Source organism: Gavia stellata, chromosome 1 (genome assembly GCF_030936135.1).
Source record: "Gavia stellata isolate bGavSte3 chromosome 1, bGavSte3.hap2, whole genome shotgun sequence".
NCBI lineage: Eukaryota > Metazoa > Chordata > Aves > Gaviiformes > Gaviidae > Gavia > Gavia stellata.
In genome coordinates, this window is record NC_082594.1 from 100,996,451 (window position 1) to 101,058,013 (window position 61,563).

Sequence of the window (61,563 nt, forward strand, 5' to 3'; positions counted from 1 at the left end):
CTCTGGGATTTTGCTGGCTGAGTCTTTCAAAACCCAGGCTAGATTAAATCATCACAGCTGGGGAGAAAATATAAAGAGTTAAATAACTACTTTATGAGCGTTGTAAGAGCGTGAAAGTTTTAAGAAGTTAAATAATTACAGCACTCTCCGAGAGCTACAAGAAAGACGAATGAGTTTGTGGCTGACGGTCTTATTTATTCTGATGTCGTCCTGAAAGACAAATGAAAGTGTCAAAGATGCAGGGAGAATTTTACACATGACCATAGCTATCAAAGCAAATACAGGTCAAAGTGTGGCAGCGAGGAGTCCCACACACGCTCAGCTCAAAGGAAAGATGACACTTTGAACTCGGTGCTTCCACTGATTTTTACGTTACATTTAGTGCCACGGGTATTGTGCAGTAAGTCACGAGCATCTTGAGCTCTCTGTTACTCAGCTGTCAGCTTGTTTGTTAATGGAACTAAGCCAGCCTGGGAATAAAATATGTCTCCCATTAAGGTATGCAAGTGTGAGGACCTAAAGTTTTATGTAAAATCTCCATGACTGTGTCACAGGTCCAAAGGCGAACACCTCAGGGAGAAGAAAATCTTTGTGTCGGGTTTGATTCAGATGTATCATCCCCTTATGGGATGGACTCTGGGGGAGCTGGTCTCCATTTACACCAACACGAGTGAATTCAAACCTGTTCTCAGCTATGTCTTCCGTGCATCCGAATGCTGTGTAAGCAAGGATGGGGACGTTTGGCTGTTGATCTGGGGCTGCTGAATGTCTGTCCAGAAGTGCACTGGCAGCAGCATTGCCAGCCACAACCCTGGGGTCTGTCAAACCTGGGCAAGGCGCACCATGTACACATGAATGCCCTAGGCAGCACAGATGCCACCAGTCCCTTGTGCTAGCCATCTCTTCTGGCTAGGTGCAGTTTGTGCAACATACACAAAGAGCACATATAGGATGCGCTGCTCAGAGATTGCCCGTATGTCTGTCTGGGAGTCTTCCCGGTGGAAACAGGGGAACCAAAAAAGGCAAATAAATAAAATAAAAATTGTGAACGGACTGCGAATGCACATGTGGCTGTGGGTGATTGGGATGAAAGCTTATCGGGCCAAGACGGGGGCAGAAGGGAGAGGCGAAGGGCACTCTGAGTCCATGTGCATGGAAATCATGGGGAGACGTCCCGGTGACTCTGAGCAGCTTAGCTCAGATCCAGCAAATGGCCTTCCCCTTCCCCCTCCTCCCTTCACTTTGTGGCTGCTGAGTGAAGCATGGCAGCCCAGATCTTATTTCAGGTTTTGCCACGGCGCATATTTTCTCCCTTAGATCTTTCAATGAGAGAGTACCGGCCTCTCCGTGTGGGACTGCTAATGCCCCCAGGACTGAGCCCGGAGGCGGAGGGTCAGAGGGAAGGGATGGCTGTGCTGCCAGCCATCACCTCTGGAAAGCCATCAGCAATCCTGGGAAGGAGAGGAAGATGCAGACACCCAGCAGGTTACGATACCGGCAACCCAGTAATTTTAATTTCAGTCGTTAGCAGAGTAATGGTTCAACTATTCAGAAGGAGTTTCTGAAACGACCTGCATCGTAGGATAATGCTGACCAGGAACAATAAACTCAAAGATTTTGCAATGAGAGGGTCGGTACCAGTCTGAGTAGCACGATCCCTTTCTGAGATCAGTCTATGTAATGGCTGAAGGGGCAAAGACAACGTAAAGCGCGATACATCACAGAGCCTTGCAACAAAGATGAAATTAAATTGGGCTGAAAACTATCTTAAGCACTATTAAGTAATGTAAATAGCATGAGAGTGGGGGGCGGAAGGGAAAGAGGGAGACAGCTCAGCAGAGACACGGATAATAAAAAAGGTATGATAACTCTCAATAGGTATTTGCAGGGCATACACATTAACGAGGTAATGTGTTTAGGCTGATTCAAGGAAATATGGCTGGGAGAAAGAGTAAGAGAATTTAGTTTGGCTCTCAGGGTGTATATCTGAACTGTAGAGCAGTCCGCCACAGGAAATGTTAGAAACTCCAAGGCCTGACTCATTTAAAAACTGACTGGGCAAAATCACCCAAGAATAATCTGGAGGGAAACGCTCGTGCAACTGGCAGGCTGTGCAAGCATAACGGTCTCCAGTCATAAATTATAATAACTCGGATACAATCGGTAGCCAGCAAGCTGCACGCATGCGAACGGGGGGACAGAGCTCAAAACCTCTGCCTCCCAAGCTCCCAGAAGCCAAATACTGTGTCGGTGTAAATTGGTGTAGCTCCATTCCCTTCGCTGAGTGACGGTGCGTGGATTTATTCCAGCTGAGAGCCTGGCCCACAGGCCTCTGACCTTCAGTCTAAAATAGCTCCATCATCTCACAGTATTCCTGGGTAATAAATACTCTGATTTAGCTGTTAGGCTTTCGTAATCTGACTGGTCAGCGATTAATTTACCAGCTCACACTTGCAGACAAGAATCCTCCAGGGCATGGAGCCCCCCGTAAGTTCTGCGTCATTCCGGCTGCAAACCTTTCTGCAGATGTGGTGGCCTTTTAATCTGAGGGCCTGATAAAAGGCCAGCCTACGCACAGACTTCCCCTGGTTCCAGCAGATCGTGTTCCAGAAATGGATATGGTTGTTTCCAACATGAGGCTACGGGGAGACTTTCTGATGTTGATTTGGCTACTTCTATTCTGGAAGAAAAGGGTCCACAAAGACACTGGCGCACAAACAATTAGAGTTTCAGTTCCCACGTCTCCTTATTTTGCACAGATTTGTTTGGGTACCAATACCAAGCATAAATAATGACATAAACTCTTATCTTGCCTTTTCCCTGTATACTAGCTTACAATAAAATGCTGTACTAAGTTTAGAGCAATGGCTTTGTGGTCTCACTGTAAAACATCAGTGTTTCAAACACTGATGAATTTACCCTCAGTTGAAATTATTTCCATTTTGCATGTGGAGAAGAAAAGCCAAAATGATCAGAAATGTCACCCAATGTTTAGTGTTTGGCAAGTGGAACCATGTACCTGATTTTCGTAATACTGAGTATTTCATAGCACATTACCTTGTCCCGTCTCGCACTGAATTTCTTATTTATTATGCTTGTCATATTTGGTACCCCCTGAAAATGAAATCTGGCACCTGTGGTTTGCCCGACACGCCTCAGGAGCTTTGGGAATAATGTGGATAAAACACCCCGTCGGCAGCCTTGTTCATCTCACTTCCCTGAATACAACCCATTGAACGAGGGATGGGCTCTAAAGGAAAAAGGGCTGTTTTATCATGTACGTATACAGTACTTCATAATGTTTGTGTGTTTGCAGACGGGTCCAACTTAAGATTATCCAGACAGGTACTAATAACTCCAGCAGAGATTCTTCCAAAGCCACAGTCAACATGTAAGAAAAGAGTCCATTATTTCTAGCATGTTAAGCTGACTCATCTAGCAGTGTCCCACAGGCAAACAAACACCTCCTAGATTCAGTAAACCAATTTCAGTGAAAGGATTGACTTTCTGAAAAGAAATGAAGGTTTATAGTGTATATTTGCTACAATGCTCTTTTAAGACATTAATGCTATAAATAAAGGGCAGAATTAAGTAGCCGCATTGCATGTAGAGTACACTTTATAAATGTACCATTCATCATATCCTCCTCTATGTTATACTATATGGTGGAGCCCCTACCACATTATGGATGTTTATTATCATTCAAAACTAACAACCTTGGCTACATTCAGTAAAGAAATGAGAGCATCTGAGCTGTAAGTGGTCCAAGCACAAGAGCTTTTGTTCACGTGCCAGCCAAATAGTTATAAGCATATATCCCTCTGTCTGAACACATCCATCATTTTAATATAAGCAGATAATTTTGTCCTTTCATTCTTTTTTCCATACCACAGGTTTCATGGGTGGACATTGAGACCCAGTTATAGATGTGACAAATGTTTTTAAGTTTCCCAGTTCTTAGAGCTTAAATCTGACTACAATAGGGTAGAGTTGAACATTCAAAGGTTTCTCAAGCTAAGCATCCAAAACCCAAGCTGCTTGAAATCACAGGACTCTTTTGAAAGGTTTAGTCCAGATGAACAGTTTGGGAAATATCTACATGTACAAGTTTGGAAATATATACATATACAAATGAATATATATATACACACACACACACCCCATTTCTGGGTAGTGTCCCTTCGTCCCTTAATCCTTGTTGCCTATTTACACTATGCAAACTGCTTCGTATTGCAGTCCTCGTCCCTGAGGCCTGGGATCAGGCACTGCCTGGAGCACCTCGGTGAGGCAACCCACTCCTCCCAGTTGCCCCTATCGACCCCAAAAAGCAGGTAGGAGCCCTTGAGGGTGATTCATCCCAGTGATGATCTAAACCTCTCTCTGAAGGTACCTACCTCAGCCACAGGCTATCTGGAGGACTGAGGTGACAAGACTCCAAAGCTTGGGGACTAAAATTATGTGGGATCAAAATGGGGACCTGATCCTTTTTTCTTTGTGGGCTTTCTAGTTTTTCCAGGTCATTTGGCTTTTATGTAATTTCAGGGTGCACCTCTAGAAAAATCCCAAATAACAGACCCCAAAAAGTTAAATACTTCTGTGACAGAAGAAAATGTGGGGTCCACTCAAGAGTATTTCAAAGCGAAATAATTTTAATGTAGACATAATGTACGACTGGTCTCAGGCAGGAACAAGCCATGAAAAGAATGGCAATACCGCTGGCGGCTGACAGCACCCATAGCCAAGACAGACACCCGAAAAGCTGTGCCGGCAGATCGCCTTGGTACTCATGAGAAGGATCCCGTCCATGCAGAAGGAAACAACGAGCTGGCACAAGGCCAGTTACAACCCAATAGTGCCGCATGGGGAAAGTCCTGGAGGCTTTGTGGATCTAAGGAGGGGTTAAGGCTGCTCCTGCACATCTGGCGGAGCAGCAGCTGTGCTGCAGTGATCAATGTCAACGTTTGCTGCGAGGACTTGTTTCACAGAGAGGGGGTGGGAGTAGCTGTAGTATCAGGGTTGGTTACAATGTGCCTTTCCAACTTTTATTGATTTCCTAATCTCTTCTTTAAAAAAAATAAAGCGGGGGGCAGGGGGGAGAAGAAGAAGAATTTTGCTGTGAGCCTGGCAGGCCTTATTTCCCTTCAGATCTACCCACCCACACTCACATACAAGGAGGCATCTCTTCTTACCGAGTGCAAAGTGTCAGCCAATTTTTTTCCCTAAAAACATTTCAGCAGGAGTTATCAATGAAAGAGCCTGGTGAGGGGAAACAGCTGAACTCACAGTGTCGGAGCAGGTAACCTCACTCGCCACCCAGCAAACGTACTACCTGAGCATGCCTTAAAGCTCTGATGCAGCTGGCACTTAAACATGGACCCAACCTTAATCGTTCAGGCTGTGCGAGATTAAGCAAGTATGTAAAGTAAGTGTATACTTAAGGGCCTGGCTCAGCTGAGGTCCACAACAGGGAGTACTTCAGGCCTGACCCTCCACTGGACTGCAGCTGGTAAGGATATCTGTAAAGGACATCACCACACTGTGCCACTTTGCACTCCCTGTGCAGAGGCTGAAACGGACAGATTTTCAGCGTTTTTGAGAGAGTTGGTGCAGAATTTGAGGGGCTGAAAACATAGGTTGGTAAGGGTACACAGAGAAATACTGAAATCACAGAATTAAAATTCGTTGGCAGAACTGTCTGCAGCCCAGGGGATGAGAGGCACCACAGCCGTAGTCCGCACGAGCAGAAGCAATTCTCAGGTCTGGAGAAAGGGCTTGGAAAGAGCAGAAACAAAAGGATAAGACCGGTAGGGGTAGGGAAATAGTAAAATGAGAAACAATGAAAGAAACAGCAGTAAAACATGCATCTGTCATTTAATCCTGGGTAAATACCCAGATTAGTGACATCAATTTCTGCTGTTTATTTGGAGCTTACTTTGGAGCCATGTCTCCCAAACCTAAGGCAGCTGTGATACAGCCCAGTGGAAAGCACAACCAAGGATTTATCCCAGCTATGGCTGTTCCTGTACAACACAGGCATTAGGCAAAACTAAAGTTTGTATGGAAAAGTTGTCTTTCCAACCCTTGTGCTCATAAAAATAAAGCTGGCATGAGCTGGCAGAGCAAGGAAATTCAAAAGTTTCACAGTTCCTCTTCACAAATTTTCACATCATTTTACAGTCACTCTGTGTTTAGATGGGCTTTGGAGGTCATGAAGGCTAAGCATGCCTGCTGCCCTGCTCTTTTCTTGGTCCAGTTATGCGGCCTTGGTATTGGGATCCATCACCTTGTGTATGCCAGCAAAGTAACAGCACTCATCAAGCCAGGTCTGCTGCACGGGTTCAGTTCAGCAGGCTCCAAGTTTCTTGCCGGTACAAGCCAAACTGCACCGAGAGGATGAAGACAAAATGATATATCTGAGATGATGGGCTTGGACAAGAGCCTGGGCGATTGCTGGTGTTGCTGCTGGAGGGGGGTGGAAACAGACACCACGGCAGCTAAAAGGGGCTTCCCCTGAAAGAAGGAGTTTGCATCTCACATGCTCCACAGCAGCCGAGATGTGAGTGTCTGGCTAAGCAAGCCAAAGGGAGAGACAAACCATTTCATCAGCATGCTCAGTTTGAGCAAGCGGCCTCTGCCTTCTCTGGCAGCTGTGCACTGGGCAGTAATGCTACTGGCTCCCCTTAGAAGTAAGCAGCCATTTTACCAGCCTTCATCATTTTTTACCCCAGACAGCTGCTATCTTCGCTGTCTCACAAAGGCTGGCCCTGGTTTCCTTACTTTCTAGAAAAACATTAACAAACACAATCCATGCAGAAAAAATGGCTTGTTTTCATTCCTGTGTTTAACTAGGTCAGCCCACGAGAATCATCCATCCAGCCGCTCACCTGATCCCGCTGCAATGGTCATATTCCCTGCCTAACCTGTTAGGAACAAAGCTGTAAGGTGAGACATTTTAACAAGGCCGTTGATGTTCTCGGAGATAAATGTGTTAAGTTACTGCTGGTTTTGCCACTTGCAAGCAGAGAGGGGAAGGCTGGTCCACAGCAGTTAAAGCATTACTGAGCACCAGGGGCAGCTGGCATCCGCTGAGAAAGGCACATGGAAAATATGACGCCAAGCAAGCGGGGCTAATTAACACCAGTTTCTTAAATTAGAAGGCTCTTAATGGCTAATGTTTAAAAATAACACCTTAATGACATCTAAAAATAGCTGCTGCCAAGCCCCGGATTATTCTGACCTCCATTAAATTGGGAGTCCATTTCCCGTGGCTGGTGGTGTAAATCACATTTACCTTTTATATCCTGTTCTCCCTGGGATTAGCTGCAAAGCCTGATGCCTGACCTTGAAAGCCTATCTGCAAACATACAAGAGTAACCTAGAGCACTCTTCTGAATGGGGTGCAATATATGGATATAATGTGCCAGCTCAGTAACTGGATACAGTATAATCTCAGGTTCCACTTATCTGCACAGGATAAAATACCAAGGGAACGGGGGACTATCAGACCAAGCAGAGACCAGGGGTGTGAAAGGTGGTGCTGGGTTTAGGGCTTGGGACACCCGAGATCTATTTCCAGTTCAGTCGCAGATTTCCTGTACAACCTGGGTAGGTCCCTCGTCCTCCTGCTGTGCCCCAAAATGATGTCTAGATGTCCCTGATGCTGGAGAGGTATTACCAGGATAATTTCTTTAAGGTGCGTGGCATGCTTAGGTACAACAACAATATGCCTCACAGGAAACAAACAGTAATGTAAAAAGGGAAAATACTGCTTAATTTTCCTTATGTTTAATGTATGAGCCAAACCCAAATAATCTGGAAGGCAAACACACCTTGTGGACTTCTAGAGCTCTTACCCAGCATGTGGTGGGAATAGAAATCAAATGTTCAGTACTGCTGGAGATTACTATTTCCTTACTTTTGCTGTGCTCCTCTGGGCTGTGCTTGGCCCTAACTTGTGTCCTGTCATATCGCAACAGTCTGTGATAGCTGGTACAAAGAGAGAAACCTGCAGCTTTATCTTCCCTGGCAGAATGGAGAGATATCCCATGGCACCTACCTGGAGCAATGATTTCTGATATAAACCCTCTGCATTTGTCTTACAATTTGCAAATTAGGCAAATTACTTCAACAACCACATAAACACTGTTATTTTCATGTAAGCATTGTGTACAGAGTATCTGAAAGGCCAGAAAGCCTTCGTACAATTAGCCACGCTAGAGCTAAGTTGGTCTTTGTTTTTTCTCTTCCCTTCCAGTCAGAGGGCTGGGTACTTCTCCATAGATCCTGTCCAACATCACGTTCCTCCCCATCCTATGTCTGTGCACAGCAGACACGCTCCAAACAAAAGAAAAGGAACATGTGCAAGTACAAGACTCTCAGCCTACGTTGCTGCCCTGCCTAGCCCATATATTCCGTGTGCTTTTCAATTTTTTCCTTTCTTTTGGCTCAACGTCTAAGGCAGATTCTCCTTGTTTTGGGCAGAGACGCCCCATCTTGCTGTTATGCAGAGATTGGTGTATTCCGCGAAGTAGTCTGGAGACAAATATTAGCACTGATGCACACCTCAAGCACTCTTGCCTCATTAGTGAGATCAGGGGAATGTAAACTAGCTTTCACTTTTCTCCCTCTGCGTTATTTTGTTGTTCTAATGGTCTTCGTTATTTTGGCCAGATGGTTTTCCTTCCTTTGCCTGCTAAGGCCCAGTCCTGCAAACACTTATGCTGTCTTCCACGAACGTGCATGGGTCTTTGCAGAATTGGAGCCTAAATTTGTTTCTGTTTCTGAATTCCAAGTTGGATTTTGATGCAACAGTTATTTTACATATTAAAATATCAGGTTTCTGCCCACACACAAAATGCATGATGTATAACAGACCTTGCAAGGCAGCCATTGGAAAAGACCACTTAATCTGCAATTTATACAGAAGGAAGAGTTACTACTCCTTGTTTTTCAACTAGAATTTATACGCGAGCAAACTGTGAAGGTGTTGCTCCTCAGAAGCTCCATGATGTACATCTGGTTTCACATGCTGTCATTTCGCCCACAACCTAAAATCATAAGCTGAAACTCCACAGAGGCTGATGAAAATTATTCCCCTTTGAGTTGCTTTATTAAAACTCAACCTCAAGAAATATTGGCAAGTCAGGAAAGCAACTTTAATCCAATACTTGTTATCCTCTTCCACAGGTTTTAAATCACTCTCTTTGCTCCCTACTTTGAGCAAATACACCCTTATTGTTTTCCTAGTCCTGCTATGACCTTCTGGGAATGTTTTCATCATGTAAAGCAACATGCAGTTCCCTACTTTATAAATCTCATTCATTCCAAGTGTTAACACTAGCTAATTCTCCGCTTTAGAAAGGAAATCATGTTTGTTTTTTTGAATAGTCTGCTGGGAAGAGGAATATTTGCATTTAAAATATTTTTTTCCATTTCATAAATTGTCTTGAGTTTTCTTCCCAGTGGGTAACAGAAGACTGTTTATATAAGTGAAGAGGGAAGCTTACTTTCCCATTACTTCCACAAAAGTACGATTAACAGCGATAACTATGCTAATTATTGCACTAACTGCACTTGGAACGCACCTTACTGGCTGCAGAGGTAATGCATTTGGGTAATAATTAACTCCTTTTCTCCTCAATTACCTTTTATTAGGAGAGCAGAAGGTGTCAAAGTTAAACAGCTGCATGTCTTCCAAGAAAAGCCCGTGTTTTCCGAAGGAATTCGAGCGGAGGTGCTTTATTAAGAGAACTAGGCAGGACAAACATTAACATGGCAAGCTCGGCTGTTCAGTTACTTGGTTTCTTTCTAAGCCTGCTCGGCCTAATTGGGACATTAATTGCTACTATTCTGCCACACTGGTGGCGAACAGCACATGTAGGCACCAATATTATAACAGCTGTAGCCTATATGAAAGGGCTTTGGATGGAGTGCGTCTGGCACAGCACCGGCATCTACCAGTGCCAAGTCCACCGCTCCCAGCTGGCGCTGCCCCGTGACCTCCAAGCCGCTCGTGCCATGATGGTAATTTCCTGCGTCCTTTCCATGCTGGCATGCGTGATTGCTGTCATTGGTATGAAGTGCACGCAGTGTGCCAAGGGGACTTCTGCCAAAGCCTCCATCGCGGTCTCTGGGGGGATCGTTTTCATTCTGGCTGGTCTCATTTGCCTGGTACCTGTTTCTTGGACCACTAACGACGTAGTTACAGATTTCTACAACCCCATGCTTCCCAGCGGGATGAAGTACGAGATAGGTCAAGCTCTTTACCTTGGCTTCGTCTCTGCGTCTTTGACGATCCTTGGCGGGGCTCTGCTGTGCACATCAAGCCAGTGTCGTGGGACTGAGACACCTTATCAGACGCAGCCCAGCAGTGTAAGAAGGACTGCTCCCTCCTGTAGACCACCAACTGTCTACAAGGGAAACCATGCTTCTTCCCTGACATCTGCTTCCCATAGTGGCTACAGATTAAATGACTATGTGTGAGTTCCCTAAGATTTGCCCGCGGGACACAGCTGCTTTATAATTTCTGTGCATGGCATAAAACAAAGCTAAGATGACTTTTAATTTATAAGGGTTATGATACAAAGTTTACCATTGTTCCTTTCTTCCTTTCCTTTCTTTCTGGAGAAAGAAAGAACTGCTTGCTGCAAAACCTGGAAAATAAATACAAAGGAGGCTGTGATATACGAGTGGGCACATACCTGCTTACTTTCAATTAGAGTTTTGCAGGCAGGCAGTTCAAGGGCAGTTTTCCTAAAAGTAATGGTTCGGTTTGTAGTCTCTGCCCTGCGATGAGCACTAAAGCAGAACTGGCCACAACTTGTTATTTGAACAGTATTCCAAAAAAAGATGCTGTTTTGCCTAAAACGGAGAACTTCATGGGGAGAGACAGTGATTTTCAGCAGTGATTACCTGCTAAGTTTCTCACTTCCACAACGCATGAATGTTTTGTTATGACAAAGGTATTAGTTTTGCTTTGACGTAACTTTTTGTTTGTTTATTTTTATAGTCCCTTGAAATATGAATTTCAATAGCATTATGACAGATGTATTTGACAGTACATTATAGCCAATATTTTAAATTATACTACAATTAAATTTTAATACTACAAATAAAATTTTAGCACATTTTTGAAACAAAACGATGCATGATAACGGAAACAAACCATTTCAGTGGATCGGAATTGGGTTTTTAGAAATGTCAGTAAGAGAAAAAAACCTAGACATTTGATGTTAAATTTTTATTTAAAAAATAAAAAGAAAAATTAAGTATCAGAATTTGTCACAGAATGGGCATTTAGCTCTTTAGCAGATTTAGCATTCTGTTCAATCTATGCATTACATAGATCAGAAAAACTATTTCTATAATTCTATCCCCAAATATCATGTGATGAAAAGTACTAATTTCTTAGGCTCAGTCCTGGTGTTTTTTTCTTGTCTGTGGTCCTGACTGAAGGTGCATTAGGGTTAGAAAGAATATTTCCCTCTACTCCATGTGGCATTTGGGGAACTTCCATTCTGCCAGGCTTTGATGCACAAGGCAGCCTCCATGCCAGCAGAGGTTACACTCATGGACCGTAACCATTGTCTGTCAGGAGGAGTATACAATCAAGACATTTACTTCTAAAATCCTTGCAAAATGCAATCATTCCACAATACGTTCAAACAAGTAAAAAACAAACTAATGAACAAAGAACCCAGCCCTCCCATTTCATGTTACAGTGAAGTCCAGTGCAACATACACTATTGTATAAAACCATCACAAAAAATGAAAGCACTAGATTCCTGCTAACCCCAAAAAGCTATAGGTGTCTCTGGAGCAACATATGGACAAACACACTGACATTTAATAGGGTTAAAAAAAATACTTCCAAGAACTGTGAGGCAACTACACTTGGTATACTTTGTTTGGCAAAAAGCCTGCCTCAATTACGTTATCACCTGGTAGCACCTCCAGAGCTGGGTCACTTTCATTATTTCCCCTGGTTTCACTCCAAACCTTCCTTTCCATGGCTGATCACCTGGACATTTTTTCATGACAATTTGAATTGTGACAGAATGTTTTTCAGCACTGGTGCAAGTTATCATCATCACTGTTTTTAAAAAACAAAATGGCATTTCTAAGCAATTTGCTGAGACCAACAGTAGCAAAAAGGATCTGGGACCAGGCTTGGGTGGTTGATCAGTAACAACTGATTATAAATGGATGTTTTATTAACTGCAGCTATTACATATGATGTGAAAAAAAAAATTGTATAGAAACTTCATTGATGCTGCAAACATCTTAATAACAGAGTCTGAGATGCAAGGGATGGACAAAAACTGCTTTGACAATGGCTTCTTAGAGAAGATGGAGTCAAACCATTCATAGTCCATTATGGATTTTCCAGGACGCCTTTTTAGGACGAAAGGTAGCCTAATGAAGGCGGTCAATTACATAGGGTTTTCTCTGTATTTACATTACAGTAGATCTAACCAAGTGACTACAATATCGACTTTGAACAAGGGCTTTGGACAGCCATGAATACTGGAACACAAGTCCAAGTGCAGGAAATGGGTTTGTGTCTCATTAGATAGTATGTTTGCTATATACTGATAAATTAATTCCCTTGCCAAGATGTTTGTGTGGTGGGAATATTTATGTGCAGTGCTATTCTTCCTGCACAAGTTCCCAGCCAAGTAACATGTGTGACAGGAGTAAGAATGGTTTATAAATTCCTGGCAAAAATACCTGGAAGTGCTCTGATGTCAATAAAGAGAGTGAAATGGTTTCTTTCACAAGGGTCTGTGAACCAGTGGATCTCGTTCCATGCTAAAACTGACATAAATTTCTGCTTCTTTTTTTTTTTTAAGCTGCCATTTGAAACAAAAAGTCATATCCATTCTAGCAGCGTCAGAAGTCTGGCTGCAACTACCCCAGGCCAACCTATGTGATGATAACCCGAGCTCCCCCCCTGCTCCCCTACTGCCATGCAGACGGGTGACCAGACCTCGCTCTTTTCTTGTGTGGAGCCTGCCCTGGCAGTCGTCCACACCCAGTGCAATGAGGCATTACTCTGAGACCTTAGCTAAGGAGTGAATCCCCGCTGCTCCTCCTTGCTGAGTAATCCCCCAGTGGCATCAATAAGTGACAGAGTGTCAAGCAAAGGGGATGAGTTCCCTGAACCACCAAGGTGCTGTTTATGGGAACGTGCTCTTTGGGCAGCTATAACTCAGCAGCAGGGGAACAGGGCAGGGCAATGAACTAGGGCTGCCACATGCCTGATTCTGCCCGCATGCATCCACTGGGCTTTTGCAGAGTCCGTGGAGGCAGATTTTTTTATTATTTATTTTTTTAGATAAGTACAGCCTTCTTTTTGTCTCCAGCTCACTAGACCTGAAATGCCATTCTGCCCTCCTGGTGAAGGCACTGCAGGGGACTCTGATGAGCAGCACTGATGGATGACGGGAGGCAAGGAGAGGATTCAGGGTGGGCAGAAATTGCTTTTAGCAGTGCAGGCATTGTTCGTGTGTGTAATTGTGGTTACACTGCTTTTTAACCAACTTCAGCGCAACATTCCTGGAGGAGTAGGGGAGGAAGACTCCACAGGGAGGTGTAGGTGTAGGACAGGATTTGGCAGCAAGAGGATATTGTGGTTAGCTCTGCAACATCAGGGAGAGAGTGGGGACTCTGCTGCAAGATCAGGTAGAGGTGGAGGCATCTGAGGTAGGAATGGAGACTGGGGTCAGAGAGGCTGGCAGCTTCTGAGGCTGCAAGGAGCTCTTTCAAAGATGCATCTAACCAGGACCACCATGTGGGGATGGCCCGAGGTCAAGAATGCTGCTTCCCACCTTGGTATCCTCCCTCAAGGCTGGTGGACTATCCATTCTCCAGTCACCTTGGATTTTGCCATCTAAAATACGGCAGGCCTTATTATCTCACAGAATATGCCAAATGTGTAACTCTGACTCAGGGTATCACAAACAACCAAATACAAATCAAAAGAAATGAAGAGAAGAAAATATTTTAGTTACCTCTAATACTGCTGCTAGAAAGTGGCTAATAGACCAAAGGAAGAAAATGTGCCATTCTCTTATTACTGAGCCTATGGGATTAAAATAATGAGCTCCCTTGCAAAACAGTATCCCACCAACTTCATCTGCAGGAAAGGAATCTGACCAACAGGATGTGAGAAGAGACTGGTCTAATGACATAAAGGCTAGGTTGGAGGTGGGCACAGAGGTAGACCAAGGCCTTCCTCAGGTACAAAGCAGGTGGGTAGAAAAAGTGATCTACCTTTTGGCTTGAAGTACAGGAATACATCAATTTTAGGCTCTGAAGAAACTATTATGTTCAAGCCTGCTGTTCTGCACAGCAGAAGTCAAAACACTGGGGTGCTGGAGGAATGCATAATCCATCAGTGAGTTTTAGTGCTGCTCAGACTGGAATCACAGAATCACAGAATGATAGGGGTTGGAAGGGACCTCTGGAGATCATCTAGTCCAACCCCACCACCAGACCAGGTTCACCTAGAGCAGATTGCACAGGAATGCATCCAGGCGAGTTTTGAATATCTCCAGAGGAGACTCCACCACCTCTCTGGGCAGCTTGTTCCAGTGCTCTGCCACCCTCAAAGTAAAGAAGTTCCTCCTCATGTTCAGATGGAACTTCCTATGACCAAGTTTGTGCCCGTTACCTCTCGTCCTATCACTGGGCACCACTGAAAAAAGACTGGCCCCATCCTCCTGGCACCCACCCCTTAAGTATTTAGAAGCATTAATAAGATCCTCCCTCAGTCATCTCTTCTCCAGACTAAAAAGACCCAAGTCCCTCAGCCCTTCCTCATAAGAAATATGTTGCAGTCCCCTAATCATCTTCGTAGCCCTTTGCTGTACCCTCTCCAGCAGTTCCCTGTCCTTCTTGAACCGGGGAGCCCAGAACTGGACACAGTACTCCAGATGTGACCTCACTAGGGCAGAGTAGAGGGGGAGGATAACCTCCCTCCACCTGCTAGCCACACTCTTCTTGATGCACCCCAGGATGCCATTGGCCTTCTTGGTCACAAGAACACATTGCTGGCTCATGGTCATCCTGTTGTCCACCAGGACTCCCAGGTCCCTTTCCACAGAGCTGTGCTCCAGCAGGTCAACCCCTAACCTGTACTGATGCATGGGGTTATTCTGCCCCCAGGTGCAGTACCCTGCACTTGCCTTTGTTGAATCTCATAAGGTTCCTCTCAGCCCAACTCTCCAGCCTGTCCAGGTCAAGCTGAATGGCAGCGCAGCCTTCCAGTGTGTCCGCCACTCCTCCCAGTTTTGTGTCATCAGCAAACTTGCTGAGGGCACACTCTATCCCTTCATCCAGGTCATTGATTAATATATTGAACAGGACTGGACCCAGTACTGACCCCTGGGGAACACCACTTATTACAGATCTCCAAATAGACTCTGTGCCAGCTTTATTGAACAGCCAGTTTTCAGTCCACCCCACTGTCCATTCATCTAACCCACACTTCCTAAGCTTGCCTATGAGGATGACGTGGGAGACGGTGTCAAAAGCCTTGCTGAAGTCAAGGTAGACAACATCTACTGCCCTCCCCTCATCTATCCATCCAGTCATGCCATCGTAGAAGGCTATCAGGTTGGTCAGACATGACTTCCCCTTGGTGAGTCCATGTTGACTACTTCTGATAACCTTCTTTTCCTCCAGATGCTTTGAGATGGCACCCAGAATGAGCTGTTCCATCATCTTTCCAGGGATGCAGGTGAAGCTGACTGGCCTGTAGTTTCCTGGGTCTTCCTTCTTGCCCTTTTTGAAGGCTGGAGTGACATTGGCTTTCCTCCAGTCCTCAGGCACCTTGCCTGTTCTCCAGGACCTTTCAAAGATGATGGAGAGTGGCCCAGCAATGACTTCTGCCAGCTCCTTCAGCACTCGCAGGTGCATCCCATAATGACCCATGGACTTGTGGATGTCTGGTATACTTAATTGGTCTCAAACTTGATCCTCCTCAACCAAGGGAAATTTTTCCTTCCTCCAGACTTTCTCTGTTACCTCCAAAGTCTGGGACTCCTGAGAGATGGCTGGAGCAGTAAAGACTGAAGCAAAGAAGGCATTCAGTAACTCCGTCTTCTCTGCATCATCTGTCACCATGGCACCTGTCTCATTCAACAGCGGGCCCACATTTTCTCTAGTTTTCCTTTTGCCTCTGATGTGCTTAAAGAAACCCTTCCTGTTGACCTTGACATCCCTTGCCAGGTTTAATTCCAAGGAGGCCTTGGCTTTCCTTGTTTCATCCCTGCATACTCTGACAGCATTCTTGTAATCTTCCCAAGTGGTCAGTCCCTTCTTCCACGTACTGTAAACTTCCTTCTTCCACTTGAGCTCTTTCAGAAGCTCCTTGCTCAACCACGCAGGTCTCCTGCTTCCCTTGCCTGATTTCTTGCTCTTAGGGATACACCGATCCTGAGCTTGAAGGAAGTGGGACTTGAATGTCACCCAGCTCTCTTGAGCCCCCCTACCCTCTAGAGTCCTAACCCATGGGATTTCTCCAAGCAGTTCCTTGAGGAGATCAAAGTTAACCCTCCTGAAGTCCAAGGTTGCAATCCTACTAGTTGTTTTGTGCATACTGCACATGATCCTAAACTCTATCTTCTCATGATTGCTACAGCCAAGGCTGCCCCCAACCTTAATGACCTCCACCAGTCCCTCTTTGTTTGTCCATACTAGGTCCAGTAGTACACCTCTCCTTGTTGGCTCCTCCACCACCTGACTCAAAAAGTTGTTACACTGGAGGAACCTCCTGGAGTGTCCATGCCTGGCTGTGTAGCCTTCCCAGCAGATATCAGGGTGATTGAAGTCCCCCATGAGAACCAAGGCCTGTGATTGTGAGGAGATTCTCAGCTGTCTGTAGAAAGCTTCATCAGCTTCCCCATCCTCATCAGGTGGCCTGTAATAAACACCCACAACAGTGTCTCTCATATTAGCCTGCCCCTTAGCCCTTACCCACAAGCTCTCAACTTGCTCTTCATCCACCCCCAGGGAGAGCTCGATAGATTCCAGTTGCTCTCTCACATAAAGAGCAACTCCACCACCTCGCCTTGCTGGCCTATGTTTCCTAAAAAGAACACAGCCATCCACGACAGCGTTCCAGTCATGTGAGCTATCCCACCATGTCTCAGTAATTGCAATGAGATCATGGCCCTGAGACCGCACTCAGATCTTGAATTCTTCCTGTTTATTCCCCATGCTGCATGCATTGGTGTATAAGCATTTCAGAGAGGGAGCTGAGCGTGTAGTTTTTGCCCTTGAGGGGTGGCAGGCCTTCTGGCTCTCAAAAATATGAGCACGCTGCCCCGCAAGTGCTGAGGTCATCAGCTAGGTCTAAATTTGGTAGATTATATGTAGGATATGGCAAGAATGCTCATGTTCCTGCAGACCTGAACCACAGGTTTCAAACGTGACTTATGCTGAGCTTCCACCGTGATACATCAGTTGATGTAGCAATTCACTGCTACCGAAGAGGGGACATCCCATTTCCCACCCCGCCTTGCTGCCCCAGCTCCCAGCCACCACTCTGCACTTTGGTCCTCTCTGTGGACCAGTTCTCCTTGAAAAGGCAGAAAACAACTACATCAAAGAATAGGATCATTTTCTGGCACTGAAGTTAGCTAACTTAGCTAGCGGAAAGGTGTGAGGAGAGCCACAAAAGGGGTGCCTGGGAGGGCAGGAGCCGTGGGAAAGGAGGAGTAAGGATTGGAGTAAGTAAGCAAGGATTTCCCCTTTTGGCAGCAGGGAATTGGTCGGTCAGCAGAAGGGCACAGCTGCCCCAAAACCAGCGCCTGAGATGCACCATGCTCTTCACTGTCACAAGACTAGACAGAGCCACTGGGCAGACAGAAGCTCTCTGGGTCATGAACTGGTTGGTATTTTTGTTCTGTTTTTTCCACAACGCCTAGCGCAAGTACTGAAGTGAGGTAGCTGATAAACCATAGGAAAACTTAACTAATTTCTTCAAGAAATGTGTCTGAGTTAACTAATAAGATGAGGACATGAACTAAATTCAGTAATTAGAATTTCTGCTGATCTAAGACAAAAGTTATCAGACCATTCCTACAATTAGCTTAGTAATAAAGGTTTTTCATGTCACTGTATTAAGATTAATGGAAATTTTGTGTCCACCTGTAAATATCTCCTGCTAATTTACTGTTTACTTTGCTGTATAGCCCACAAGATGGTTTGTGTATGTAAGAAAGATAGGCAAGGGTAACGTGTTTCATGAGGTCCAGGAGCAGCTTAAAGAAGAGCTGAAAGCTTGTCCTTTTTTTTCTCCCTATCTGATCTGCTGAAAGATATTATCTCTTCCTTGCACGCCTTGCTTTGCTGTGCAGCGTAGAAGAAAGATATGTTCTTTTTTTACTTTTTTTTTTGAGAAATTAATATAGCTTAGCCCACGTGTTCTGATTATCCACATTTCCTATTCTTAACCACTAAATGGGCACCTGGTTATGTTGATTCCCAGGTTAATTTGTATCCTTTCCTGTTCTTCTGCCCATGTCATCAGAAGACACGTCTGAACCTAGTGAGGCTTGAGCCTGACCAAGCATAAATCAGAGAAGCTGAGCTGAAGTCATGTTCCCCCTTTCTCCTCCTCTCCCTCCCTCCCAGGCAGTAGATCTAGATGAGGTGTCCCCCTTCACTGAGAAACCTGCCAGTTTGTAAGACGGTTTTTGGTAAACTCAAACATCTGAATGGGCTTAAAAATCTCCGCAGAGGAGAAAGGCAAGATATATTGACCTCCCTCTTTTTTCCTTTGAAGAAGGCTTCCTGGGGGAAAAGGTTGTTAATTTTATTTTATGCTTTAAGCATGAGGAAAATCCATTCATTTCATTAGCTCACACCTAAAATATCTTTGGCAAGCAAACTGTAGAAAGTAGAGTGAATAAAAAGAGTGAATCAATGTGCAGATTTGATCTGTTAAGAGCGTATGTATATACTTCATATATGTGTGTGGATATACAAAATGGTGAAATTCTGGCTCCATTGACTTTAGTGAGGTCAGAATTTCACCCATAAGCTTATTATTATTGTCAATATTTCCAAGTCCATTATAGAGCTTTTAACTAAAAGGCCTCCAGAGCAAAGAGACTCAAAGTCATGGGAGTTTTGCCCCTGTAAGAGAGACAACAAGGGAAGACTTGCGATGGCCATTTCACAAAGTGTTTCATATTGAACTCTGTTCAGTTGTATCTGGTGGCATGTATGAGCCCTCCCTTCCACTCCAGTCAAGGACAATCAATTTTATTTTTAAAATGTCATAATCACTGGTATTGATCAACTCTCCCTAATGGGGGTGCTCTCGAATACATACTGGCTTGGGCTATTACCACTTCCCTAGCAATTCAGGCTCAATTAGGCTGCCTTGCTAATGCATGTCAGCTTCATTTAATTGCTCTCAGGCCCGCAGTGTGAGAAAAGGGCAAGCTGACAGAGTAATCCCACACTTCCACTTTGCAGTGAGCTGCCTATTTGTTTTATTTGTTCACATTTTAAAGGGCTAAGCACTTGTTATATGGAAAACACAGGAGAGCAAAAGTCAAGAAGTATTAATAAGCCTTGGAAAACAGAGATAGAACTCAATTGCTTGTGCAAAGAATTGCTGATGTTTTCAGTACTTTGAAAAGAAGGTGGATTTTGTATCTGATGAGGGTGCTGAGTAGCATTTGTCTCATGGAAACCTCAGTAAGAACTGGGTAGAAGCAAGTGTCTTCTAAAAGTTACATCCTAGGGAAAACAACCTGTTTATTTGTTGGTTGGCTGATGATAACTTGGCAGAAGCAACCTCTAAAGGAAGCTGGTAATGAGCTGGGGATCATAGGGTTATGTTTTTTTCCACAATATTTAACATTGATGTTAACAAATGTTAATAAATTAGGAGACGGGGAAAAAGAGGGATGGCAGCATGCCAGCAGAAGGGAAATAGCCATTAAACACCTAAGATCTCTAGTCTGTGAAAGAAGTACATGTGTAGCTCCCATTTCCTGCAGCAGAGGAGTTGTGAGCTGAAACAAAGAAATCACCTGTGAGTACCAAAGTGCCTGGCTGCAGACAGAAGCTCTTGGGCTTTTGCATCTAGATCTGAATCAAATACCGGAGGAAGAAAAATGCAGGTATGAGAGAAGTGAGGGAAAAGACCTGCAGGGCGGCTCCCCGGAGCACGGTGTCCCCTTTATAGTTTGGTTGTATGTGCCTGGCCACCTTCCCATCTCCTGGCTAAACGCTAGGTTTGCTGAAGGAATAAAGATGTCAGGGTAACGCTTGGAAGGTGGAGTGGACTCACTGCCATGAGTGCTAGATTGTCAGCTCCAAAACCCCATGTATATCTTGGGAATCAGATCCACTCCCCACCATGAGATAGACTAAGGTTGCATTTTATTTTTGTTTCTTTTTAATTTTGTTATTGCAAGTGGTGGATGCTGCTAATTAAATGTCTGCCTGATATTTGGGGGAGGGGAGGCAAGGTGCATCCAACAGATTTTGGGTGTCTTGATTCCTTGGAGCCAGTGGCTCTGCCTAATTGACAGTGTAGTCTGCCTGGAGGGACCTGTGCTCCGACCGTGGGCTGGAGTAAACTGCAGGGTTCGGCCAAGCTGATGTTATCTTTCTGCTGCTAGCTAGGGGCTTTGGAGAAAGCATTGTCCTCCACATCACACCTGTAATCCTGTCTCCTGGAAGAGGTAAGTGGCAGCAACTCATCCCCATAGCTCTCCAGCATCGCTGTATTTACCTGCAGAGCTCTGCCCTGTGCCATATCTGACAGGGCTATAGTAGGAGAGCATTAAAAAGACAGTATGAAAGTAAACTCACTCCGATACCAGGGATGACATGGTTTCTTGCCTCTGTCTTTTTGTTTTTCATTGATTTCTTAAGTTTTTCATTTCCTAGCCATGACAGGCCTCTCTCTTATTCCTGGTTTCCTCTGCTCCAGACTCTCCAGGTTGCTTAGCTTATAATTCCCTTCTACTGTTAAACTTGCTGAGGGCAGTGCACATGACTCAATTTATAGCAAAGAAAACTGAAACCACCCAAGACAGACAGCGAAAAAGAAAGATGCGGGCTTCAGACTGGGATTTTAATTTAAATGGGCTGAAAAAATTCCAATACCCCTACAAAGACATATAATTATCAGTGCATGAAGACTATCAGATGGTAAAACTGCTTAGAGAGGCCACCTAGAAGTGTTCTATGGTTCCTCACTGTTGTCTTTGAATAAAACATTATCTGATCACTATGCAAGGTAATAGATTTATCTGATACAGCTACCTCTTACTTGTATTCCTAAAGTTATTTTTTTAGAGCTATCTTGTATAGCATTTTTTAAGAAGACAAGAACAGTGCTGTTTATTTATTTGTACATTTTAACTGTGATGTTCTTGCTCAGCCAGCCTGGTGATCTGGCAAGCATTTAAGGCCCAATTCTGCAACATTATGGCTGACAGAATTTTGGCCAGAGCCAAACAGAAAATACCAAAACTATTAATTTTTGCTTTTTACACCGAGTTGTTCTGTTTTTTAATTGCGTAACATATGAATCTGTTGTTTTCATCTGCTTTTTATTCTTGTTTTAATTGTCAATAACCCAGCATTTTTCAGTATTCTTTTCACATTGAATACTTAACTAAAAAAGAGCACCCACAAACATTCAAAAAATTCTCCAAAGTTGTTTTATGTTTTTATTTAAAGTTCTTTTAAATGCATATTTATATGTTCATTCACTTGTATGTATGTATTTTACCAACTTTAGTTTTCACATTTGAAGTGACTGAAGCCCTATTTTGCCTATGGATGCTTTACAAAATTTCCTTAAATTGATCATGATGTACTCTTATATACCAGTTTATGAAATGTATATGCTGTGGGTGTGGACTACAAATTATTTTTGTCTTACAGGTTACTAAAGACAGGCCTCTTCAGATGTTTAGACATAGAAAATACAAACCTAGATGCTGCACCCGCCCCACCCCAGATTTTCTTCACCCACCCTTGTTTTGAGTATGTTTGAGTTTTAAAAGTTACATTACACAGCTATTTCAACATAATGAAGCAAAGAGAAAATTTGTAACTCCAGTAACATGATCACTGATGTCTATGGGCCACATGCCAGAAACACTAAGGCCGGTAATGCTCAATTTAAACTTAACTCCAATTGGTTATTAGCTTAATAAATATACACACATGTACCTGGTGAAATCCTTCTGAAACTAGGAGTGGCACTGAAAATACCGTCCACTTGTAAAAACACTCTATTTTACAGTAAGAACAGCACGCTCCGGAGCAGGGAAGAAGTGTCACACAATTCATTATGCGTGACCAAATTAGCTAACAGCAGCCCTCAGTCGGTACAGAGGGAAATCCGCTCCCATTCAGAGTCAGAAGACACCCCATCCTGCCTGCAGTGCCCCGGCTAGAGAGTGCTCTCCCCACACCTCCTCCAGCCGCAGGCAGGTGCTGTATGGCAATGACTGCAGCTTGATGCCAGCCGCCCTTTCCTTGTATAGGGTGCGATAAGGACTCCAACGCTAATGCGTGGCCGAACGAGGGATGCTCACGTCTTCTTGTAGAAACCCCAAGAACTGACTGCGTGAGATGCTCTGACCTTCACCCTCTGTGAAATCTAGGCATGGCAAAATGTTGAGAATTAAGCCAGAGCCAAGCATATTGGAAAAGCTTCTTCTTAAACGAATGCCATCTTCACCATAATGCCTGCAAACTACAGCATGTTCTTGGAAGGTCTTGGCAGCACAAGGGAAAGGTACCGGCTGCTCACTGCAATGGGACCAGTGCCACGTAAGCCAGAGTCATCTCCTCGGTCCTTGCCTCAGTAATGAAACCCAAAGACAATAAGCCTATTGTTTCGGCTTGCAGGGGTCTTAAAAGGAATCATTCTAAATGAAAAACAAAAGCTCATTATGTTTCTGGCAATGTATGTATGGTGCTTTGTATTTTCCTTACAGTACTTGTCAGTGATGTGGTGCGCTAGGTTTTGTAATGTGTATTCCTGTTTATTTGAATGATTGTTTTTTAATGTGCATTTATAATGGCAGGGTTTCTGGGCATCTATAAGTTGGGTATTATCTATCTTGCTGTACTTTATCACAAATCCTTCATGTGTGAAAGGAGATGTAATGAGTCATTTTGTACCATGGTTGGAAAATCTTCAGGATCTTCTTTAGAAACCCTGTCCCTTAGTATCACAACCAATGTAAAAGTGATTGGGCACAAAACCACGGTTATTATAATCCATTGGGTTTCTGTTGGAAGATCATGAATTTAAGTTTTTTCTAATTTTTTTAATGTTTCAATTATTTCAGTTGTTTTTCTCAATTATTTGCACAAGCATAGCAACTATTTGAAAGGTGTTTGTTTGTTTGTTTGTTTTTTTTTAATAAAGTAAGATCAAGAAATAAAGTAAGGTGAGGCTTTCCTTACAAGAATGTAGAGAGATAATGATTGCAAAAGAAAAAAACTATCCAGAAAGAAATCTTACTTAAAATTAAAATGTTTGCTGCTATCAGACAATGAATATCTGGACTAGTCTTCTGATAGGACTAGCAAGGGCAAGCAATCAAATGGATATTAAAATGGAGCATGATCACTTAATGAAGGGCATAATGGGGCATTGCTCCCTTGGACAAAGGGAGCTGGCCTTAATAAACCAGAAGAGTCCTTCCCATTTTCTTATCTGACAATTAAACTTTTAAATAAAAAACTTGAGGGAGTATAAAGAAATCTTTTCAAATAGGGAAGAAAAGGTCTTAGTTTTTCTTAGAGAATGGATAGTGTTGGGAGTGATTTGACAGAAGGGTACAGCTAGTGAGAGGAATCAATGGCCACATTAAATGAGCAACAAGGATTAGGACCTGTAGATGGAAACTTCTCTGCCAAAAACCAAAGGTGGGCTGAGCATAGAAGAATAATTTTAGGAAGTACTGGCTAGACTTGTTTCCACACATCAAAGTGCAGAGTTTGCTAGATGTTTCTTCTTATTCTAATTGCAACAAATGTGAAACCTGCTAGTCAGTATACAATTTCTGTTCCATCACACACTATGCCTAGTGGAAATTAAAGATGGAGGAAGAGAAAAATAATTGAAGAAAAACTCAAAGAATCAAAAAACTCAAAGAAAACACTTAAAAACTGTTCCAAAACAGCTTAAAAAATAGAATCTATGTAAATGGACATCTCCCTCCCCCCCCCCCCCCAACTTCTACTGAATGCTACCAATATACATCTGAAAAGAAAGTGCCTGTATTGGATTTGCATGACAAGGTTTTGGTATTGGGGGGGCTGCAGGGGTGGCTTCTGTGAGAAGGTGCTAGAAGCTTCCCCTATGTTCAATAGAGCCAATGCCAGCCAGCTCCAAGATGGACCTGCTGCTGGCCAAAGCTGAGCCCACCGACGACAGCGGTAGCGCTTCTGTGATAACATATTTAAGAAGGGGAAAGAAACCTGCAGCACAACAGCAGTCAGAAGAGAGGAATGAGAACATGTGAAAGAAACAACTCTGCAGACACCCAAGTCAGTGAAGAAGGAGGGGAGGAGGTGCTTCAGGCATCGGAGCAGAGATTCTCCTGCAGCCCGTGATGAAGACCATGGTGAGGCAGGCTGTCCCCCTGCAGTCCATGGAGGTCCATGGTGTAGCAGATATCCACCTGCAGCCCATGGAGGACCCCACGCCAGAGCAGGTGGGTGCCCAAAGGAGGCTGTGACCCTGTGGGAAGCCCACACTGGACCAAGCCGCTGGTAGGACCTGTGGACTCGTGGAGAGGTGGAGCAGGTTTGCTGGCAGGACTTGCGACCCTGTGGGGGACCCACGCTGGAGCAGTCTGTTCCTGAAGGACTGCACCCTGTGGAAAGGACCCACGCTGGAGCACTTCATGAAGAACTGCAGCCTGTGGGAAGGACCCACGTTGGAGAAGTTTGTGGAGGACTGTCTCCCATGGGAGGGACCCCAAGGGGAAGAGTGTGTGGAGGAAAGAGCGGCAGAAACAACATATGATGAACTGACCGCAACTCCCATTCCCCATCCCCTTGCGCCTCTCAGGGGGAGGAGGTAGAGAAATTGGGAGTGCAGTTGAGCCCAGGAAGAAGGCGGGGATGGGGGAAGGTGTTTTTAAGATTTGGTTTTATTTCTCATTATCATACTCCAATTTGATTGGCAATAAATTAAATTAATTTCTCTAAGTTGAGTCTGTTTTGCCCGTGACAGTAATTGGTGAGTGATCTCCCTGTCCTTATCTTGACCCACAAGCTTTTCGTTATATTTTCTCTCCCCTGTCCAGCTGAGGAAGGGGAGTGATAGAGCAGCTTGTTGGGCACCTGGCATCCAGGTCAACCCACTACAGTGGCAAAAAATTTTCACCAAGTTTCTAAGATACCACTCACAAGGTAGAGAAATAGAATGCAACAAGATCTTTGTCAGCTGCTCAAAACTGGGAAAATAAAAAGAAAAACTGAAAGAACTAGTCAGAAACATAATTCTAAATATCCTTTACAAGGATGTAGCATCATGACAACATAGAAACTATCCAGTCCTCTAGTTCTAATCTGAGCGGAGCAGCTCAGATATTTTCTTGTACCCACCACTGACTAGGTGACATCACATCTGCATCTAACTACTGTAAGTAAGTTGAAATGCTTACTGAGCATGGATAGGACTGGACACAAACACAGCATACATCAGCACAGTAAGAAATTCGACAAAGTACATTGACAGAAGGGAGTTGAGAGGTATTTGGCAGGTTATTGGTCAAAGACATTTCCACAGTTTTGCTGAGGATTTGGTCTGATCTAGTTAATAACAGAAAAATGTGACCACACAAGAACAAAAGTTAAAAGAAATATTCGGACAGGTTATGGAAACTTCCATTTACTTAGCCAGCATGGCTGAAGTCAACTACAAAGAACCTGAGTACAGAAAGAAAGAAGAGACCAAAAAGTAGTTGTTGGAACATAACCTCAAGTTCCTTTCCTTCCTTCAAACTTGTGTGATGTAAAATCCAAGTTCTTAACCAAATCTGTGTTTGTGAAAGAAGCATCACCATCCTTTGCTTTGCTGCAGTCAAGGCTATTTCACAAAAAAGACTTTATTCTTTGTATACAGTTAATCCGAACAGTCAGCTTTCTCCGAGATGTTTTAAGAACACTGTCATCACAAGCATGTAGAGAAGGGAAGTACTGTAGTGATTCATGTACTCCTTTAACTGCATAAATACTTTCCCATTGTCTTTGTAGATACATTACTCAAAGGTAATATTACCAGCACTGAAGCAATCTCCAAGACAACAAGTAAGAGCTCTCACTTATATTGGCCATTAACCAAGAATATTTGTTCAAGTTGCTTAAATGTATTCAGATTGTTTGAAAGTTTGATTTTGACAGTTAAGGTTAATTTTAACACTCTCAGCTTCCTCTCTTTAATAAGTATTTTTAAACAGAACACAGAGAACACCCTTATTTCAACATTTTGTTTACAGAATCAGTTATATTGTAAAGATCAGATAAAGTTATACCAGATTTGGGTTACATCATGTATGCAAAGTTAGATCATCTTAATTCCCCTCACTCTTGGAAGGAAGTTGAAGAGGAAGAACCTGGAAACCGGGACAGTTTAGTAAAATATTTTCCTTTCCCTGAGCACTGTCAGCTTAGTGAGTCAGCTTTACAATTGTTACTGTTTCCTATAGTTTTATGGAATTGGTATTTGCTTCCTCCACAATGAGGGAAAATCATCACTTTGCAGCTATAGTTATGTAAGTCGCCAGCAGCAGAAAAGCTGGAGTGAGGAAGGTATTTCCATCCCCAGTAATACAAAAGTGTTAATTTAGTGACTTGAACACATGACAACACCATGCTTCTGGATCCACATTCACACATAACTCTTGGCACTGTTACCTGACAGATGCCCCATTCATCTTACCCGTGCAGTGAAGCTCTTAGCAGTTTTCAGGCCATCCAGCTCCTGGAGTCTGGGCAGCATCCAGCCACGGACCCTCATCTGGGATCTCTTGGCATGTTACTGTGATGCGGATACTGTGTCCAGTAGCACACCTGAAGCGCTGGAGTAGGCAATGCCACCACCAGTCCCTGGACTCCAGTGATGACACCTCAGGTTCCTCCCACAGCTCAAACTCATCCTGCCCCAGAATCCCAAAGCAATTAGGAGTCTTCTGGATTTTAGTTTGCTGCCGCATGGCAGAAGTTACACGGCAGACACAAGCAAGCTGACCCATAAAACCAGAAATGGGCTTTGAACAGAACTTCTGAATGTCTCATTGCTTCGAAGGCCAAAATGGGAAAATATTGGTCTTTAGAGAAGCTCACACTTCATGGACACAAGACGTTTCACAGTAGCCCTCTCTTCCCCTGGAGGTCTTACAGTCTCTAGGCACACAGCTCAGGTTTTCTCTCAATATGGCCAGTCCTGTAGCAACTTCTGTTGACCCAATCTGCTGCAAGGTCTGCTTCTCTTTCCCAGTCCTGTCTGAAGTTTCCTCTATTCCTTCTGCAAGACATTTTGAAGACATGTTTTGGCCACCTATGTTCTTTGTTTTCTCCTTAGTGAGCTTCATTTCCTGGGAGAAAGGGGAAAACCTCATCCCTTTCAGTCCCAAGCAACATCTCGGCAAGCTGTTTGTCAAAGTTCAGTTGTCATAGTTAACCGTTCTCCAACGAGCTCTGGTCTGTTGGCTGCTTTGAAAGCAAGATGAATATGCGTTGACTGAGGCTCATGATAGAGACATATTCATAGTAACAAGTATATTCTAAATACTGAATATCAGCCTATATGTTGTATAGTCAGATTTCCCAAACCTTTATGCCTAGACTGTGTTTGAAGTAAACCGCTCACTCTGCCTAAATAAGTAACTAAATTTTAACCTTTAGAGTCTCTGGGATATTATAGGGTCATCTCACACACTGTTCAGAGATAAAGAATGAAGCTCATGTTTCTGCATCTTTCAAACACTAACTGGTGGTCTCACTAGCTACTAAACAGAGCACCAAAAAAGCCCTATTAATTTTACCATGCAAACTTATAATCAGGTAATCCAAGGGGAATGCCAAACATGGGTCATCAAAGACAAGCAGAAGAAAATAGATCTAAAAAGTCAGTTTTACAATTGGTTCCCTCCTGACTTCTCTAGCTCCTCTGCACGTTTTTTCACTGATTTGGCAGGCTGGATATAACTGCTCATTTAAAAAAGATCGGTGCTGTTTGTACAGCTTTTTAACATTCTGGCTGCAAACTCATTTCACATACTAACTATTATTATTTTTGATCCATCTTTAGCAATGGGACATCACCAGGGTTAATACTAGTACTTGTTCCTTTATTTATGGTTGATACCCATATATCAGATTGTAAATATTGAAAATGTATGAACGAGATGAAATCATGTGGTTGAATCCATGCTTGCAGGAAGTTGCTACTGCATTTTAAAATATTATCTAATAACAGACAATTCTAATATATACTATGAAGCTCCACCTTCATTCTGTATCTTGATTCTTCCATTCCCTAGATAATTTGTACTTGTCTTTCCATGCAATGGTTCATTATCTTTATCGCATCAGTAACTAGATAAAAAACTCTGTAAAGACAAAAACTTACGTATTTATTGGGTTTTGAGAATTGATATTTTATTCCTCACCAATGAAGCACCCATTCTACATCCACATGCTAAACACCGTAACTTTCCTTTTCCTGTCATCAACAGCAGGCAAGCATTTTACAGTGCTGGTTGGGTAAAAAGAAGCTTGAAAGAAGAAACATTTCAAGTCAGATACTGATGGTGCTTTTGGGCAGAAAACATTATTCAAAAAATTATGGATTAATCAGCACTGCGTTTTAACACAGTGCAAACTAGCAGGGACCAGGTGAAGATTTAATTCAGTTGCTGAAGAGTAAACTGGACAGATTTTAGCTTTCCTTTGAGAACAAAACTCAGCATAAGCAGATATGACATTTCTGAAGGAAGCCTGGATAAAAAGTTTCTCACATAGTCTTTACAAATATCCTCTCTTCTGATGGTTCAAGACCTCAAAGATGGCCAAGTTAATAATCATAACTTTTTTACACCATGCGTAGCTCTCTCTCTCTCTCTCTCTTTATAAATAAAGATCTGCAAAATACAGAACATAGCTTAAACTTCTTGATAACACATCTTTACTGTTACCACGCCCTTACATCTGGATTTGTGTGTGTGCTTTTAAACACTTCTGTGCATCAAGGGACGTAAAACTTTCCCAAACTTGTTCAGCCCATCTCTCTGACAGTTGTAACTACTATTATAATGGATAGATAAGAAATTAAAAATCTTGCTGATTGGGTCCAAAAGAGTAGAAACAAAATAATGGGCTCCTGTGATAAGAACTGAACAGTGCCCTTAGATTAGAAAAGCTCCCAAGAAGCCCTGCTGAATGGGTTGTCACATCAGTAGCAAATAGCTCCAGTGTCCTACCCTACAAGACGTTTAGCATCTAAGCCCTGATGTCTATTGCATTATATTAATAAATGCCTAATGGCTGCTATATTTGTACACAGTGTCTGCACTATCAGCATTTAACTCATTACTCCCAGGAAATCCTATGAGATACTTGGAATATGGAAGGTATTATCCTGTCCTGTGATATCTACAGGGATATTTATGTGTCCTGCATCACTGGCAGTCTCACAAGCACTGAAGGATTTAGCCTCAGAGCACCCTCAGGAGGGATGCAAGGATTGTTATCCCTGCTTTTTTATGATGTGTACTGAGCAAAGGGGAGAGTTAGATGAATGCTGGCAAGTTCACTAGAGAGGTTTTAAAAAGTGACCAGCCTGTTCAGCACTAACCAATGACACCCATCCCCAGTCCCTTGCGGTGCAGGATGAAGCAGATTTGTGACTGAACCCTATCATCCACCAAATCAACCTGAGACCCCAGAGCTGACCGTCAACAGCAGGGGCCAAACACAGAACTGCTGCCTGGTGTGGGATACTCATGGAGAAAGAGCTATGCTCGAAAGCTGTAGCTCACACCAAGCACCCCTGTACAGCTCCGACACCCGATGGTGGCAGAGCACCACGACACTTATTTCTGAGTAGGGGTAACACGCCCTATGTCTGGGACAGAGGCAGGGGTTGAATCTGTATCCCAGATCGATGCCATCTACAGCGGGCCTATCTTCCATGTCCAAAGGAAAGGAGTATTTCAGCAGAGGATGAGCTCAATTATCTGCTACATCTGATTTAAACTTCAAGATAGTCAATGGGAGCCAACTCCAACTCATGTTTCATCTGAATACATGTGGAAAAAGCCACCTACAGCTCCCTGTAGGTTAATCACAGAGTCCCAAAGGATGTAGCCAATAGCTCCTTTCCTATTTAAATGCAGTCTGAATTGGGTATTAACTACCTGCTGTGTTTGGCAGATCTCTTATTCCTAAAATAAATAACTGTATGAAAAGTCATAAACTCTATATTGGACTTTTTCATTAAAAAAAAAAAAATCAAAGTAATGTCAGGATTTTAGCAGCCTCACTTATTGCAGTAAATCTGGCTTCCACAGCTGTTCGTGTTGTACTGTGTGCTTCAGCCAAGTGTAGCTGCAGTCCAACATTTCCTTCTTAAGGTATCCCTTACCCAGAGCAAAGCCAAGTGAATTTTGGACAGGACTAGCAAGCTAGAAATTATGAATGTGCTCTTATTAGAGCAGGTTGCATGTTTTACATTAAATATTCATTCAAATAACAATCCAGCAAAATGTTTGTCAAGATGATAGTTACTTTGGCTAAAAGAACACATTTTTCCTCCAGCCTCCACCAAAACTCGCCCATATTTATCACATCAAGAATCTAAGGACATTAATGAAGATCTTGCTTAAACTCGGCTGAGCTCCTTCACTGGTGCCAGATCCTGTTCTCCTGTTTTATAGCTGTACCATTTCAGAAATTGCTTGGTTCTCACTAGGGACAATCCTTTTACAGGTTCCACTGCAGCTCATAAAAGGGAAAAAAAGAAAAAAAAAAGAAAAAAAGGGGAAAGTAGCATTTCTCCTCCTGCCTCTTAAAAACCTGCCTGTGTTGAGCTGAGACCCACAGAGCGCCTCATAAAGGGGTTTGATTTCAGTGTCATAGTTTTCCGGGCAGAACCAAGTTTACCTCCACGCATCCCTGCGGCTGTCACCCCACTGTTACCACTGCTGGCTCGGTGTGCCTTTCTCTATCCCCCTTTCTTCAGTAGCCAGCTCTTTGTGCTGGTATGCTCTCTCAGGCATGTCTCCATTCGTGCAAGAACCTCTCTTTCCCAGGCCATAGGTGTCTTCTGCTTTTTTTCCCAATCCTCCTCTGAAGCCTCTGACCCTGCGGTGGGCTGTGCGGAGTTGCAGGGGTCTCCGCCGGCTGGGCAGCTGACGGGGTACGTACCAAGCTTTGCACATTCTTTAACACAGAGAACAAAAATATGTTTATGACACAGTTCATAAAGTAATTGCTCCACTGGGCTTATCAGAAACGATGGACTGTAAAAAAATTCTGTGTCCTCAGTTACAGAGAAAACATCTTTGTTTCATACTGCCTTTCTTCTTCTTTGTTACTCTCCCATTGTACGGCTAATGCATGCTTCCAAAGCCTCAGCATCACCCACACGCACGGTACAGCACATTTATGACTACGTGGTGTCACAGATCAAGCGGTATCACTGTTGACTTTTTTCCCCTGAAGCCAGGGATGTGAACATGGGCCGTATATACAACAGGTATCATGTATATAAAGTCAAATCATGAAAGAAAGATTTCCTCTAAAAACCAGAGAACTTCAGTGTTCTAGTAGAATTACATACCTTATTCAGAATCAAAAACAGAGCTAGCAAGTTCGTTAAATTAATACAGTTAAAGATTAGCAATATTGCCATCATGTGGCTACTTTCAGTAAATGCTCAGGCATGATCCTGAATTTATTAAGCACCGGAAAGCAGATTGCATCTGAATTCTGCTGTTAAAACTAAGAGGCAATATTTAAAGTTGATTGTTACTCTTGTAGAATATAATTATCCCTTTGTTACAGTAATGATTTCTGTAGCAAGAATGTATGTACAATAGATAAGGTTATATTACCCCTTCCACTTTGACCCTTATCCTCATGAATTTATAGCTCATATTTAAAAATTCACTCAAAAATTAATTTTGAGTTATCCAACCAGAAACTATATAAGTGAAAATCACCTCTTACTGCAGAAAGCAAGAAGGAAGAAAAAAGGACAAGTAGTCAGTTTAGATGTCCTTCATATTTGAAATGGCTTGTAAGTAAAATCTTAATGTTCAAACCCCTGAATTACTTTATCGCATGACTGCTGTAATAATTCATTATTTTTGGTAATTTTCTTATATTTTCTCTCTCTTTCACCCCCTCCCACTCCATTCTCTGCAGTATCACAAGCTTTTCTACACTGACTAAAAAATGTACAAGGAAAGGAACTTCCACAGCCTACGTCAGAAGAGTTGGATTTTGCTTTGTTAGCTGGTTAGAAAAAACAAAAATTCTTTATATTTCATCTACCAAAAATAAGGTCAAATCCTGTCACATGATAAGATATCTCAGCTCCTGGCAGGAATTAATATAACCAACATAACTTAGATTTGCAAATTTTGTAGAAATAGAAAGTGTGAATACACTTGACAGTACTCCTAGGTTGTTGCAAACTTCCAATGCCGTTTTGAAAATTGCTTCCCTATTTCTGGGAAACGGATGAGCGGAACATAGAAACAACAGTGTGTTTACTACCAGCACCTACCCAGCAACTAATACATACCAGGCGTTTGCAAGGTACTCTAATTTTCTTGGTTGAAGAACATTATCGAGGTACAAAGTGCAATTGTTTTATACACACACTTTCCCACTACAGAGGATTCACCATTCCAGGAGACACATTGCCATGACCAATAACTCATCTCTGTTACTGTACCATCTGCTCTAAATTACACACCTTGTATCTAGACAAAATATTGCAGCAGAAGACTGTTTTGTGTTATTACTGCATATGCAAGCAAGAAACACTGATTTAGCTTATTGCTGGCTCCAGACATTGCCTTCTTGTAATAATCGATCATACAGAGAGATGCAGCGTTTTCATGAGGTCAAAGCTCAAATTTAGAATACTGGAGCACACAGCCAACATATTCTCTCTCTTCTACTTGCAGAGTAAATCCATACCTTCTTTCCTGCCCCGCTATTTATTTATAAGTATATCCAGCTGCTGCAACCCCACTGGTGCCAGGAAAAGGGAAAACAAAAACATCTACAAGGCTCCTGCAGCTCCCGGTATGCAGGAGGCAGCACTCAGTGACTTAGCTCGAACCACCGTTTTAAACTAGTTCAGTTAAAGAGGCTAAGATCACACAGATAGCCATAGTCATTCCCGTTTCAATCTGGCCTATTTCCATTTCCCTTAGCAAACAACATTTAAGAATCCCTTATTTCAGCTTTGCTGAAACCAAAACAAAAATGCCTGCCCAGCTTATTTATTTGCTTGTGCTGGCTAAATACACACGAGAAGTTTATACTGAGACAAAACCTGACATTATTTACCATCATCATTGTCGTGCCTAAGAATCACATCATGCGAGGGAAGGATCTACAGAAGAACGTCAGAGAAATAAGGCCCTTCAAAATTACGTTTTCCAGGTTAATGTAACTCATAGCAAGAAAAACATTTTAAATGGAAAATATTAAAGAAGAACACCCATATAGGCAAGAGTGTATATGCATGTGTATGTGTACTTGATGCACAGAATGAACCTAACACCGCTGCAGACAGTCGGTTTGAAATAACTGGAGGATGAAGAAACTCCAAAGGCCAAGACTTTGGGGAGTTAAGACACACCAACCAGTCCATGCAAAAAGGATACCAACAGCTCCCCTGTTAAAAGGCAAAACCAGGTTCTTCTCCTTTCAAGAGCACCAGGATCAGGTTTTCACAGTCCCTGGACAAGCCCCAATTTATGACCGGTTTCCAGACAGAAAGAAATCTGTGAACCTTTTTAATTATTCATGCTCTAAGAGGCAAACCCTCTCGGGTTGCAGGCCAAGAGGCCTCAGGGCCATGGCTTTCTGGGGTTTTCAGCTGAGGGAACAAGCAGCCGGATTCTCAGCAGTATCACTTGGCTGAAAGTGGCTGTCAGGCTCCAGAAAAACAGCAGCGTACGCTGGTTTGGCAGACATGAAAGGGAAGCGGCAGGGGAAAAAGAAAAACTTAACTGCTCCCCGTTTGCACATTCCAGCTCTTCTGCTGGTGTTTGAGCACCTGCAGCCCGGGCACCGGAGCACTCGGGCAGCGGGGCAGGCAGGGGCAGGCCGGCCGGCGGCCGGGAGGGAGGGAGGCTCGATGGGTCCGACCGCACCGACGGCCTTCTCCTGCGCGGAAGGGGGAGGCAGGAGGGCAGAAAGAGCACTGGCAGAGAAAAGGCCACTTGGCAAAGGCCTGAGCAGCCAGGTCAGGGCAACCTTGGCACCCACAAGCCGGCTCTCTGCGACAAGCAGCTCCGCCGGCTCCCGGAAGAAACAGCATTGAGAAAATGGCAGCGCCCCAAAACCCCGCACGTGAGGAAAAACAGACCTGCTGTGTGGGGCTCTGGGCTGCTCAGGGAGAACGATAATTGGTACCAAATGTGGGGATTTTGCTTCAGAGCTTAGTGGCAGCGTAAGTGCTGCCAAGGAAGGGCTAAGAGATCTCCGGAGCAGACTTGTCTGGAACAAGGCGGGGAGCGGGCAAAAATACGTGGTGAATGTAGTACTGTCTTGCACCTTGAATGCTCTTTGCCCGGTAGACTTTTCTCAATACCAAAATTCATGTCAACTCTCCGTTAAAACTGCCAGGACATTTAGCTGGTTGCTCCCACAGCCAGAGGTTCTGCTCCATGCGTGTGCAGCAACTCTTCCATGCTCCTGCAGCCCGGGGCTACCTGTCGCCTCGACCCGGGACACCGGCTAACCAAAGGTCAATCGCTTGGAGAGGCTGCAGTGCCAGCTCCCGCCGGAAAAACCTTCCGACTTGCCTGAAAGGCTGCTGCTGAGTGGAGCGGGAGAGGCTGTGCTCTGTTTCACAGCTGGCAGCACGGAGGAGACCTCTCGATTGAAGTCAGCCTGTGGTCTTTTCCTCCTGAAAGAACACTTTCCTGGAGAAGCCTCTTCTCAAGTTTTCTTCTTCACCAGGTGGAAAGGAACAACAAAAAAAAAACTTTTTAGAAAAAAAATATGAGAAATGTCTTTAAGTAGACATAAGTCTGAAGTAGAGGTGAGTTTCTGCTTAGTTTGCTTAGTTTTGGGGAATGCTGTCACCTGCTGGCAGGAGACTGCAAAACTAAGAATTGTGTGGCAAGGAAAGAGCCTTCCCATTCCAGAAGAAAAAAAAAAAAAAAAGTGATACTGTAACTATAACCCAACCTGGAAAACTAGGTGCTCTTGGGTAAGAAGGATTGTCAGTGGGCTGAGTGTCCTGCACAGGAACTCCCAACGATACCGAACTCTCTCCCTGCCACCTACCACTAACCAGGCTTTCTGCACTCTCATCTTCCCATCCACTTCTTTTTCCCAAATGTCAGGTTCTTCTCCTTTAGTTACCAACCCTATGTCCTAGCTCAAAAAACTTAATCCACACTGGTGACTTTTCCTCTCCCAGCCATTTCCATTTCTACCTACACCCTTCTTCTCCTTTTCAACAACTAAGGTCCTTTCCCACCTCTCATGTGGCAAAGAGAAAACCAGGAGGTACCACTGGGTAGAAGCACTGTGTCACACCTGCCTGACCACGATTTTCTTTTTGGACTCAGAGTGCACAGGGAGCACTTAGAGATTTGGGGCTGCTGCAAATGTCTTTCTGCCTGTTGCTTTAAGAGCTTTGTCCTCATCCCAGGGAAATTCAGAGGGACGACAGTCCAGCTGGTAGCCTCAATGCCCTGTGTGTGTTTCCACTTTGTCTAAACAGGAGCATAAAGTTTGGAGAAAGTACTTGATGGTGGTTCCTCATCTGTCAAACAAGATTTGAAGTAGCACATCTCCTGTATTCACCCAGGCATACTTGCATGTTTGCAAAAATCATTATATGGTCAGAAGCAGAAGGGAGATTCTATTTGTGAGAGAGATTCATTGATCCACGAGGTGAGTTAGAAGTGGACTGGTAAAACAACCACTGTTTCCGTATAATTCTTCACATTAAAAAGTTGTACCTTCTGTTTGTAGGAGCTTTTAGATACTGACAAAACAGTACTGCTCAACACCTCACTCCGCAGCCTCTACTTACCATAGAATGACAGAATGGTTTGGCTTAGGAGAGACCTTTAAAGATCATCTAGTCCAACCCCTCCATGAGCTCTTAGTGCTTCTGACAACCTGGCCCTTCTATGCTATGTGTGGGAATGACCTCTCCAGTTTCATATGTGCTTGTAATACTGATTTGTCTACATAAATTCCACAATGAAATTTGCTATTGCCATGTTCCAATGATCTAGAGCCTTTGAATTGCAACAGAAAAATCGTTTATAGGAGCATGAAGAAAAGAGCGGTGTGAAAAGTAGATAGGTTTCATGTAGCAAATCCTGTTATCATGTAACTCCAGCCTGCCTCTTCTTCATGACCCTGCAACTGATATAGCAGAAAACACACATACTTGGTAAGCCTGTTTTCCTTTATAAGAAATGAAGTTTATGTAAACATAGAGAATATGCATACACAATACAGAGATTCTATTTTTAATGCATAGGCAAATATCAACCAAATTTTGACAAAAGGGCAGTGGTTAAATAATTACAAGATGTATTAATATAGGTAGCGGAATAGAAAAAAATTTTAAACTAGCATCAATAGCACAGGAGCATGATGTCTAGCTGTCTAAAAATTAACCATTATTACACACCAGAAAGTCTTTCCAGGAGCAAGAAAGTCATGAAACCTCCCCCATATAAAAAGTTGCAAAATCTGTTTGAAACCCCTGGTGCAATTAGCTATATATCCATATGAAACAAGGCCTCACTAGTTCAGTGGCTCACAGAAGTATTTGGTTTTTAAGGTGGTATGTCCACATATGTTTTTGTTAAGGAACAAGAGATCCTTGTAATTTTAACTAGCAGTAACTCAACAATGAAAAAGACACATCATTGACTGGGCAGCACTAGCCTGACACATGGTGGAAGTGGCAAGAAGTGTCTTTCCAGGCAGGAATAAAAACCGACACATAAGTAAGGAGTTGTACATCTTTTTGCTCTTGCACACAGAATGCATTTCACATGTGAGGATTGCTTGTGTATTGCCCTTACACTTGTCACTCTCCAAGGCCACTCTCTCCTAGACACCAGCAGCTTTGTTTGACTCTGCTCTCATCTTTTTCACTTCCTTTTAATGGGCTGGAAGACAAATAACATGGCAGTGCAACCTTTTAAAACAGATTAGGACAGATAAGACTGTATTGTTATACAGACAAACATGATTAACTGGTTTTTAACTTATAGATGGAGCACGCAAACATTTTTCTCTTCTTTTTTTGCCAGCTCCCACCCAGAGCAGTAAGTGCTAGCACTGGTGGTGGCAGCAGCAGTTCCTGGATATTGAAATACTTTGTGTACCTGTAGCAATCTGTGTATCACAACTTGAGAACTCTGCAAGACAATCAAAAGCTGGCTGAAGCTCAAGCATATACTACCCAGACGATGCACATGCCTTCCAGCTCCCTCCCATTCCCTCTTCAACGAGCTTTTCATCAGAAATTATGCTTAAAACATTCTTAGAAAGTTTGGGGCTGCATGTGGCATTTCAGGTTTATAATTTTATATCTCGCAACAGAGAAAGGCTATCATGGTATGGACTTACTTTCCTTAACCAATTATAAAGTGTCATTTATAAGAACACAAACCCCATCTTCTTAGGAGGAAACTTGTAGAAACAATAAAAACAATTTATTTGGTGATAACATATTTGCTGTATAGATTCATCTACAACTTGTTTTTAAAAAGTAAACTGTGTTTTCTCTCCCCTTCCTGCTGCCGGCAGCATTTTTTCCCCATAGCCCTGGGAGGACGAATCCTGTGACATCCAGCGGTCACTCTGCACTTTGTTTTTACACAGAAGTCTCATGGCTTGTGCTTCTGCAGCCTGGACTTTTTCAGCCGTCCACTGAACTTACGAAAAAAGGCACATGGTTTAAAGTAACAAACAAACCATTTTTCTGACATGGAAAAATGATTACACTTACATACAGACACATATATTTAAATAAGAAAGTACGCAGAATTGGCACATAAAGATGACCTTTTAAAAGATCTACTATCAAGACAGAGAAGTAAGTATATGTAAGACGTGCAAAAAAAACCAATCTGAAAAAGGGAAAGGATGACTTGCCTGTAACTTGAACTCTTCGAGATATATAGTCCACATAGATATTCACACTATCAGACAATGCAGACTTTATCTATGCAGTAGCCATAGTGCATGTGTTCACTCCCCACCTTTCATTATGCTTTATGCACCTATGTAAAATCCATGTGATTCTCAGAAAGATGGAACTTCTCCATCTTAAGTGTTAAATCACTCGCTCATTCAAACTATGCCAAACTGGAAATGGCAGCATTCACAGAATGGGTGAGGTTGGACAGGACCTCTGGAGGTCATCTGGTCCAACCTCCCTGCACAAGCAGTCCCCTCTGTCAGCCTAGAGCCTGGGGAAATGACTTTGTGTGACGGTGCTCTATTTTGGTTTTTCAGTGGACTGGCCTGTGTGACACTGACGTACACTGGACCCAAATGTGTTGATGGGCGCAGGGCTTGGACACCCCAAATGAAGAGTTCCATGCTTCCCTAAGTTTAACAGCAATTTGCTGCCTCTTACTGAAGTTATTTCTGTAAGATCAGCTCCCTCTCCTTACTGCTGTGATATCGAAAGATACAGATAGGGCATTTTGCCATAATGCTATCTCATCAAGATAGTACAAGCAGGGTAACAGTCCTTAGGGTGAGTAAGATCCTTACAGAAGGCACTGAGCAAAATGTAACCTAAGAAGATGATGCCTACACCATGTTAACAGCTGGAGTATGAACTCAGGGTCCATTTGAAGTATGAATGCTTCAGCTGGCCAATTAAAAATAACATTTAAGTCAAACCTGGACTAAAGAGCACCCTTGAAAGAATTATCTCTATGCAATACATCACCTTATGAAGCAGTAAGGAAAGAACAGAAACAGCACTGGGCACGTTCTGTCTTTGAGCAGAGTCTAGTGCATGACTGAGAAAAAAACATGAACCCACTTTCTATAAACAGCATGAGAATAGTTTTCAGTGTCTTAAGTATGAATGTTATGTGGGGACCGGCCCCTTGGAGACTGAAACAGGAATCACGAAAACCAGGAATCTACAGTTCTGATTGTCACAGTGTTAAAGATAGTAATTTGTTATATGAATGATGGCAACCATCTATAGAAAAAGGTTAAAAACCTAGTGCCGTATAAATTTGACAACAAAGTAGTAACAGAATAAACAGAGAAGTAGGAAATCATAGCGGCAAGAGACAACTAGAACTAAAGGAAAGAAAAAGTCCTCTTAGGGAAGATGAAATACCTGGTAGAGCATTCTGACACATACCGTGGTGTGGAAATAATCTCCAGATGGAAGCAGTGGAACCCACATTAAGCTTACAGCTCCAATTAGATTGCAAGGCAGAGCAAAAATAAGGTAAGCAACCATATAAACAAATGTGGATGTCACCTGAATGGTTATGGTATGAAATAAAGATGAATATTCTGGCAATTAATTGTATCTGAAGACCACAGAGACCAGGTATGCCAATAACACTAAAATAACACACCTAACCTACTCGTTTTCAAGAGAAAGAGTAGTTTGCATTGAAATACACTGTGGAAAAAAAAATATTTAAAAATACCTATCAGGATAGCTTTGCAATTAGTATTTAGAAGTGTAAGTCTGAATTCAAAGCGTCCTTTGCAGTGCACAAAACGAAACACTGCAGTACTGTACTAAGTGGTCACTGTCTCACAGAAAGATGAAATACCAGTATTCTTATAACTCAAACTGGACAAAACATAAAATAACAAGTCCAACAATGCTATATTAGTTACAAATATCTGGTTTAGCTATCAATTCAGCTAGCTCTACAAACTTTAATTCAGATATGTCTATAAACTTTTTTGTGAAAAACAGTTTTAGAAATGGCTTGGCTTGGTAATTAAGTCTTTATATTCCTCACTAGAAGAAAACCCACGTTTGGGTAAGTCTAATTCTCATCTCAGTGGTTGAAAGCAAAGATACAGTTAGTTTCCTACAACTCTCTGCTTATTAATGTCTGTTGAAATTGAATTGTAGGCAATGTACTTCATTTGCTTGAAACACTCTGACACAGGTATTTGTTAATATTTCCTCCTTGATATTTTTATGAATCACTTCTGAAACATGTATTTCTACTTTTCTGAAGTATTAGTCCACTTTCATAGAAACTGACAGAAAACAAATACTAAGTAAATTACACACCTCAAAAACAACCAAATCCAGGGAAGAATGAAAGTTAAACAGCTTTAATTTGAATTGTAGCTTTCCCCTCCTGTGTGTTGTGGAACTTCAAATGATAGATTAATAGGCTAAATAGTAAGAGGAAATGCTGTTTAAAACTTCTACATGCTATTATCAGCTAGAATGACTGTTCACATTTTAAGAACTATCTTACTTTTTAAAAACAAGTATATGATGTTAAAGAAAATTAAGTGGACAAGCTCACAATACTGTGGCTGAGCATTCTAATTCTGGAGGCTAAGTCTCCACACCATAGAAAATCAAGTGTGATGATTTTCAAATATTTTGATCTCATTGTTTTCAATCTGTATGTCTTCATTCAATTATATAGCAAGTACTAAACGCTAAAAAGAAATAAACTTTTAGAAGTTTAATATACACTGAATTTATATTATATTTTATTGGCTAACGGATTTAAGATTTTTGAAAAATGAAAAGGGGGAAACTTCTAATGTATACGCTCAAATCCTGCTGCCTCAGGAAAATCTCATGTCTGCATTTTTTGAAAATACAGAAACTTAGTATTAGTTCTTACAACAGGTCTTCAGAGGGTTTCTTCCTTTTGCTTTCTTGGTTTTTTTGGAGTCACAAGTTCTGATTTCTGTTTCTATCGTATCAGTCTTACTGTATGCTGCTGCATTCAGAGCATATGAACATCAGCTTCCATTCCACATGTACTGGAAAGCACGAATTATTTTGTCTTAAACCACATCAAATAATTATGATTAAGTCCTTAGAAATTCTATTCTTTTGCCAGACAGGTTGCTGGAAGTCATAATACTTTATAAACATCAGCTTAGGGACTTTGATGGAGACTCTCAGGTTACTGTATAGCTTTTCCATACCCACATTTCCCCGATTTCCTTAAGCTGTGGCATTTCTTGAAGAATGCTGTCTTCAAGAAGTAGAAACACACTTATAAGTCACCTCCCAATTATTTCTTCTTCTGCAAAGCTACATTTCTGAAACCTGTGTCTTCTACTGCCAGCTTCTTTCTTCACAGCACTACGTCAAATATGCATATGGTACTTTACTTGGGAATTGACGCTTTCACATTTGCAAAAAGAAATGCACTCTCAGATACAGCTGCATTGCCTTCAGACTGTGAAGAGTCTATTAAAAGCTTAGCCTTTATTTGTTTGAATCACAGCTGATTTGATCTTCAGCAGATGTAGAAAGAGACATTTCCTCAGTTCTAAGACGTTTCGATGGTGGGGGATTTTGAAGACTGTCATCAGATGGTAATGGCCTCTCTGAAACAGGCAGATAGGAAAATCATTTAAACTAAGTAAATCCAGATTAAGAAAGTAAATTGGTTTGCTGAATTCACAAACAATTCAGCACTCACCAAAAAAAACCAACCCTGGTTTGAGAGTCCAGCATCTGAAACAATGATGTACTGGAAGTACAAGGGTCTTTAGAACTCACCTGTAGGACCTGGAGGACATTACATCCAAGTGAATTTACTCTTCTTGGTTTCAGTGTCAGCTAATGTGCCCATTACTACAAAAACTGTAGTGACATATTGTCACATAAGCAGGGGCCCAAGAGCAATCACAGTGAGAACGCATTTCATATTGTCAAAAGTACCTTTCAAACATAGCAAGACAATGAAGAAGCTTTAGAATCTGCAACTAGGTTTAGGTTTGTGCTTGATTATGCTTGTGTTGTAAGCTTATAGCTTATTACAGAAGTCTATCATGGGAAGAACTGATTGGCAAAAGACTTTGCTGGATATTAATAGCCACAAATGCTTACCATGTTCCTGTTCTGAGGAAGGAGGTATAGGAACTGTATCTGCATATGCAGAGGTTGGCGTATCTGGCTTCAGTGGAATCAAGTTTACTCTCCTTTAAAAGAGCAGAAATAGTTCAATTGCTTTAAAGTCATAATTTCCACAAATACTTTATTTAAAGATATACTTCAGATAGAATCAGTTAAATTTAAATGTAATTTAGGTATATTTTCCTATGCGTTTTTTCTTCTTGTGATATGTTGAAAAGAGCATTTTTAGAAGTACTTTAAATACCATTTGTGATCTTTTTCACTAGAAAGTACTTTTGCATATGTTATATGTGGCACAATGCTTGATATTCACCTTCAGACCACAGTATCTTGGTCAAATATTTTAAAATTAAGACTGGCTGCAAAGGCAAGTATTTTACCCTGTTTCTTGGCACCTGGTAAGGCTTCCAGTTCCACTGGAAGAGCTTACTATTCCCTAGCCCTGTCCATGTTAACACTTTAGATTCATAAAACTCTAGGGAATCCTTTTGCCCACTGAGGTCCACTAACAATTACTGTAAATCTATTTTCTTCTCCTAAAAGTCTTCTGGGTGGCACTTAAAAATTAAGCACAAAAGCAGCAGAGGATTGAACCACAAAAAAAAAAAAAGTCTTACAAGCAGCACCATGCATGCTACTACAAGATGACATTCATGGCATAAACAGTTGATATGATTAAACATAGTTTCTCTCTCTCAAAAATAAAAAGATTAATTTGCTCCATCAGTCACCTCACCCTCCAGGCACAAGTCACTTTCAACTACATACAACCCTTTGACTTGTTAGTTCCAGTACAGATGAACACTGATGTGTAGAAAGCCATCATCTCCCAAGATTTTTCTTTGTGGTTTTTGATGAAACACACTATCCTGCTTTCTTGTTCACCACTTCCTCCCTAGCCACCTACTAATTAAAACATTCCTATGAGAAGTTATAATAATGTCCTTTAATTATAAAATAGCCTTGTTTTGCTGACAAGGTCTAGATCTCTAATTGCATGTCTGTCTCCTTACTGCACACCAGCTCAGGATCTTATATTGCAGGCTGTCTGACAATCAATACGTGGATTACAGGCACTTTCTAAAAACCTAGATCTTCACCTCAATCAATGCATTAAGTCCCACACCCATGACTGTGCACACTGAGGGCCTGTCTAGACTTGCACTCTTTACCTAAAATGTTTCTTGTCAGAAGAGTCTTTACATAGCTTTTGTCAGCTGAAGGCTTCAGGTACCATCTTTGTACAGAAAATGGGACCTAAAACCAGACACCTGTTGCTGCTATATGGGCAAGGCGTAACAGTCAGGTTAACTTTGCTACTGCCTCACATTTCAGACAGAAATATAAAAGCTGTACATTTAGGATTCAGGAGACATTTTGACCTTTCACTTCCAGTACAACAGGAACAAAAAGTTCCATGTCAAGACAGCTACAACCAAGACACAGGGCTGGGAATTTATGTCTAAACCCCAACCCTTTAAATGTAGCACAAGCACAGCTTGTCTTGGCCTTCATATTTATGACTGGAAACAGCAATATAAATCTCACCTTGGCGTCTTGCTCCATGCTTGTAAAGTGTTGAGAGTAATCCTCCTGGGCTGGTTTACTTTAGTACTCTGGCTGGCTGGCTGGCTGATTTTCCTCTCATCTGAGGATGAGACTGGAATATTTTTTATGCCAACAGGTGTGGAAGGCAAGTCCTTACCAGCAGCTGTGGGTGTTCTAGGTTGGAGAGTGGGAGTGCTGGGATCAGTGGCCCTGCTGGGAGGAGTCCCCTCTGTCAGCCTAGAGCCTGGGGAAATGACTTTGTGCGACTGGCTCTTTTTCACTTTCTTCTCTGTTGCACCAGAAGTCCTGACATTTATCTGTGGCTTCTCCTTCAATGGTATTCCCAGCTCATCCTTCTCAAAGGTAACAAATGAACAGTATCCATCCGTGGAAGAAATAGCAAGAAAGGCTCCATCGCTGGACCTATTTGTGATTTGTTTTTTTCCATTAAGAGGACAGGTCAGAACTTTTCTTCAACCCTCAGCCACCATCTCTAACACAGGCTATACCTGTTTTTTCTTCCTCCCTTCCCCAAGTACATGTATACATTTAAATAAAACTGCAGTCAAGTGAAGAACATCCAATCCAAATGAACAAAAGATCTTAAATTCTGGCCTTCGCATCTGATTTAAACTCTCTGGTGCTGTCTGTGATCACCTGTAATATGCTGCTGCCAGCACCTGCATGCATTTGAGCTACCACAAAGTATGGTTCAATTGCAGGTACACAAACCTTCAGCCACAGTTTCTGAAATATTGCTTAACTCTCCTCATTCAGACCAGCAGAGCAGTTCAAGCTCTTTGGCTGTGCTCCTTGTGCTACGTAGAAGCAATGCACAGAATGACCGTGGTGCTCACCTGAATGGGCCCTCTGTGCTCATTTCACCAAGTAATATCTATCACTGATCAAAACCACTTGATTTTCTACTCTCTTCCGCTCCCCTCCCCCTGGCACACAATGGTTTTCACAGTGTCTGAGCATCAATTATAACTTCTGAAAAAGAGGCCTCCATGTGGTCCTCAGCTTAGGTACGCTGGCTAGAAAGGCATGAGAGAAGAAGCCTTGTCCAGCAGAGGGGTGTATCCTGATTTCAAGACTTGGGTTCAATTTGCAGCTACAGTTCTGAGTCCCCACATCAAGTCAGATAAATTACTTCATCCCATACATGAAGAAACACTAAGCAGGTAAATCAGAATTTGGCCAGGATAAAGACACATGAAGAGATGACTTTCAAAACATCCAAGTAACTTCACTATTACTAGTTACACTGCCTGAACAATGAGTACTTTTCATAGGCACCCAGTACATTAGCTTTCATAAAAACTGTCAACTGCTTGTCCTGAGGGTGCTTGCACCTTGTTTCCCAACTGATACAAGAGCCGTAATTCTCCAGTTTACAGGGCAAAAAAGAGGCAGCTTGCTGTTCAGACACTGAGATGACAGTGACCACAGGTGTGTCATAAAAGAAACATAAAAATAAAGCAAGATACAAGACGTGCAGAACTTCAACATGTAAAAAGGACATTTCCATCACAACAAATCTTAACAATATAACAATTACCTACCATGAAATGTCACTCAGGGTGTGATAATGTATGTTAGAAACATAACCAAAGGGGAAGGACTGTTCAGTATCATAAAAAAGCACAGAATCTTCTGAAGCAACAGCAAACACCAGTCGATAGGGCAGATTAAATAGAGCAGGAGCTGATTTCTGACTGATTTCATCTAGAATGCAAAGAAATTAACACATTGAGAATTCTCTCATATTCATTGCAAGGTAGTAACTGCACTGGCTTAGTCATGAATCTAAATAAAGATTTCATTATTAATCAGTATCAAGATAATGGCTGAGAAGACAGCACTTCCATAAAATGTAAAGTTTAATGTCAAGCACTAACATTTCTGCTGCCTGAAGTTTGCCCTCTATTGTCTTAGCTTAAGACAGAGAAATTGGCAGAAGTTTTGTCCATCTGGATTGCTATTATTTTTTTTTTTGTGAAGTTTGTCATATATTTTCCAGCTGAAATTTTGCAGCATATTTATATGCACTTTAGTATAAAAGTCCAAGCAAACACAGCTTAGGATATAGTGTAAATCAAGGTCACAACAAATTTATAGCAACACATTGTATTCTGTATGACTCAGTCAAAACAATGGATTTAGCTCTATTTGTGTTATCTTGGGTTCAGCTCCTAGCTAGTCTTATCATTGCAACATTATTTCTTTGTAAGGGCAGATTATTCCAACTTCCGCTGGAAGCTGAGTGCTAGCTAGCTGCTTTCAGAAACTCCTAGTATACAGAGCTCCTGTTCAGCTCTACAATGGTTATGGAAGCTGTGCACTGAAACAGGCCACTAACATTAACATAACGCAAGCTACTCACATCTATGTATTTCTAGACTACCATAGATTTTCACTTTTCTGGGTGTATGTTGCAGAAACTAAATATGCCATTTAGAGGAGCTACAGAGACCAACAGCAGACATTCATCTCCTTACTTTGCAATACACCATTACAACGGATCTAAAGATTATGATGAAAATACAGAATAAAACAACAGGTAATCTTTAAATCCTGTAAGGAATACTACAGCCTGACCCTCTAAACAAAGGAACAAAGCTCTGCCTTTTCAGCAGAGTTAAGGCCGGTCTTGTTAAACGCTCCTGGACCCACTGGGCTCACAATAAGGCTGGATTTCAATCTCCAGGTAAATTCTCATGCAACTTTGTAGAATCCTTTCCCCACCTCAGAACTCCTGCTCTGGCCAGTAACACCAGCACTGCTTCAGGTTTGGCTTTCTTGAATGAACAGCAATGGTTATTGCAAACTACACCAACTGTCTGGTGCTTCTGTGATGTGGGTAGTTGAGACTAACAGAGAATATTTCACTGGGTGGCTCCTTCAGTGCTAAGCCAAGTTATTTACTTTTACTCACACAAAATGGTTAAAAGTTAAAGAAAAATATTAAACAGTGTTTCTGTAGTCTAAGAGGCCAAGTAAGAACATTCACCCACTATATCAAAAGCTACCCACAAGGTACTTAAGGTGAATTCAGGGTCTTAGGATCAGGAAACAACTTCTAAGATGTGGTACAACACTATCTTAACGGAATGTTAAAAGGCTAGGGCATAAAACAGTAAACAGCCACATGGGCCTTTTCATGTATTTGCTGTGAAATCATACTCCCTGAAGGATTTACAGTACCTTTATTAAATGCTTGTCTCAACTCAAAGTAGACCGGGCAGCAGCGAACAGCAAGACTTGCCTTTCCAGGACATGGCAGGTGACCCACGGGCCTTTTATAAAGAATCAGTATTTCAGAAAACAGTATTATTATTTTTTTAACTAAAAAGATATTTTTATCTTATTAAACTCTACCTTTTAAGATTGTTTCTGGAGAAAGCATACGTAGTGTTTGTTACATTTTCTCCTGATTCAACACAGCCAGCTGCAAAAATAAAGGTTAAAACATTACTCATCAACTCAAAAAGGTACTGACTACACACTTTATGTCCATAAACATTCTACTTCTCAGAAATTAGGCTTGTCAGTTGGGCAAGACCTGTGCAACCTGAACACAACTTAAAAAGGCATCCCAAATATTTATTTAGTCCTGTTTTTGTTTCCCTTATATACTTCCCCCTCAAAGCTTCTTTTTGATGTTGCCAGACATCTATAAAAGCAGCACTCATATAGGCAAACTGATCCCCTCCTTGCAATGTTATTTTTACTATGACTGCAGAATGTTCTTAAAAAAGGATACAAACAAAGGGAGACCAGTCAAAAGAAACCACTCATTAGTCTTCATTTCTATTTTAATAGAACTGTATTGTTGCAATTTACATGTTTCAGTTCAGAAAAATGCCATAAATACTATTTTTAATCACAGGAGAAAGTTGATGTTCTGGACTGCTAACAGAAGAGTATTGTGGAGCCTCTATTTTCTTCAGCAGGAAGAATGAGGAATGGCATAATTAAGATAAATAAGCATCCCCTAGCAATCTGAAAGCAATCTTGATGCACATTCAAACTAGAACGTAATAGATACAATGTAAGTTATAGTACACGTTCTCACATACCTGGAGTGAGTAAATAGGAGCCATCAGGAGTAAAACTGAGCCTGCGGAAAAACGACTTCATGCTGTCATCATGAAACATCCGATAGCTCCGAGCCTGGAACATTAAAAATGTGATTGTGTAAAGTGCCATGAACGTGTCAGCTGGAATTCAAGTGAGCAAAACCATCCAGTTGTACAATCCAACCTGATGGAACTTTTTAAATAAAAAATGTTTTAAAAACAGTGGCTCCTTCAAACTCACTTTCTGCTCTGCTATAAATTCTTCACAGCTAAGAAAAATAGTCCTTGATCCCTCTTCAGCTACTAATCAAAACACTCCAAGAGCAGTCACATTAGACCAATAATCAAAAAATAGTAATAACCTAGAGAACAACATTAATTAACAGTCAACGTAAAAGTCCGTTCCTTAGGCATTTAATTTTAACTCTAGTATTACAGGTTTAAAAGAGAACTTCTATAATGGCAAAACACTCTCTCAGGCCTGTTCTTTAGTCTCTATAAAACTGTTACAAATGTTTTCACAAAAAAAGAAACGGAATAGAAGGTATTAAGAAGGTTATAGCCAGCTTGGAGGTGTTATTTTACTATCACTTAAAACTGTTTGGGGGGAAAAAAGCTCTTTGTTTTCCCTCTTAGGGTTAGAAAGAATTTCCTAAATTTTCACTAATTCATATTTTCCCTAAAAAAAATCAGACTACCTTTTTGAAAATTTCAGGCTGCTGACTTTAAAATATTATTGCTTACAGCTACTGACAGACATGTTTGAAGTTTCTCCTATTAAGAATTCACTATGCATGCTATTTTTTTTCCACACTATTTTTAACATTTACAACCAAAGACATTGTGTTACTACTTTAATCAGCTGAACTTGCAAGTGTTCTTTCTTAGTCACTTCTGTAACGTTTGAGAAAACCTCAAGCGGTCTCTATTTACAAAATGCAGAGATGAGATAGAGAAAAAAATATCCAATATATGGATTACTTGAATGGAAAATATTTGCCCCTTTGGTTTCACAGAATAGAACAACTCATAAAATAGCACCCAGCGCATTCTCCAGTACCATTAGCAGTAGAACAACGTACCTCTCCTTCAGCTCCTGATCCGGATGGCATCTTGGTAACATTGAATGCTACACGCTTGGTTTGCGTGTTGTATACTCGCAGGACCCTACATGGTGGAGAGCACAGTTAGCTACAAACAGCTTCCTTTCACCCCAAGTTTCACACAGCACTACAGCACCTCATTTCTCAGTCAGGACTGCCAAATATAAATGACAAACACACATTAATTATAACTCTGTTCATGAGACACCACCAGGTGGACATATTTTGATGGCTAAGTAACTAATGAATTGCTCACAATTATTTGACTCAGTGAGGTTTGTGAAGTAGCAGCATATGCATTCATGGAGGAATGAGGGAATTAGTGGACAGCCAACAGCTGGACCATTTCTACCTGTGCTGTAGTAGCCATTATGTTCCTGCGGAGTGGGAACTCACCTCAAAGACAATTAGCTACATGTCTATGCTTCAGTTTCCTTTGGAATAAATGAAAACTGGCTTATGTCGCTGTACAGAACGTTGGAACTCCCCTGACTTCATCTCACTAAAACAGCAGGTAGCCTAAGCAAAGCCAAGTGATCATCCCACCACCCCCTCCTTTCTACCAGCTCTGACCTTCACCGAGTTATGTTGGTTTGTTTGGCTGGCAGAAAACCAATGTAACACAAAAACTGGACAGTTTTCTGCTGATGTAACGTGCTGAAACAGCCCCACAAAGAGTCCTGGACAGAGCTAGGAAGAGAAAATGGAAGGTGAGGCTGTGGCAGACAGCTTGAGATGGTTGTGGAACTACTGGCTCTGGATGTCATGCAGCTAAGCTGGTCTGCCAGAAGGGGGAAGAGGTCTCCCCACCCCAGGCTGGTGAGTGCCCAGTCCTGGCAACTGGCCTGGCTCCTGTTAGACTCCCGCTGAGCCGATGCTATTCAGTAACCTTGCAGAAAAGTGTCTGAAACCTGAGCAGGTGGGAAATTTCCCCTCTTCAGATTTGTTCATGCCCTCGCTTGCAACTTCACTCCAAGAAAAACTTATGCATCATTCTATTAATTGCATTTCACTGCTGTTCATTTTCATAAAGGCACACAAATCTCACATAACTGATTATCAGAAGGCAGAGGCTCATAATGACCTAGTCGCCATTAGCTTACCATTTTTCTGAGCCTATTGCAAATCTTAAATCAAAACTACTTTTCCACTATTACAGCAATTTTCTTTGCAGTGGGTGCCAGATGACATGCATTTATTAGCCAGCTGCGAACCCTTCAGAGCAGCACACATGCCCTAAACAGCTTAAGCTCGACTCAAAGTTCTGACAAGGGCCAAGTTTATGAAGTGTGTGTTTTGCTTTCCCAATGACATCACTTATAAAACTGTTGGCGATGGAGGGAGCAAGAGGGCAAGAAAGATATCAGTGGAAAAACATTTTAACTGATTTCTTAACCTGTTTATATCTTTCTGTAAAATGACAAGGATGAACTCATTAGCTCATTAACCACAGAATGCCATATGTGTTCGGTATCTCTAATGACCAATACCATGCAAACTTATTTCCTGAAGAAAAATTTCTACACAAGTTTACGTAAGCTTATTTGCTGCTTAGAGAGGACACTCAGACTTCAGGAGTCATTTACCACAAGCCAAAGATTAACTAAAGTATCATTTTAATTTCACACCAACCTTCTTACAGAACCATCTGAATAAAGTTAAAAGAAAAGTCACATTTACACCACACACTTGCTTTTAATTTATCCTCAAGTAAGAAAGAGCACTAAGGCAAAACACTTAGACCAACAGCTCACCTATCACAACTCAGAGTTGCAATGTACTGGCCTAGAGGATCCCAGGTTATTCCTTGGACATAACTCTTGTGTTCATTTAATATTGAAACCTTCTGTCCTGAAATTACAAACAGTTTCCAGATTCTAAATTCAAACGTGTTTCAAAACATTTCTTCATTTCAGAAATAAAACAAGACAAATTGTTTCAAAATAATTTTTTAAACACACAAACTGTTAACTTGATGGTACCTGATAAGAATATTGGAAATAGTTGCTTTATTTGTAGAATCTTCACAAGTACAGTAAATTGTGACATGCCAATTTAAGTTCCCTACAAACTCACTCAAATAAGCAGCTTAGCTTAGGCATTAAACATGCCAGATAAGCAAAACCAGAAGTATTTCAAAACCTTTGTGATTTAGACTTGCCTGAAAAAAATTTTCTAACTGTTCAACGGCTAACTGAATTTGGCTGAATACCGAGCCAGAAATTTCACTGTTAAAACATAACTTGCAGCTGGGGCTCTCCTATCTAGGGCTGTATAAACTCACCTCCTCTGCTGAGCAGGCAGTGAAAAAATATACTACATGCATGCTGCCTGACGCTTACACACAGGCAGATTTCAGAAACAAGTCTCCAGCAGTGTTAACTCACGTTCTTCCACAGCTTACTCTGTCATGACGATCTCTCAAAGATATCCGCTCCCTAACCCCACTGATGTTCCACAGTTAAATGTCTCAGATCCACACCATTGTGATGAGGTAAAGTTACAGATAATCTCATTAAATACTTTGTTCTGAATACCAGGGACAGAAGTTTTTCTTCTATTAGCATAGTGTTGCTCTGTTGCAAAGAAATACTGTAAGCTGACAAGTTTCAAAGACAATAGCTCTTCAAAAAGATTACACAAACAGGGTTGAGGCCATGCTGCATAATACCAAAAGTCCTTCTGTCCTCAAGTTCTTCTTCAGCCAGTGACGTTCTCTTTGTACTAAACAGCTGGATGGATTTTTACTATTAATTTTCTTCCAGCCTTTTTTTTTTTTTAAACCACGCAATCTTTTAACCTGCGTATTACTGGAAGCTATCCTTTAAACTCTTTCCTTCAGTGTACCTACAACTTCAATCACAAAGCCTACGTTTTCCAGTAATGGCTTCTTACTTCCAACTTACTAGTTGTGTCTCTGCCTAGAAGACACAAAATGCCCTCCATGGCATTAATTGCATGCTAGAAGAAAGCAATAACAATGGAAGACATTACATAAGTAACGTATCAGTTTAAGAGGCCATCCAGCTTTTTTTAGTAATAAGTCTAATAGATATAACCCTTTAAAGTTTTTATAAGCAGTCCAAGATGCAAAAGACATTTGCTCACAATGCCCCTACACATACTTATGCTCTGAGCACACACACTCTTAATTCAACATTCATGTATTTATGGTAAAGACTTTTGGAAAGGAGTGTACGTGACAGTTCAGATGGGAGAGACATTAAGCATCCAAACCAAGAACGCACAAAAATGTCAGCAGCAGAACATTCGTATTTTCATGTGTGTATGCACTGAAAAATTAACCTGGATTCTACTTTGTTTTACTTAATTAGACACTAAATATTAGAAGTGTGAGATAAAAGGTTAACTTTAGAGAAAGTTAAGTATTTCCACATTAAATTAAAAGTGAGAGTAATGATTACACTGCTAATAAGAAAACATTAAGCCTCTGTAAAGCAACCTAACCTAGCTGGTTACTACCGGAACCACCTATAGAAATAGATGGGCCTTTCTTGGAGAATACAAACAATCCCACTGCAGTGGGATGAGCATGTTTTGCTGAATGGAGTCTAAAAAAACCATCACATCTTGCAAAACAGAGCCTGCATCCTATACTTGCTTCCCATTTTTTACCTAGGTAATCAGTTACCTGATACCAGTCAAGTTTTGTTTGTTTGTTGGGGTGTGGGGTGGAGTAAGTAATATACAAGCTACTTCTATAGGCGTTTGGGGGGAAAAAACATTGGGTGAAGTTTACTTCCTGAATACTCCAAGGTGAAGACATTACTTACGTGTATATTTTGCTGGCCTGAGGGTATCTTTATATGCTGGGCTATCTGCCTCACAGTCCCAGAAGCCTAGCAATTAAGTGGACTGTTTTCTCACAAAAAAGATGCTTTCAACTCTTTTGGTAAATAACATGAGATACTTCCATCAGGACTGGAGCCACAAGTGATAAATGTAGTATTTACCTTTATTGACATCCCACATTATAGCTGTGTTATCTACAGAAGCAGATGCCATATAATTTCCATCTGAGGTCCAACAAATATCATACACATCTTCTAAGTGGCCTCTAGAAGCCAGAAGAGAAGAAACCAATTATTAATTTAAAAATTAACAGCTACATGTAAAAATTAGTTTTGTACATTTTTAGGTTAAAAAAAAAATCAGGTAAATAAAATATCATTGAAGTTAAACGAATGATGTGCCTTTCAACTTTTTTAAGAAAATCCATATTCAGAAGGCAGTAGAACATTTTAAAATAGCACATCCTACTTCTACTCAAAATAAGCCTCCCCTTTCAACATTTTTTTCACAGACAATGAAAACGGTGCATTTGAAGTAATTTATGAATTTGTACCTAGAGTTCTGCAAATGAAAGTTTCTAGGATTTGTACAAACAGAAAATAAAACTCTACACCAAAGTAATTAGGAGGTGTCACTATTCAAGAAAACTTTCCTGTGTATTTAAGGGTTTCATAAGAGCAGTAAACAAACATGCATACTGAGCAGAACCACATGAAACAGAAAATTAAGGTTGATTTAGATATAGTTGAACAAACATTGCAAGATATTCAGAACCACCTAGAAGGGGTTCATCAAAACCATCTGTATTGCTTGTAGTTTGAAGACTTACACAGTGTGGTAACTTAAATAATAAATATTTGCAACACCAATTTTAGGGATGGGGGATTGGGTTTGTTTGTTTCCTTCCTTTAGAGATTAACTCTAATGTTCCTAAAGGATCATGCTGGTGCTTCATGCAATCCCACTACCACTTCTGAAACTGTTGTCACATAAACCTCAGCAGTTGCAAGGGATGTATCACTTAGAGATAGCAGAGTTATTTATTTTTTATAAACAAGTGTAAGTTCTTAGTGATTTTATAAGTATAGACAGATAGAGACCAAAACTTTTAGCAGATACTACACAGAAAACAAGGCAGAGTTATACATATTGCTCATCCAAAATACATTTCAGCGTCCAGAACCACTAATTTCTTTCAGTCTTCAGCTGAGAGTGAGAACAGAGCACTGTTGAGGTCCAAGTGCCAGCAGCAGTTTGATGCCTTAGCCACTATCAGCTAATACTTACTTAGTCCTAGCGGGCACAGCATGTATATTTTATTAACCATTGTACACTTGAAACAAATGCTGTATAAAACAGTAGATTTTCAACTATTAAAACGAACTACTTGAAAAAGATGGGTCGAGCCTCAGCTATCATCTGGCAAAATTGCATGAATCATTTAATATACTGATGCTTTTTGCTTTAATAATGATAAAAAGTTCCACTACAAAGCTAGTAAATAAAACTTCACATTTACTTTATATATCCCTGTGTTAAGCTTTAAGTGACTGCAAATCTCAGGAACCAATTTCAGAGCACATCAGTTATGTCACATAAATGCCAAATCTTCTGCCTTAACAGAACATGTAGGTTGGCACTGTATCAAAAAAAATGTTAGAAGACAGTAAAAGGATTAATATTAGAGCAAACAAATTTTAGACAGCATTGAAGCTCAACATACACTGAACAGAAGACTGTGCCAGATGATAAAAGCCACTGGGGAATCAAAAACACTGAACACAAAACACACTCATAAAATATTAAGCTACCTTAAAGTTTTAATAACTGTCCAATTCTCCTTGTTGAGCTGAGCTTCATCTTCATCCTGAAAAACTAATGGTTCCAATTCTTTGCTATCATTCAGCTTCCACAATAAAATAACAGCATCTGTAGAAAAAAATCATATGAAGCTTCTTTCTTTCCCACTCACTGTTTTGTTAATACATTACATTTAGTTCAATGTTACAATTATCTCATATAAGACACATGAAAAGCAGTTCTTATTTTGTGGTGGGGAAGAGTACGTGCTAGACTGCTTTAGCTTCCAGTATGAGCTACTGATTTTAAGAGATGTATTTTTTTAATTATTATTTAATTATCTAATTAAAAAAGATTAAGATTTCCAGGTGTAAGATGAGAGTTAAGTGCTTAGCTTTCAATCTGCTTTTGATTAGAGCTGGCTATGGTTCTGCACTTTGGACTTTTGAAAAATCTTCCACTAAGACAGATAACACTCAGTTATGTCTCACAGACCGCACGCTTATCTAATGCTGTCCTTACTGGGACTTAAGAACCCACATGGCCCTGGGTAGACAGCCTAAATTCACAAATTCTGCCACAGCTTCCCAGTATGACACCAGGTAATCCATTCAACCTCCCCATCTGGGAAATGGGGATAGTAATTACTTTATAACTGGAAAACAGAGCCTCTCAGACACACAGCCAGTGAGAAGTTGTTACTCGGGAACTGCATGACATGCATTTACTAATTTTAAGTGGAAGCCATATGTGAGTCTAAGGCTGGAAGTGTTAGAGGGGTATGAACAGGTTCCTGTATTGGGTTTGTTGGTTTTTTTCCCCTTCACTCACCAGATGCATAAACATAGCTTCTTTATATTAGCTTCACTGCACTTTATTACTCACCATCTCCTCCAGATGCTAGGATCTCACCACTCGGAGAGAAGCGCACAACATTTACTGCTTTGGTATGGCGAGCGAGGTTGGACAAGAATTCCACAATTGCTTTTCCATCCGGTCCTTTTTCCACTTTCCATATCTAGTTACAAAAGCATTACAGACAGTTTTCAGGAACAAGATGTAATACATATGCACCACTTCAGTAATGCACAATTTACTCCGTGGGCAATCATTCTGAACTTATTATCTGAAACTTTCAGAGCTAAAGCTGCAGTGGCACCATGAGTTTTCCCTCTATGAGCTACAGCTGTGTCCTGGGCTTATGTGGCAAGGTTTTGGTAGCTAGGGCAGGGGGAAGTCTGCAGGATGGTTTCTGCAAGAAGATACCAAGAGCAGCCCCCATTTTGGACAGCGCCAATTCCAGCCAGCTCCAAGACTGCCCCACTGCTGATGCCTCTGTGATAACATATTTAGGAAAGGGTAAAAAACACTGCACAGCAGCTGTGAGAGAGAGTAAGAAAAATGTGAGAAACAGGCCTGTAGACACCAAGGTCAGTGAAGAAGGAGGGGAGGACATGCTCCAGAGGCCGGAGCAGAAATTCCCCTTCAGCCCCTGGACAAAATCATGGTGACACAGGCTGTCCCCCTGCAGCCCATGGAGGTCCATGGTGGAGCAGATATCCACAGTGCAGCCTGTGGAGGAGCCCACACTGGAGCAGGTGGATGTGCCCTGAAGGAAGCTGCAGCCTATGGAAAGCCTGCACTGGAACACACTCCTAGAAGGAGCTGTGGCCTGTGAAGCGGAGCCCACGCAGAGGCAGGTTTTCTGGTAGGAACTGTGAGCCTGTGGAGCACTCTATTCCTGAAGGACTGTATCCCATGAAAAGGACCCACACTGGAGCAGTTCATGAAGAACTGCAGCCCGTGGGAAGGGCCCACGTTGGAGAAGTTTGTGAAAGACTGTATCCTGTGAGAGGGACCCCATGGTGGAGCAGGGAAAGAGAGTGAGGAGGAAGGAGCTGCAGAGACAGCGTGTGATGAACTGACCACAGCCCCCACTCCCCGTCCCCCTGCACCACTGCAGGGGAGGACATAGAGAATTTGGGAGTGAAGTTGAGCCTGGGAGAAAGGGAGGGGTGGTGGGGAAAGCGTTTTTAGTTTTGTTCTTACTTCTCACTGTCTTACTCTGTTATTATTTGGCAATAAATTAAATTAATTTCTCTAAGTTGAGTCTGTTTTGCCCATGAAAGTAATTAGTCCTTGTCCCTGTCCTTATCTCGATCCATGAGCTTTTCCATTGGATTTTCTCCCCATCCTGTTGAGGAGGTGGAGTGATAGAGTGGCTTGGTGGGCACCTGGTGGCCAGCCAAGGTCAACCACCACAAGCTGTAACTGTATTGCAGTATTTTTTTAGTCTGATGAAATATATTACTGAGTATTTCCAATAAATTTAAAAAAAACCCCACCAACCAAACACATGACATCCTTCTCTCTTAATTCATCGACAACCTCTAGCTTCAAGGGGATTTGATAAATACAATGATTCGATAGTATGGAATTACAGTATCTTGTTAACAAATCTGTCAACCACAAATAGTAACAGTCTGAAAACAAACCTGATTATTACAGGAGGAAAAAAAACATCTTAGCCCTCTTTAGAAGTCTGAGCAAGTTGAAGAGTTTTGTAGTACACCCCAAAGGTCAATGGATTTACCAGTTTCAAACAGATGATTTGAGAAAGAATTATAATAATTCCAGTTCCCCACCGATCATAACCACAGCATTAAGACAGTTGCATGATATGGACACTTTTCCAGTAGTGCTGACTTAAGGAATTCCTGATCCCACTTGTTCTCGATTTTGCAGGGCGTAGTGATGCATGGCACTCCTAATGCTCTACTTGTGAACCAGTTCAGCCACGACAGCAACACTATTATGTTCCTATATCATGGGACTAAGGCCACAGATAACTAAATCCCATTAGATGTTTCAAATAATCTGCTCTTGGATGCAATTCAGCACAAAAAAAAAGCAAACCAAAAAACCCCAACAACCAGGCCTTGATAGGAATATATCAAACAATGAAGCAGCCCAAATAAAGACCTCTGTAATTTTGCCAGCTTCCCCTCCTTATGCAATAGTCCTCCAAAAGAAGATGTAGCAGCAGTATCCCTTATGTCAAAGAACACGGAAAATTTTCTGTCCCTAAATCATGTATGTTTATAAATATGACTTAAATATATATTCAGTAATCTCTATATATACAGCCAAAATCCTCAAAATGCCTTACACTGTCATGTAAGAAGTCAATTTGCCAGTGAAAAAGGGAAGACTTTTGGCTGCAGTTACTGGAGTAAAACCCTAATTTTTAATTACATTTGTCCCCTTTATCATCTCCGAAAGAGGCATTCCAATCATGCACATATCATAACAGTTACCATTCACAATAATTTGCTAATAAATACATTAACAAATACTGGCATATTTCACAAAATACTGCATTGAGGATCCTGAGGAACAAACTTGGATCCAATTCAGGCATGCCAAATTGTAAGTATAGATCTGATTTTTACAACTCAAATTCTCTGCTAAAACAGAGCATTTCCCTATTCAGAAGAAAATGCATCAGTAATACAAAAGAAAACCTTATTCTTTGTCTGTGCCTGTTCCACAGGTAAGGAGACCTTGTGACAATATTTTTTATTTCTTCTTCAAATATATTCACGTGATGGAAGCCTGACAGAACATATGCAGGCCCAAAAGGTAATTAAAATGTAAAATTACCATGCAAAGACAGATAAATAGACAGAGAGATACATACACACATAGCAGAAAACCTACATGAATTTTCTGCATTGGAGCTCATTACTAAGGAGCACAGAGAGGTTCCCAGGTTGGAACCCTTCTTTATTGCAGGATGAGTTTCAGGAACTATCTCAAATTGAAAGGTTAGCAGTAGAGATTTTAGTAAACAAACAAAACCAACTTTTTACAGGAAACCACCAGGCCCAGATACCAAAGTGACCTACAGGAACTCAAACATGAAATGAATAGCCCAGCAGTGATGGGTAAGCTCTTCTGTTTCATTCTCAGCTCCAAAAAACAGGGGAATGTAAATGTGTCAGTTTTTTAGAAGTGCTCTAACAGTGACCCAAAAAACCCTGACTGCTATGTCTGTTAAAAGAAAAATAAATTAAAAAATTGAGTCAATGTATTTCTCTGCAAAGGAAATTGTGCCTCACTCGTCCACCAACTTTAAATAAAGAGTTGACTAACATGCAGATAAAAAGAATGTTCACCCAGTGCACTCAGTTTCCCAAAGCCTTCCAACTAGGGCTAAGACTTTTAGAGAAACCAAGAGATCACTGAATGATGGGAATAGTCCTCACATGCATTAAGAATCTGGAAGACAGTAAACAATTGCCTGATTTTGCAAAGATGAATCTCACAGCCACATCTTTTGGGGCTTGTGCTACTCAAAATTTTCATAAGTGATTCTCAAAAGGATGAACAACTGATTAAGAAAGTTTGCTAACACCAACAGAAAGTTACTTAGAAGAGCTACATGTGAAGCCGAGTGAGAAGGGCTGTGGTAAGATCTCATACTGCTGAGTGACTACTTATAAAATGGCAGACAAAATTCAAGTTTGATGAACATAAAGAAATTAAAACCAGTTGTTTCTCATTAACCCACAAGACTGTGCCCTAAATTAGCAGCTGCTACTCAGGAATATCACTCAGCAGTCAATTCAGGTAATTTTCTAAAAATAACAGTTAAAGACTCAGCAGCAGAATTCAAGGACAGTATGCAAGGGGAACAGTCTATGTATATAGTTGTACAATCTTACACTCTTTCCCTAAACCATCCACCACCGGTGCCATGTACCAGCCAAAAATCTCATACCTTGGATAACAGGCCATTTTATGCTCTGCACACCCTACAAAACCAAAACAAATAGGTCTGAAACTTACACGAACAGCTGTGTCCACACCTGCTGAGGCCAGTCGATTGATCTTCCCATCAGCTCCATGTTGGAAGTCTAAGCTGTAAACAGGCTCCTTATTATGCCACGCTATTTCACAAGTGATGACCTTCATATTTGCTAAAGAAAACAGAGCAAACACTGGATAAATTCTTGTTTCTTATGACTAAGGCAACCAAAGTTAGTGCGGATTTTGCAAGCACTTCAGATGGATCCCGTAACAATTTCACTGCAGAAACTGACAGAAGGATGGTTTAAGACCATTTTTAAGTACTGTGATTTATTACGGTTAAAGTTACTGCCTGGGCACTGCATGAGAAGGGTCATAAAGCCATGTCTCCCGGTGGAATTAAATGTTGTGACCGAAACGCAGGGCAGGGTTACAATAAACAGCAAACCCCGAGGGCTGACGCCGCAGCTTTTCCCTTTCAGCGCCCGGAGCCCCGTGCCTGCGCTCCCCGCCTGCCCCGGCCCAGCTCCTGAGGGGGCAAGCCCTGGCCGAGCAGCGCCAGACTGGCACTGGGCGCACCCACCCAGCCCTCGGGGTAACAACTACTTCTCTACCAGCAGCGAAGCTCTGAGAAGCCAGAACAAAGGAAAGGCACGAAGGCCCGGGCGGGGCCGGGGGAAGGCAGGGGCGCCGCGGGCCAGAGCCGCCCCTCGGCCGCGCAGCCGCCCCCCGGGCGGGACCGCTAGCAGGGGCCGCTCCCCATAGCCCCGGGGGCCTCGCACCCCCGCCGCCGGGGACCGGCGATGCCCGACGCCTTGAGGCTGTCAGCCACACGGAGCCCAAGGCGCTGGCTGGCGGCAGCCCTGCAGGCACGGCGGCCAACTCCCTAACTCCCCGCCACTCCGTACCGCAGCTCCCCGCCCACAGAAAGCCGGGCTCCCGCTGCGGCTCCTCTCCCCGCAGCACAGCGGGGCGCCGGCGGGCCCGCCCGCCCCAACCGCCACTAACGGCCGGGGGGGCCCCGCCGCCCGGGGCGGACGCGCCCCCAGCCCCTACCTGCGGCGCCGCGCGGCCTAACCGGGCTCCAGCGCCGGCGCGCCTTTCCCGCCCCAGCCCGCCCCGCGCCTGCGCGCGGCCTGCCCGCCGCCGGCTGAGGAGCCGCCCAGTGGTGCGGCAGCGCCCCCTGCCGGAGGCAGGAGCGCCGAAAAGGCGGTGCCCCGGCAGGGCCCGCCGGTGCCCTCGGGCAGGCGCGGGCAGCCCCGGTCGGACCGTGGCCAGCAGGCTCGCCCCGGGGTTCGCGGCACTTAGCAGCCCTGCCCGCCGCCGCTGGAAAAGCAAAAAGCGGGAAATCCACCAACACTGCAGCGTTGCCGTTGTAGCTGGCGTTTTTGCCTGCGTTTTCTTCTGCCTACGATGTATGTGCCCTGCCCTAGCTTGCTTCCACTGTAAAAAAAACCCCACAAAAACAACAAACCAAAAGAAAAAAAAAAGGCATTGCTGCATTTGAGATGTTTTTACATTTAGACTGGTCAAAGGGCAACCAATCCCCCAACTCCCCCTTTCTTTCAAATGCAAACCTTTCCCTTTGAAATAATGATGATAATAATAATGACAAAAATGACATCCTTAGAACCTAGCATCTACTTTTCCTTCTTTACACACCACCAATGGCTATGCTGCTTCTTGCCTTCTTCCTGAAAGTGGTTAAAGCAGTGTCGTTAAAACCAAAACTTGTATTCTGAAGCCCTCACCAGTTATTACACTGCCTAACACAACAGGTGAGAAAGCAGAAGAGAACAAAGGAAGATTTATTGTATAGATTAGATTTTTTTAATTATTTTTAAAAAAGAAAGAGGACTTTAACTACAGGCCAATGAAGACTTCCATGAAAGCATGACTAGGCTTAGAAAGCCAGGACAGTGCAAGTCCGCATGCTTCAAGTTTCACTCGCACAGCAGAAAGCGTGGAAGTACACCCATATATTAAGCCCAGGAACTTCCTTGAAATTCAGTTAACACATACCCCGGATTATAACAGCACT

General features: G+C 42.2%; 2 protein-coding genes across 2 annotated transcripts; one reads left to right on the forward strand and one right to left on the reverse strand.

The window, feature by feature from the left end:
- The first annotated feature begins 9,771 nt into the window (after window positions 1-9,771).
- Window positions 9,772-10,482, forward strand: CLDN14 (claudin 14). The gene has a single exon (XM_009813973.2). The coding sequence runs from the start codon at window positions 9,772-9,774 to the stop codon at window positions 10,480-10,482; it is 711 nt and encodes a 236-aa protein (XP_009812275.2).
- A 29,691-nt stretch (window positions 10,483-40,173) lies between these two features.
- On the reverse strand, window positions 40,174-60,598 carry CHAF1B (chromatin assembly factor 1 subunit B). The gene is made up of 14 exons (XM_059820734.1): window positions 60,579-60,598; window positions 59,562-59,692; window positions 55,596-55,728; window positions 54,722-54,839; window positions 53,072-53,175; window positions 50,852-50,948; window positions 49,077-49,161; window positions 47,995-48,088; window positions 47,294-47,363; window positions 47,120-47,211; window positions 45,478-45,619; window positions 43,913-44,335; window positions 42,338-42,429; window positions 40,174-41,832 (listed from the first exon to the last, which is right to left on the reverse strand). Exons 2-14 carry the CDS (start codon window positions 59,685-59,687, stop codon window positions 41,711-41,713), a joined length of 1,698 nt encoding a protein of 565 aa, XP_059676717.1. The 5' UTR covers window positions 59,688-59,692; window positions 60,579-60,598; the 3' UTR covers window positions 40,174-41,710.
- Between the last annotated feature and the right edge of the window lie 965 nt (window positions 60,599-61,563).

Coding starts and splice junctions, on each gene's coding strand:
- CLDN14 (XM_009813973.2), top strand. CDS start 9,772: ATGGCAAGCTCGGCTGTTCAGTTACTTGGTTTCTTTCTAAGCCTGCTC.
- CHAF1B (XM_059820734.1), bottom strand. CDS start 59,687: ATGAAGGTCATCACTTGTGAAATAGCGTGGCATAATAAGGAGCCTGTT. Junction 55,729..59,561: donor GTGTGGACACAGCTGTTCGT/GTAAGTTTCAGA, acceptor TTTTGTAACTAG/ATATGGAAAGTGGAAAAAGG. Junction 54,840..55,595: donor CCTAGCATCTGGAGGAGATG/GTGAGTAATAAA, acceptor TTTTTTCTACAG/ATGCTGTTATTTTATTGTGG.